The sequence below is a fragment of the Anopheles funestus genome, unplaced genomic scaffold (genome assembly GCF_943734845.2).
Source record: "Anopheles funestus unplaced genomic scaffold, idAnoFuneDA-416_04 scaffold_160_ctg1, whole genome shotgun sequence".
Classification (NCBI taxonomy): Eukaryota; Metazoa; Arthropoda; class Insecta; order Diptera; family Culicidae; genus Anopheles; species Anopheles funestus.
In genome coordinates this window covers 1-65,937 of record NW_026045263.1, presented here as the reverse complement: position 1 = coordinate 65,937, position 65,937 = coordinate 1, and the positions used below count along the sequence as shown (strand labels likewise).

Here is a 65,937-nt window from a genome sequence, read left to right as displayed (position 1 = left end):
TTTTTGGTCAAAGTTGGTAGAAAATGGTTGTAATTGGTCAAAGTTGGTAGAAAATGGTTGTAATTGGTCAAAGTTGGTAGAAAATGGTTGTAATTGGTTAAAGTTGGTGCTTTTGGTCAAAGTTGGTAGAAAATGGTTGTAATTGGTCAAAGTTGGTAGAAAATGGTTGTAATTGGCCAAAGTTGGTGCTTTTGGTCAAAGTTGGTAGAAAATGGTTGTAACTGGCCAAAGTAGGTAGAAAATGGTTGTAATTGGTTAAAGTTGGTGCTTTTGGTCAAAGTTGGTAGAAAATGGTTGTAATTGTTAAAAGTTGGTAGAAAATGGTTGTAATTGGCCAAAGTTGGTGTTTTTGTTCAAAGTTGGTAGAAAATGGTTTTAATTGGTCAAAGTTGGTGTTTTTGGTCAAAGTTGGTAGAAAATGCTTGTAATTGGCCAAAGTTGGTGTTTTTGGTCAAAGTTGGTAGAAAATGGTTGTAATTGGCCAAAGTTGGTGTTTTTGGTGAAAGTTGGTAGAAAATGGTTGTTATTGGTTAAAGTTGGTAGAAAATGGTTGTAATTGGCCAAAGTTGGTGTTTTTGGTCAAAGTTGGTAGAAAATGGTTGTAATTGGCCAAAGTTGGTAGAAAATGGTTGTAATTGATAAAAGTTGGTGTTTTTGGTGAAAGTTGGTAGAAAAAGGTTGTAATTGGTCAAAGTTGGTAAAAAATGGTTGTAATTGGTTAAAGTTGGTGCTTTTGGTCAAAGTTGGTAGAAAATGGTTGTAATTGGTCAAAGTTGGTAGAAAATGGTTGTAATTGGCCAAGGTTGGTGCTTTTGGTCAAAGTTGGTAGAAAATGGTTGTAATTGGCCAAAGTTGGTAGAAAATGGTTGTAATTGATTAAAGTTGGTGTTTTTGGTTAAAGTTGGTAGAAAATGGTTGTAATTGGCCAAAGTTTTTGTTTTTGGTCAAAGTTGGTAGAAAATGGTTGTAATTGGTTAAAGTTGGTAGAAAATGGTTGTAATTGGCCAAAGTTGGTGTTTTTGGTCAAATTTGGTAGAAAATGGTTGTAATTGGTTAAAGTTGGTAGAAAATGGTTGTAATTGGCCAAAGTTGGTGCTTTTGGTCAAAGTTGGTAGAAAATGGTAGTAATTGGTCAAAGTTGGTAGAAAATGGTTGTAATTGGCCAAAGTTGGTGCTTTTGGTCAAAGTTGGTAGAAAATGGTTGTAATTGGCCAAAGTTGGTAGAAAATGGTTGTAATTGATTAAAGTTGGTGTTAGAGCAAGACAAGTTGCGATACAAGTGTTATGCAACTTGTTGCATAATACTTGTGTCAACTAAGAACGTAAGCAAAATATCAAAATGTTAAGTGGGACAATTTGACAATTACACAATTACACAATTACACAGTTACACATTACAACAAGCGAAGAGAACACGTGAAAATAAAAAACTACAGTACGACGGCACAAAGGAAGCAGTATTTGCTGTTTTTTAGCAAATTAGAAATACCAGAAAATCCGAAGCAGTATCCTGCGTCAACATTTGGTCCTTCGAACCGGATTTCTGGACACACAAACTGCTTATTTGGGTGCATCGAGGTTTAACCTCAATCACGCGTGTCGTAAGTGAAGTGATTTTTTATCCTTCTAATACAGTCTGTATTGTAGAAAATCGTTACTATTCGCTGACGCATTGAAATGGCCACTGAAACCAAGAAGACCCAAGCGAAGATTGCGACTCTTCGTGCCCGTGCTCAGATGAGAGCCACAGAAGAATTCATGGTTGGTTTTACGGAAGTGAAAAGCAACCAAGTGGTAGAGAGGTTAGCAAATTTGGAGTCAATCTGGAAGGCGTTTGAAGTGGCCCAGTCCAAACTAGAGTCCCTTGAGGAAGATGAAGAGCAACTGGCTGATTTGTTCAACCAGCGCAATGAGTTCTACAATAAGTATTGCGAAGCCAAGGGATTCCTAACCTCAAATCGACCATGTGCTCTGCCTGCTCCGGATGAAGTAGAGCCGGGAAAGATTAAACATGTGGCAAACGTGCGACTGCCCAAGTTGGATTTACCAACATTCGATGGTAACACCACAGATTGGATCAGCTTCAAGGACCGATTTGTGTCAATGATTGACAAGGCTGAAGACATGCCTGATGTTGTGAAACTGCAGTACCTGCTATCAGTGCTGAAGGGTGAATTGCCGAAACGATTCCAGCATGTGCAGCTTACGGCAGATGGTTACAGCATCACGTGGAAGGCACTGCTAGATCGATATGACAACAAAAGGATCCTTAAGCGTGAATATTTCCGGGCGCTGTTTTCTATCCCACCGATGAAGAATGATACGATTGAAGAGCTTCGACGAGTGTCTGACGAATTTACTCGACTAACTCAAGGAATGAGTGCGTTAAGTGAGGCTTTAGTTCATTGGGATACACCGTTGTGCAATCTACTTTTTTATAAGTTAGATGGTAAAACCTTGTTGGCTTGGGAGGAGTATACCAGCAAGGACAAGGAAGACGTGTATATCAAGCTGCAAGAATATCTTCAAGGTCGATTGAGAATTCTTAGTGCTACAGCTCAAGCATCAACAGAAGCACAAAAACCAAGTTCGAGTAAACTAACCAGCACGAAACAGCAAAGAGGCATCGCATGTGTAAGCATGGCACCAACTCCCGTGATACGGTGTTATGCTTGTTCACAACCACACTATTTGCATCAGTGTGAATCGTTTAAGGGCATGCAAGTGGCACAACGAGAGGAAGTCATCACATCGAACAAGCTATGCCGGAACTGTTTCCGAATTGGACACATCGCCCAACGATGTATGTCGAAATTCAAATGCCACAAGTGTCATCAACGACATCACACATTGTTACATGTAGACACAGCGATGCAGAATCCAACATCAGACAACATTGTAGCCGCAACTACTGCCGCATCGGGAAAAACGACCGTTCTATTACAAACAGCATTAGTGCAGGTTGTGGATGACAATGGCAGATCGTTTGATGCAAGAGCGCTGTTAGACTCTGGATCGATGTCCAACTTTATCTCAACGGCTCTAGCAAATCGTCTAAGTAATCGCAAACGTCATGCTAGCGTATCTGTTAAATGAATTGGACAACGAGAAAACCACAAACATGAAGCGATGGATGTAGTCGTGTCGTCGAAGACTCAGAGGTTTAGCACAAAACTCAACTTCCTTGTCATAGATTCTCCAACAGCACAACTTCCAACAATTGAAGTAAACACCAAGGAATGGAGAATAGATGGACTATCTCTAGCCGATCCATTTTTCTACAAACCTGGTCAGATTGATCTAGTAATTGGCGGAGAAGCATTTTGGGCCATTCACACAAACGAGCGAATTAGTGTTGGATCGAACAAGCCTGTATTTGTCAACACTAAATTTGGATGGACAGTTGCTGGAACGACCACAGCTACAACTCAGAAATGTCACGTGTCAACAAACGCAGCAGTTAGTCAAGACTCGTTAGAAACAACCATCCGACGATTCTGGGAGTTAGATGTACTACCATCCTCATCATCAGTCGAGTTAGACGAAGAGACATGCGAGAAATTCTTCTCCGAAACGACTTCTCGCAAAAAGGAAGGTAAATTCGTAGTCAAGTTGCCGAAGGTGGATACATCGAGAGTAAGTTTAGGCGATTCAAAGTCTATAGCGGAGAAGAGATTTTTCAACACCGAACGAAGACTACAAAGAAACCCGAAAATGTACGAAGAATACCGAAAGTTCTTGAAAGAATACGAAGAGTTGGGACATATGGTCGTGCTACCAGAACCAGTGGATGATAGCATGCCCCATTGCTATCTACCGCATCATCCAGTTTAGAAGGAGTCAAGCACAACGACGAAAGTGAGGGTAGTATTTGACGCTTCGTGTAAAACTACATCTGGCTACTCCCTGAATGATGTACTCGAAGTCGGTCCAACACTTCAGCCTGATCTTTTTTCAGTGATCCTACATTTTTGAACGCATCGAGTGGCAATTAGCGCGGATATCGAAAAAATGTATCGCCAGGTCATGGTACATGTTGATGATCAACCGTTACAACGAATTGTATGGCGACCAACAGCTGCAGAAGAGTTAAGATGTTACCAGCTAAAAACCGTGACCTACGGAACAGCCTGTGCTCCACTTTTAGCAACCAGAGCATTAAGGCAGATCGCACTAAACGAAATGGCAACCAACCCGATCGAAGCAGAAGCCATAAAAAACGATTTTTATGTCGATGATTTTCTCTCTGGTGCTAATGATGAGGAGTCTGCTGTTACATTGCAGAAAAACGTGACTAGCTTATTGCGGCAGTACGGTTTTGTGATAAGAAAATGGTCTTCGAATTCGAAACGCGTACTGGATGACATTATCGAGAAGGATTTAGCCACGCCTCGCTGTCACTACCTGGGAACTTATGCCGCCATCACTACTTTGGGATTAGTTTGGTTTCCAGGAAGGGATCAGTTCAGTTACAATTTAAAGAACGTCGAATTGTCATCAACTATTACGAAGCGTACGTTGTTATCATCTGTTGCAAAAATATTTGATCCTTTGGGACTTGTAGGACCTGTCGTATGCATGGCGAAACTATTAATGCAAAGGGCTTGGACAACAATCGACTCGACAACGAACACCAAAACCAACGAAGCTCCAAAACGATTGGAAATCCTTCCAACGAACGATTCATCTGTTAGAAGATCTTAACATTCCACGATTCATTTTTGGCAACGAAATTTGGAGATGCTTCCGAACGTGCTTACGGTTCCTGTTGCTACATACGCGTCAGTTCGCAGTCAGGTTTCACTACTCGTCTACTAGCGGCAAAGTTCAAGTTAGCTCCGGTAAACTCTCATCATTCGATCGCTAAGTTAGAACTATGTGCTGCATTGTTGAGCGTTCAACTTTTAGCCAAGATTTCGACAGCACTTAGATTCAACCCCACCAACATTAAGTACTGGAGCGATTCAACCACAGTCCTGCATTGGTTAAACGCATCGCCGTGTAGATGGAAGACGTTCGTGGCAAATCGTACTACTCTAATCCTAGACGCCACGAACATAAAACAATGGAGACATGTAGCAGGAATCGATAATCCGGCAGATTATATTTCTCGAGGTGTAGAACCAAAGGATCTGCTCTATGCTGAAAGATGGTGGAATGGACCATCTTGGCTCTCGCTACCAGAAAATCAATGGCCAGAAAGTCATTTCGTCCCTTCAGAAGATGCTGAAAATTTGGAAGAGTGTCGTAACTCTGCCGTGTTGGCATTAGCAGCGGTTGCAAGCACCTTTTGCGATTAATTGTTTGCAAAATATTCATCATATACTAAACTACTTCGTGTCTTCGCATACTGTTGTCGACTGTTGGTGAAGTTCAGGACTAGGAAAACCATACCACGAAAGGTATACGTAGCCATTTTCATATGCTTTGCAACGCGTGCGGTACATATCGAAGTAGTATGCGACTTAACCACACAAGCATTTATCGCCGCGCTGCAACGTTTCATTTTACGTCGCGGAAAGGTTAAGGAGTTGAATTCTGATAATGGCACAACATTCAAAGGAGCAGCGAATCTTCTTCATCGGTTGTATCAAAAATTGAAAACTGATGCCAAATCACGCGAGCTACTGTTCGACTGGTGTGCTGTGAACGAGATAGTATGGAAGTTTATTCCGCCGCGTACCCCTCATTTTGGCGGATTGTGGGAAGCCGTGGTGAAATCAGCCAAGCAACATTTCATGAAGGAGCTAGGGTCGACCACAGTGATGTATGAAGATTTTCTAACGTTATGTGCGCGGGTTGAAATGCGCCTTAACTCGCGACCACTCACGCCCATTCCGAATTCGCCAGATGATCTCGACGGGTTAACACCTGGCCATTTCATCACGGGATCAAACTTCCAATTAGTTCCGGAAGTAGACGTCAAGGAGGTTCCAGACAATCGGTTAACTCACTGGGGGCGTACGCAAAAGCACATGCAAGCTATCTGGGCACGGTGGTACCCGGAATATCTCCATTAACTCCAAGCCAGGGCCACTAAGGCGTGCAAGCCACCGGTGCAAATCGAGATAGGACGCGTAGTAATTTTAAAAGAAGATCACCTCCCACCAGGCCAGTGGCCACTGGCCAAATTCGTTGCAGTGCACCCCGGTAAAGACAACATAGTGCGGGTGGTGTCATTAAAGACGGCACACGGAAAGATCATAACCCGCCCAGTTGTTAGAACAGCTCTGCTCCCGATGTTTGAGTAGAAAATATGATATTAAAATAACGAGGTTATTTCAAGGTGGCCGGGATGTTAGAGCAAGACAAGTTGCGATACAAGTGTTATGCACCTTGTTGCATAATACTTGTGTAACAGTAAAATTTATTTTAGCGCTAAATATCGTACACACGTCCTTCGCTTGCTATCGCTGTTTTACTAATACCTTTTCTCACCGCGCTACTTCGGCCCTATCGATCTTATCGTTTTATTTCGAAGCAGGGTTACTCCTGTGTGTTTCGAAATACTGATTACAATCGGACACCACATTTATATCGCTGTCCCTAGCGATCTCCTTGTCCATGTAGCCGTCATCGATCTCACCTGTTTCTAACATTGGGTGTTTTCCCCATCGCTTTATTCTGTCGACTGCGTATACCGTTCTTAGGGGTCGCTGGGTTCTTTGGGCTCCTGGTATGTCTTCGATTACGTATCGGTCATTTGGCAATTTTTCTACGATCCAATATGGTCCCTTATATTTCACCTCCAACTTCCTACTCTCTCCGGTTGCTAATAGGTCACGCTCTACTAATACCATGTCGCCCACTTCATAGGCCTGGGGTACCGTGCGTTTTTTATCGTAATACTTTTTTTGCCTTTGTTGTTCCCTTATCGTTTCCTCTGTGACTTTGCGCCTTATTTCGTCAACTCCTTGCGTCCTATTATCGTCCTCGTCGTGGAGTATTAATGCGATGATATTTTGGTGTACGTCCCTGGGGCAGTAAGCCATGACTAATTCACTTGGGTTTCGCTTCGTTGTGGCATTTTGTGTATTATTCAAAGCCCATTGTATTTGTGGTAACTTTTCATCCCATCTTCGGCTGTCTTCTTCTATAGAGCATCTCAGTGCTGTCAGTATAGTCCTATTGTATCGCTCTACCTGTCCGTTTGCTCGCGGTGTACCTACTGCTACTTTCACGTGTTGGCTTGCGTTTGCCACACAGTACTCCTCGAATATTTTTGATGTGAAAGCCGTACCCCTATCAGTGATTATTCTGCTTGGTGTTCCAAAAATTGCCGCTACTTCTTCCAAAAACCGCATTACTGGCCCTGTTTTTGTTGAACTCACTGCTTTCAGTATCGCAAACTTCGAGTACCCGCATATCATTACGAGTAAGTATTGGTTCCCCCTAGCTGATTTCACGAAAGGACCTAAATGGTCCATGTGTACTGTATGGAACGGTACTGGCTCCTTTGGTATTGGGTGCATATACCCTTCAGGTCGCCCTGTCTTCTTTTTATTATACGCACACTTCGGGCATGCTTCTATGTACCCCTGTACGTATTTTCGCATCTTCGGGAACCAGAACCTTTTTCTTAGCGTTTCTAGTACTCGATCTACTCCGAAATGACCCATTTCATCGTGGTATGCGCGTACTATCCTCCATCGTACTCTGACCGGTACTACCCATTTGGATTCCCCCTCTACCCTTCTCATAAGCCTCTGTTGTTCCAGCCTATAATTATCGTGGATTTGTTTTTCTGCATCGTTGGTGACTGGATTTTGTAATCTTTCCATGATGCTAGCTATCTTTTCATCCTGCCTCTGCATAGATGCTAGAAAATCCTCAGTATCTGCTTCTATCGCTAATATTTTTTCTGCCACTGTTGGCTCCGCTTTGGGTGATTCAACTGCACCGCGACTGAGGGCATCTACGTGCCCCATGCTCTTCCCTACTCTATGCGCAATGCGGAAGTTGTACTCTTGTAGTTTTAGGAACCATCTTGCAATCCTAGCGTTCATTTCGCGTTTGACGTATGTGTCCCTGACCGCGCTACAATCCGTTTTTACCACAAAGGGTCGTCCAAGCAGATACTGTCGAAATCTTTCTACACTGGCTACTACCGCTAAAACTTCTAAATCGAAACTGTGATAACTGCTTTCTAAGTCTGTAGTTTTTCGGCTAAAATAGCTAACCGGTTTCCATTGTCCCGCGTTCTCGATCATCAATATTCCTGCCAACCCTTCCTTGGAAGCATCCGTATGTAATTCTACATTTGCTTCCCGATCATATAACGTAAGTAAGGGTCTTTCTGTTAGTTTCTCTTTCAGGATTCGAAATGCCTGTTCCTCTTGTTTGCCCCATTTAAAATCCGTTTCGTTTCTAGTTAGCGCGTGTAACGGTCTTGCTATGATGCTGAATCTCTCTACAAATTTTCTAAAATATCCTGCTAGCCCGAGGAATCTTTGCACTTGTTTGCTATCATTGGGAGTGGGGAACTCTGTTATTGCTCTACATTTCTCCGTTCCGGGTTGGATACCGTTTTTTGAAAGTTCGACGCCCAGGCATTCTACATTCGTTTTCATGAATTGGCTTTTCTTCAGATTTATCGTAAACCCGTGTTTCCGTATTTCTGTTAGCAGTTTATCCAATAGCTCTAGCCCCTCATACACTGTACGAGCGCCAATGATAATATCATCTACATACGCTACTATTCTGTTTTGCCCTATCCCTTTCACCATTTTGTCGATCGCCCGCTGAAACACAGCTCCACTATTAACTAGCCCGAAAGGCATTCTTTTAAATTGGAAGTGACCATCAGGTGTCGAAAAAGCGGTTTTCTCCCTGCATGATTGTTCTACTGGTATTTGATAGTACCCTGAATACAGGTCTAACGTAATGAACACATTTGATCCAATGAGTGCATTGAGACATCTCTCCATTTCGGGTGGTGGGTAACGATCCTTGACGGTTCTCGCGTTTAGTTCTCTATAGTCAACGGCCATGCGCCACTTTCCATTTTTCTTTTGAACTAACACTATCGGACTATTGTAAGGAGAGATCGACGCTTCGATTATGTCGTTTTGTAGTAGTTCCGTAATTATTTCTTTGGCTACTGTTTCGCGTGCGTATGGCAATTTTCTCGGTTTAACGTAAACTGGACCATGTCCCGTAAGCTCTATCTTCATTTCTGTTCCATTTGCCGTTCCTAATTCTTTCATCTCTTTGCGAAACAATCTCTATATTCGTTGATTAACCTGACGATCTCTTGTTTCGTGTTCATATCCCCATCCATATCTATTTCGTCATCTACTATCGCAGCTTGATTTTTGGATTTGTTCTCCGCCTTTTGTTTCATTTCTTCCTTTTCCCTTTTTGTTGCCTCCTTGCTGAATGTTACTTGTCCATCCCGAAACGTGACAACTACTCCTGGTTGTACCATGACATCTCGTCCTACGATCATGTCTACTGGCTGTGCCTCGTCTGGTACCACCCATGGCTCTGCTTCCAATTCTACCTCATCCAACCGTAATTTCATTCCTAGTTTCGTTTTTACCGCGACCTTTGCTCCTCCGAATCCATACAAAACTCCTTTTACGCTTCGTGGTGTTCCGGTAAAGCCTGAAATTTTTTCACGGATGGTGGAAACTTTAGCCCCAGAGTCTATCAATGCCTTAACGGTTACTTTTCCTGCTCTTACCTCCTTTTGAACACTTTCTTCTTCTTCCTGCACCGTGTTCACGTGAAATCTTTGCCCTTGCTTTTGGATCACCGTGTTTCCTGCCCTGCGCATCTCGCCTCTCGGATTTCCTGAGCGTTGAGGGCAATCTGTAGATATGTGTCCTACATCATTGCAGGTGTAGCATCGTAATCTCTGCCTGGTACCACTACGATTATTTCCGTCTCCCTGCCTCGTTTCACTGCCCTGTATGCCTCTGATCTGGCCACAGTCTCGAGCAACGTGCTCAGACGACCCACACGCGAAGCACCGTTGTCTCCCCCCTGACTCTCTGTCCGCACGCGTGCCGCGAGCTTGCGCCGCTACTGCTTCAACGCCTTCCACCCAGGAGATCTCCTTCAGTAACTCGGTGATGGTCGTAACACGTCCCACCGTCACTCTTGCTCGGCGCCACATTTCGCTTAGCCCGTTCACAATATAGCACATGGTCGTTTCCTCGCTGAATCCGCCTTTACGTCCCATTGCTAACATGGCGTACGTATATTCGGTTGGCGTTTCTCCGGTACGCCATTTTCTCGACGCCATCCAGTTATGGTAGTACGCTTGGTTTCGTGACGCTGGGAATCCGGCCTCCAGCGCGATCTTGAAACCCTGCCATGTCTTGGTTTCACTTCGGACACCTTCCCACCACAATTTGGCGCATCCACCTAAGCTGAGCCGTGCGCAGTGCAGCTTCACCGCCTCTGACCAACCGTATACCTCGCCGGTCTCCTCGAAGTTCGTTAACCACATTACGGCGTCTGGACAGCTCGTGTCCTTGGGGTCAAACGGGGTTATGACCTCTCGTAGCTCCCTTACGTTCGGGATTCTCCCTATTAACGCGTCACTGGTCACCATCTTCACCTCGTGTTTTGCTTCGGTCACCACTTTCTCCTCCCGTTCACCACTCGTTAGCTTGGTTTGCAAGAGTTGTAGCTGAAGCTCTTCCACCATTTTCTTCAATGACGCCACTTCGTCGTTATCGTTTCTCTTCCGATCGGCTACAAACGCTGAGGTTGTAGCTGGTGCAAAATCTTCTCCTTCACTATCACTCATTGTACTCGTGATACACGCTAACACGCTTGTACACTAACGCACTTATCGCTTGCACTTTATTAGACTATCCTGTCTACAGCTTGTAACAGTAAAATTTATTTTAGCGCTAAATATCGTACACACGTCCTTCGCTTGCTATCGCTGTTTTACTAATACCTTTTCTCACCGCGCTACTTCGGCCCTATCGATCTTATCGTTTTACTTCGAAGCAGGGTTACTCCTGTGTGTTTCGAAATACTGATTACACTTGTGTCAACTAAGAACGTAAGCAAAATATCAAAATGTTAAGTGGGAAACATATATTTTTTGACAATTACACAATTACACAATTACACAGTTACACATTACAACAAGCCAAGAAAACACGTGAAAATAAAATCTACAGTACAACGGCACAAAGGAAGCAGTATTTGCTGTTTTTTAGCGAATTAGAAAAACCAGAAATCCGAAGCAGTATCCTGCGTCAACATGTATCTTGGCTAATGTATCTTGGCTAATGTGCCTTGGCTAATGTGTCTTGGATAATGTGTCTTGGCTAAGGTGTCTTGGCTAATGTGTCTTGGCTAATGTGTCTTGGCTAAGGTGTCTTGGCTAATGTGTCTTGGCTAATGTGTCTTGGCTAATGTGTCTTGGCTAATGTGTCTTGGCTAATGTGTCTTGACTAATGTGTCTCGGCTAATGTGTCTTGGCTAATGTGTCTTGGCTAATGTGTCTTGGCCAATGTAACTTGGCTAATGTGTCTTGACTTATGTATCTTGGCTAATGTGCCTTGGCTAAGGTGTCTTGGCTAATGTGTCTTGGCTAAAGTGTCTTGGCTAATGTGTCTTGGCTAAGGTGTCTTGGCTAAGGTGTCTTGGATAATGTGTCTCGGCTAATGTGTCTTGGCAAATGTGTCTTGGCTAATGTGTCTCGGCTAATGTGTCTTGGCTAATGTGTCTTGGCTTAGGTGTCTTGGCTAATGTGTCTTGGCTAAGGTTTCTTCGCTAAGGTGTCTTGGCTAAGGTGTCTTGGCTAAGGTGTCTTGGCTAATGTGTCTTGGCTAATATGTCTTGACTAATGTGTCTCGGCTAATGTGTCTTGGCTAATGTGTCTTGGCTAATGTGTCTTGGCTAATGTGTCTTGGCTAATGTGTCTTGACTTATGTATCTTTTTTTTTTTTTGAATGCATTTTTGTTTATTGAGACGTAAATTTACATAAATTGCCGCGGTAATACATAAAGTTTACGCAACGAAACATAAAACACGCAAGTACAATACGCAAATTTACAATAAACAAATATCTCCATTACCGGCAGCCTTCCCGGCGAAGGCGTAGCCACCGGCAGCATTCGCGTCCCTGCTACATTCCGTAAGGGCACGCGCCCCCCCTATCTTTTGTATTGACGTAACATTTTTACAAGTACACAATACAACATAAAACTTCTGTCATCTTACGATGCGGGCTTGCCCGCTTTCTGCTCTGGCGCCTAATTATACGAAAACATTTACACACACAAATGCAGGTTCTACTGCCACGCAGAGCGGAGACGGCTACGGTGAATGCCGGTCTTTCCCGGTCAATAGCCCCACTTTCCTCCTAAGCCGTCTATAACGGCTTTCACCTCTCCTAATCATCGATCAGCGCGTGGACGTATTCATGGTTGAGATGGCTGCCTCAACGTCGGCCGACATAAGTCCCCTGTTGCGGTCCGCCATCTCTTGCCGACGTTCCCGTTCGCGTACCCTCCTGCTTTCCTGTCGTTCGGCTAGCTCTTCCTCCGTCGGCGGTACTCGGCTCCTCCTCGTTCGGCCCGGACGCGGTGGCGACAGTGTACCGGGGCGTAGTCGGGCGCGGAACTCTTGTTGCCGAAGATTCCGCCTCTGCCGACGACGAAGCAGTTCTTCGGCCGATGGCGGGTCTCGTACGGGCCGATTGGGGGGATGGCTCTCCGGCTGCCTGCTAGCTGGACGATGTTGCCCTCCGTCCTCGTCGGCTGCTGGTACCACCTGCTGCTGTCGTTCTCGGCGTCTTCGTCGTTGGCCGGCGTTTCTGGCAGCATTGCGGGCCTGCCGCCGAATGCGTTCCGCCAGCTCATTGGCGGATATGATCTCGCCAGTGATTGCCGCGTTTTCGGCAACCTGCTGCTCCAGCCACCGTTGCTGCAGGAAGCTGCAGATCCGCTTTGCTGCCTTCGCCGTACTCTGCCAAGCCTCCGGGCTCGACAGCAGGACACGCTCCAGCTCCTCCGGGGTGATGACAACGCCTTCCGCGTTCGTCAGAAGCTGTGTGCGTACATCAGCGAACCTCGGGCAGTGGAACACCACGTGCTCTGCCGACTCCACGTTGTCGTCGGCGCAGAAGGGGCAGGTGGGGGCAGAGGTGAATCCCATAGCGTGCAAGTACTCCCGGAAAAAGCCATGTCCGGAGAGCACCTGGCTAAGGAAGAAATCCATCTCGCCATGTTTCCTACCTACCCAGCCGGCGATGTCCGGTAGCACGCGGTGAGCCCATCGTCTGAACCTGCTCGCCTCCGGATGAGCGGCATCCTGGTCCCACGATGTCTGCCACTGCGCGATGGTTGCCGATCGCTCCAACCTCTTGATGGCGTCCTTATCGATGAGGACGCCTCTCTGTAGCGCCTGCTGGTGTCTCTCGTACCTGTAGGTGTAGCGGAATCAGTCCCGCCAGCACCACCGCCGTGTCGTACGCCACAGTACGGAAGGTTCTGGCAACACCTTTCGCCAGAGGCCGCTGCAGCTGCTCCAGTTTCCTCCTACACCACTGGAGCCTGACCGCTTCCGCCCAGATGGGTGCCGCGTACTTCACCACCGAGTCCGCTACTGCTGCTAGCAGCCGACGTTTAGCCATCCTCGGTCCGGCGTGATTGTGCATCACTCTGGTGGCCAGCTTCACCACACGGAGTGCCTTGGCGGTGGCTTTCTCCACATGTGGCTTCCACGATAGGTGGTCGTCAAGCATGACCCCGAGGTAGCGTATCGCCGGCTTCGGGCGAACTTCCACACCGTCGATGAGTACGGGCACTTCCGGATGTCCCCGGCGCAGACTCGAGATGAGGACGATCTCGGTCTTCTCCGGGGCCAGCTGCAACCGATGTTGCTCCATCCAAGCGGCGATCACTGCTACGGCCTCCTCCGCTACACCTGCCGCCTCCTCCGGTGTACACCCCCGAGCGAGTACTGCTAGGTCATCGGCGAAGCCGATGACGGATGCACCTTCCGGCAGCTGCACTCGTAACACGCCGTCGTACAATATGTTCCACAAGGTGGGGCCCAGGATGGACCCCTGTGGAACTCCTGCCGTTACTCGACGTGTCACCGGACCGGAGCTGGTGTCGTACGTGAGCTCACGGTCCGAGAAGTACTCCTTCAGGATATTGCGCAGTCCTGAGGGAACTCCTTTATCCTGCAGCGCCTGTGCGATGTCCTGCCAGTTGGCGGAATTAAAAGCGTTGCGGACGTCCAGGGCGACAACGAGCAAGCAGCGCTTGTCTCGTCGGTTCGTCCGTTTAAAACTCATCGCCATTCTGGCGGCTTCCGTCACCAGCCCAACCGCCTGAAGTGTTGACCGACCACGTCGAAAGCCGAATTGGTGTTCCGAGAGCAGCGGCTCTGTCGGCATCTCGATATGGTCGTTCAGGCGGTTCAGCAATACTCGCTCGTACGCCTTCCCGGGTGTATCCAGCAGCATCACCGGCCTCACCGAAGACGGCTCGCCCGGTGGTTTTCCCGGTTTGGGGAGCAGCACCAGCTTCGCCTTCCTCCATTGCCGCGGGAAGCGGCCAGCATCCATCTGCCCCTGGATCAGCCGCACGAACGTCGCCGGATGCGTGCGGATGGCTGCCGAAAGGGCAGCGTTCGGCAACCCATCCAGGCCCGGCGCCTTCCGAGGATTCAGGCCAGCCGCGATGTCGAGCAGCTCCTGCTCCGTGACTGGCCTGATGTTGACGCCGTCCGGTTCGATGACAGGCCAGGTAGCAGGGGGGTGGTTCGGGAACAGCGCATCCACCGTACGCTGCAGGACGGCCGGGTCGCGTTCTTGTGCGACACGGCTTCCACCGAGCCGTCGCAGGAGCTCTCCCTGCCACCTACCCGTCTCGTCGTCCTCCAGATGTTCCAGGAACTCGTTGTACCGGTTCTGCTTGCTGGCTCGGATCTCCGCTTTCAGCAGCTGGCGGGCTTCCTGGTGTTGTGCGGACGCTGTTTGACGGCTCTCCGGATCGCTGATCGGCACCCTGCTGAGCTGATCCCAAGCCAGACGGCATTCCTCCCGCAGCCGGCCAATTTCCGTTGTCCACCAGTACGCCGGTTTACCAGTGTGGCCAACTGACGGGGAGACCTCCGCCATAATCTCGCTGCACGCCCGGCTCAGGACTCGGGTCAGGCCCTCAGGGTCCGTGGCCTCCTCCACAAAGTTGGCTGTCTGCAGCGCTATATCAAACAGCTCCCTGTTGAATTCTTTCGCCCGCCAGCGTCTGCCCGCTGCTCTCGCCGCTGGTGCTGCCTCCCTTCCCGGAGTTTGCCGGCTGTTGGTCGCCGGCCGTTCCCCCACCTCGAAGCGGATGTATCTGTGGTCACTGTACGAGTACAGTCCTGGCATCCTCCATTGCCTGTCGGGGTTCCCGACGAGGTCCTCTCTGCAGATGGTCGAGCTGGCGAAGGCGACATCGACGATGCTCGGGCGAGCGACGCCGTTCCCAACGAAGGTGGCTTCCCTCCCCAGGTTCAGGACGCTGAGCCCGAGCCCCTCCGTCAGCTGCAGTAATTCCTCGCCCTTGGTATTCGTCCTCGTGCTGCCCCAGGCGCCATTCCAAGCGTTAAAGTCACCAGCAAGCAACACTCGGGAATGTCCTGAGGCGAGTACCTCGATGCACTGCATCATCTCGATGAATTGAGGAACCCCGATGCTTGGCGACGCGTAGCAGGCTATGATGGTGACGCCCGCTACGTCTGCCGCCACGATGCCAGGAAAGCTCGTGCTCCGGATGCGCTGAACCGGGTGGGAGCAACTGCTCGCAACAATGGCCACCAGCCTGTCGCGGTCCACCACCCAGTTCGCGTTGTTGTCCGGTGCTGAATACAGCTCACAGATCACCATTACATCCACCTGCTCCGTCCGCATCGTATGGAGGGCCAGGTCCTGCGCGCTTCGGCTCCGGTTGGTGTTGATTTGCAGGACCTGTAGGTGGTGGTTCCCCCCTGGCATGCTTATCGGCGTGGGGGAACGTTAGCTCCTCTGCAGCCATGCGCTGCAATGCGGTGTGGCCCTCCACACCGAATGCAGCTTACCTCACTGCTGCAGGCGGCCGCTCGATGTCCAGTTACTCCGCAGCGGATGCAGCAGTTGCTGCGATCCAGCCCGGAGCATACAGCCGCCATGTGCCCCCTCTCCAAGCATCGGAAGCAGCGGAGCTTCGCCGCTTCCAACCTGGGGGCCTTCTCCAATTGGCAGGAGGAGTGATCGATAAGCAGATGGTTTTTGCTTAGGATCACCTCCGCCTCCACCCGCGGCAGACGCACTCGTGCTCTCTTTGTGGCATCCGCCCTCTCCCACATTTTGAGCGAGGCCACCGCCGGCTCTTTGGTGAGTGCCTCCCTCAATGCCTCCCTTATTGTATCTTCCTCGGTGAGGTTGTCAACATTCTTTAGCACTACCTCCGCCATCTCCGTCAGCACCTTCACGGTCCCCAGCTCACCCAGTGTGGCCTGGATGCGGCGGCACAACGCCGCGGAGTCCGCGTCCCGGGCCAGCTCCATCCGGAGATTGCCCTTCGGCGTCCGCTTCCCGATGCGGATGTATTGTTGGGCATCCTCTAAGGCCGGGCACGTCCGGATTGGCCGGTACATTTCCGCAAAGGGGACCCCCGGTGCCGGGACAACCAAGATGGCATCTGGTCGTCGGCGTGCGGATCTCTGGTTCGTCTGGACGGGGCGCTGAGTCGGCACCGGATGTTGCGGCCGCTGCCGCTGCTGCTGGGGTGCGGCTGAAGGCTGGGCCTTTGACCGCTGTCCCACCACCTGCCATCCGGAGACCATATCCCGGTATGATCGCTGCTGCTGCTGCCTAACCTCCAATGGAGGAAAGGCGTAATCCCGTTGCAGGGACTGGGATTTGTGCCGTTCCCCTTGTCCCTGTCCGTTCCTCGTCGTAATCTGCTCCTCCGCTATTTCACGCCGTAGGTGCTCCTGCAATTCCAGCAATCGCTGCTGGGCAGGACCCTGCGACTGACGCGCTAGGACTCTATCCCTTTGGGCCTTACGCCTCAGCGTCTTTTTGCTGGGGCCTGACTTGGTCGTGGCTTGGTTTCCCAAGCGCACTCCAGTCGCTGAATCCTCCAGCCTCACCACCGTGTTAATACCGGTCCGGTATAAGTTGAGCTCAGCCCGGAGCCTCGCGTTCTCCCTCTCGGTACGCTCTAACCGCCGGTTAAGCTCTTCAAGCTGCTCCACCAAACGCTCATACATGATCGCCTGTTCATGTGACGCGTTCACGAGCGGCCACGGGTTGGAACTGCCGGCTTCTGCCTCCGACGGCGATGCGGCTGGGGCCGGCATCTCCGGGGTGACCGTTCTCCTCGGTGACGGCGTAGGCGCTGTACGCTTACGCGCTGCCGTTTCCGGTTCTCCCGGAATCTCCTGAGACATCCTCGGGGCTGGCGTAGGAGCCCTTTCCGGCGTGCTCCTAACCGATGAGGACTTCGTCAAGTCCAGCAACGTCAGCACCACCCGCGGGGACATGTTCACCTTTGACATCTTCCCCTTTTTTTGGGTTCATGGATTCGGTGGCCTCCGCATCCAATGACCCAACACTATTTATCTCCGACATTACTGATTACGGGTTGCCCGGTTTGACGCCTTGTCCAGCGTTGAAATCGCCGGACCTAGACGCCTAGCCGGTGTGCAACCCGCCAACGCCCGACTTCACCGCTCTTTGTTCTTGTTGGCACACACACGCTCGGCACTCACTCCCACCTTGACCCGACAACGCTCGCGGCAACACGCAACACAACACCGGCTGCAATAGCCGCTACGCACTGTACACAGTTTACCGTACCACCACGTATGTCGGTTTTTTGTCTCTTATACCCGTATTTTCACTCCGATTTTCTTGTTCGATGTACCAATCGATGCGTTTTTTCACCCCGCGTCGATTGATGTGCTTTCCACTCCGGTAGCTGGAAAACTGTAGGAGTTATCGCCGGAAAAGTGATCCGCGAAAAACTCCTAGGTTTTTCCGGCTTCGCGGAAAATTTTCGCGGAAAATGTTTTAGGCCCGCGATTCCGCGTCGCACACCAAGAGCCAAAATCCTGGCCCCACGGATTTGGCCAGAATGTCCGTTTTTCTGTTTCTCACCGCACAACACTACGTACACAGAAACGCTCGGTGTAACAAAAAGTGCCTTCCAGGCAGCACTTTAGCCAAAGTGTTACACCGAATGTAACATCTGGTTTTGTTTTAACCGAATTCACACGCGGCGACAACGCCACATCGGGCATATGGACGGCAACACACGCGGCGACACCAGACACCAGCTGCGGAAGCCGCCACGCACCGTTTGAGATTTTGCCGCAAAACCACGTGTGTCGGTTTTATGTCTCTTCTTCGCGTGTTTTCCCACCGATTTTCACGCACGAGGTACCAATCGATGCGTATTCGCACCACGCGTCGATTGGTGATCTTTCCACTCCTGGCACCACGCGATCAGTAGGAAATTAGATTTCCTATTCCGCACACTTTCACACGCACTAGAGCTACCAAAAAACACGTCTGTTCGCCACGGTGGTTCGCTCAAGTCATTTGACTTATGTATCTTGGCTAATGTGCCTTGGCTAATGTGTCTTGGCTAATGTGTCTTGGCTAAGATGTCTTGGCTAAGGTGTCTTGGCTAAGGTGTCTCGGCTAAGGTGTCTTGGCTAATGTGTCTTGGCTAAAGTGTCTTGGCTAAGGTGTCTTGGCTAATGTGTCTTGGCTAATGTGTCTTGGCTAATGTGTCTCGGCTAATGTGTCTTGGCTAATGTGTCTTGGCTAATGTGTCTTGGCTAACGTGTTTTGGCTAATGTGTCTTGGCTAAGGTGTCTTGGCTAATGTGTCTTGGCTAATGTGTCTTGGCTAAGGTGTCTTGGCTAATGTGTCTTGGCTAAGGTGTCTTGGCTAATGCGTCTTGGCTAATGTGTCTTGGCTAATGTGTCTTGGCTAAGGTGTCTTGGCTAAGGTGTCTTGGCTATGGTGTCTTGGCAAATGTGTCTTGGCTAATGTGTCTTGGCTAAGATGTCTTGGCTAAGGTGTCTTGGCTAAGGTGTCTTGGCTAATGTGTCTTGGCTAATGTGTCTTGGCTAAGGTGTCTTGGCTAAGGTGTCTTGGTTAAAGTGTCTTGGCTAAGGTGTCTTGGCTAAGGTGTCTTGGCTAAGGTGTCTTAGCTGATGTGTCTTGGCTAAGGTGTCTTATCTAAGATGTCTTGGCTAATGTGTCTTGGCTAATGTGTCTTGGCTAAGATGTCTTGGCTAAGGTGTCTTGGCTAAGGTGTCTCGGCTAAGGTGTCTTGGCTAAGGTGTCTTGGCTAATGTGTCTTGGCTAAGATGTCTTGGCTAAGGTGTCTTGGCTAAGGTGTCTCGGCTAAGGTGTCTTGACTAATGTGTCTTGGCTAAGGTGTCTTGGCTAATGTGTCTTGGCTAATGTGTCTTGGCTAAGATGTCTTGGCTAAGGTGTCTTGGCTAAGGTGTCTTGGCTAAGGTGTCTTGGCTAATGTGTCTTGGCTAAGGTGTCTTGGCTAAGGTGTCTCGGCTAAGGTGTCTTGGCTAAGATGTCTTGGCTAAGGTGTCTTGGCTAAGGTGTCTCGGCTAAGGTGTCTTGGCTAAGGTGTCTTGGCAAATGTGTCTTGGCTAAGATGTCTTGGCTAAGGTGTCTTGGCTAAGGTGTCTCGGCTAAGGTGTCTTGGCTAAGGTGTCTTATCTAAGATGTCTTGGCTAAGGTGTCTTGGCTAAGGTGTCTTGGCTAATGTGTCTTGGCTAATGTGTCTTGGCTAAGGTGTCTTGGCTAAGGTGTCTTGGCTAAGGTTTCTTGGCTAATGTGTCTTGGCTAAGGTGTCTTGGCTAAGGTGTCTTGGCTAAGGTGTCTTGGCTAAGGTGTCTTGGCTAAGGTGTCTTGGCTAATATGTCTTGGCTAATGTGTCTTGGCTAAGGTGTCTTGGCTAAGGTGTCTTGGCTAAGGTGTCTTGGCTAATGTGTCTTGGCTAATGTGTCTTGGCTAAGATGTCTTGGCTAAGGTGTCTTGGCTAAGGTGTCTTGGCTAAGGTGTCTTGGCTAATGTGTCTTGGCTAAAGTGTCTCGGCTAAGATGTCTTGGCTAAGGTGTCTCGGCTAAGGTGTTTTGGCTAATGTGTCTTGGCTAAGGTGTCTTGGCTAATGTGTCTTGGCTAATGTGTCTTGGCTAAGATGTCTTGGCTAAGGTGTCTTGGCTAAGGTGTCTTGGCTAATGTGTCTTGGCTAATGTGTCTTGGCTAAGATGTCTTGGCTAAGGTGTCTTGGCTAAGGTGTGTCGGCTAAGGTGTCTTGGCTAATGTGTCTTGGCTAATGTGTCTCGGCTAAGGTGTCTTGGCTAAGGTTTCTTGGCTAAGGTTTCTTGGCTAATGTGTCTTGGCTAAGGTGTCTTGGCTAAGGTGTCTTGGCTAAAGTGTCTCGGCTAAGATGTCTTGGCTAAGGTGTCTCGGCTAAGGTGTTTTGGCTAATGTGTCTTGGCTAAGGTGTCTTGGCTAATGTGTCTTGGCTAATGTGTCTTGGCTAATGTGTCTTGGCTAAGATGTCTTGGCTAAGGTGTCTTGGCTAAGGTGTCTTGGCTAAGGTGTCTTGGCTAAGGTGTCTTGGCTAAGGTGTCTTGGCTAAGGTGTCTTGGCTAATATGTCTTGGCTAATGTGTCTTGGCTAAGGTGTCTTGGCTAAGGTGTCTTGGCTAATGTGTCTTGGCTAATGTGTCTTGGCTAAGGTGTCTTGGCTAAGGTGTCTTGGCTAAGGTGTCTCGGCTAAGGTGTCTTGGCTAAGGTGTCTTGGCAAATGTGTCTTGGCTAAGATGTCTTGGCTAAGGTGTCTTGGCTAAGGTGTCTCGGCTAAGGTGTCTTGGCTAAGGTGTCTTATCTAAGATGTCTTGGCTAAGGTGTCTTGGCTAAGGTGTCTTGGCTAATGTGTCTTGGCTAATGTGTCTTGGCTAAGGTGTCTTGGCTAAGGTGTCTTGGCTAAGGTTTCTTGGCTAATGTGTCTTGGCTAAGGTGTCTTGGCTAAGGTGTCTTGGCTAATGTGTCTTGGCTAATGTGTCTTGGCTAAGATGTCTTGGCTAAGGTGTCTTGGCTAAGGTGTCTTGGCTAATGTGTCTTGGCTAAGGTGTCTTGGCTAAGGTGTCTTGGCTAAGGTGTCTTGGCTAATGTGTCTTGGCTAAGGTGTCTTGGCTAAGGTGTCTTGGCTAATGTGTCTTGGCTAATGTGTCTTGGCTAAGATGTCTTGGCTAATGTGTCTTGGCTAAGATGTCTTGGCTAAGGTGTCTTGGCTAAGGTGTCTTGGCTAATGTGTCTTGGCTAATGTGTCTTGGCTAAGATGTCTTGGCTAAGGTGTCTTGGCTAAGGTGTCTCGGCTAAGGTGTCTCGGCTAAGGTGTCTTGGCTAATGTGTCTTGGCTAAGGTGTCTTGGCTAAGGTGTCTTGGCTAAGGTGTCTTGGCTAATGTGTCTTGGCTAAGGTGTCTTGGCTAATGTGTCTTGGCTAATGTGTCTTGGCTAAGGTGTCTTGGCTAATGTGTCTTGGCTAATGTGTCTTGGCTAAGATGTCTTGGCTAAGGTGTCTTGGCTAAGGTGTCTTGGCTAATGTGTCTTGGCTAAGGTGTCTCGGCTAAGATGTCTTGGCTAAGGTGTCTCGGCTAAGGTGTTTTGGCTAAGGTGTCTTGGCTAAGGTGTCTTGGTTAAAGTGTCTTGGCTAAGCTGTCTTGGCTAATGTGTCTTGGCTAATGTGTCTTGGCTAAGGTGTCTTGGCTAATGTGTCTTGGCTAAGGTGTCTTGGCTAATGTGTCTTGGCTAATGTGTCTTGGCTAAGATGTCTTGGCTAAGGTGTCTTGGCTAAGGTGTCTTGGCTAATGTGTCTTGGCTTATGTGTCTTGGCTAAGATGGCTTGGCTAAGGTGTCTTGGCTAAGGTGTTTCGGCTAAGGTGTCTTGGCTAATGTGTCTTGGCTAAGGTGTCTTAGCTAATGTGTCTTGGCTAATGTGTCTTGGCTAAGATGTCTTGGCTAAGGTGTCTTGGCTAAGGTGTCTTGGCTAATGTGTCTTGGCTAAGGTGTCTTGGCTAAGGTGTCTTGGCTAATGTGTGTTGGCTAATGTGTCTTGGCTAAGATGTCTTGGCTAAGGTGTCTTGGCTAAGGTGTCTCGGCTAAGGTGTCTTGGCTAAGGTGTCTTGGCTAAAGTGTCTTGGCTAATGTGTCTCGGCTTATGTGTCTTGGCTAAGGTGTCTCGGCTAATGTGTCTTGGCTAAGGTGTTGTGGCTAAGGTGTCTTGGTTAAAGTGTCTTGGCTAATGTGTATTGGCTAAGGTGTCTTGGCTAAGGTGTCTTGGCTAAGGTGTCTTGGCTAAGGTGTCTTGGTTAAAGTGTCTTGGCTAAGGTGTCTTGGCTAAGGTGTCTTGGCTAAGGTGTCTTGGCTAAGGTGTCTCGGCTAAGGTGTTTTGGCTAATGTGTCTTGGCTAAGGTGTCTTGGCTAATGTGTCTTGGCTAATGTGTCTTGGCTAAGGTGTCTTGGCTAAGGTGTCTTGGCTAAGGTGTCTTGGCTAATGTGTCTTGGCTAAGGTGTCTCGGCTAAGATGTCTTGGCTAAGGTGTCTCGGCTAAGGTGTTTTGGCTAATGTGTCTTGGCTAAGGTGTCTTGGCTAATGTGTCTTGGCTAATGTGTCTTGGCTAAGATGTCTTGGCTAAGGTGTCTTGGCTAAGGTGTCTTGGCTAATGTGTCTTGGCTAATGTGTCTTGGCTAAGATGTCTTGGCTAAGGTGTCTTGGCTAAGGTGTCTCGGCTAAGGTGTCTTGGCTAATGTGTCTTGGCTAAGGTGCCTTGGCTAATGTGTCTTGGCTAATGTGTCTTGGCTACGATGTCTTGGCTAAGGTGTCTTGGCTAAGGTGTCTTGGCTAATGTGTCTTGGCTAAGGTGTCTTGGCTAAGGTGTCTTGGCTAATGTGTCTTGGCTAATGTGTCTTGGCTAAGATGTCTTGGCTATGGTGTCTTGGCTAAGGTGTCTCGGCTAAGGTGTCTTGGCTAAGGTGTCTTGGCTAAAGTGTCTTGGCTAATGTGTCTCGGCTAATGTGTCTTGGCTAAGGTGTCTCGGCTAATGTGTCTTGGCTAAGGTGTCTTGGCTAAGGTGTCTTGTTTAAAGTGTCTTGGCTAAGCTGTCTTGGCTAAGGTGTCTTGGCTAAGGTGTCTTGGCTAAGGTGTCTTGGCTAATGAGTCTTGGCTAATGTGTCTTGGCTAAGATGTCTTGGCTAAGGTGTCTTGGCTAAGGTGTCTTGGCTAAGGTGTCTTGGCTAATGTATCTAGGCTAATGTGTCTTGGCTAATGTGTTGGCTAATGTGCTTGGCTAATGTGTCTTGGCTAATGTGTCTTGGCTAAGGTGTCTTGGCTAATGTGTCTCGGCTAATGTGTCTTGGCTAATGTGTCTTGGCTAATGTATCTAGGCTAATGTGTCTTGGCTAATGTGTCTTGGCTAATGTGCTCGGCTAATGTGTCTTGGCTAATGTGTCTTGGCTAAGGTGTCTTGGCTAAGGTGTCTTGGCTAAGGTGTCTTGGCTAATGTGTCTTGTCTAATGTGTCTTGGCTAATGTTTCTTGGCTAAGGTGTTTTGGTTAATGTGTCTTGGCTAAGGTGTCTTGGCTAATGTGTCTTGGCTAATGTGTCTTGGCTAATGTGTCTTGGCTAATGTGTCTTGGCTAATGTATCTTGGCTAATGTGTCTTGGCTAAGGTGTCTTGGCTAATGTGTCTTGGCTAAGGTGTCTTGGCTAAGGTGTCTTGGCTAATGTGTCTCGCCTAATGTGTCTTGGCTAATGTGTCTTGGCTAAGGTGTCTTAGCTAAGGTGTCTTGGCTAATGTGTCTTGGCTAAGGTGTCTTGGCTAATGTGTCTTGGCTAAGGTGTCTTGGCGAATGTGTCTTGGCTAAGGTGTCTTGTCTAATGTGTCTTGGCTAATGTGTCTTGGCTAAGGTGTCTCGCCTAATGTGTCTTGGCTAATGTGTCTCGCCTCATGTGTCTTGGCTAATGTGTCTCGGCTAGTGTGTCTTGGCTAAGGTGTCTTGGCTAAGGTGTCTTGGCTAATGTGTCTTGGCTAATGTGTCTTGGCTAATGTGTCTTGGCTAATGTGTCTTGGCTTAGGTGTCTTGGCTAATGTGTCTCGGCTAAAGTGTCTTGGCTAAGGTGTCTTGGCTAAGGTGTCTTGGCTAAGGTGTCTTGGCTAAGGTGTCTTGGCTAATGTGTCTCGGCTGAGGTGTCTTGGCTAAAGTGTCTTGGCTTATGTGTCTCGGCTAAGGTGTCTTGGCTAAGGTATCTTGGCTAAGGTGTCTTGGCTAAGGTGTCTTGGCTAAGGTGTCTTGGCTAAGGTGTCTTGGCTAAGGTGTCTTGGCTAATGTGTCTCGGCTAAGGTGTCTTGGCTAATGTGTCTCGGCTAATGTGTCTCGGCTAAGGTGTCTTGGCTAATGTGTCTTGGCTAAGGTGTCTTTGCTAATGTGTCTCGGCTAAAGTGTCTTGGCTAAGGTGTCTTGGCTAAGGTGTCTTGGCTAATGTGTCTTGGCTAAGGTGTCTTGGCTAATGTGTCTCGGCTAATGTGTCTCGGCTAAGGTGTCTTGGCTAATGTGTCTTGGCTAAGGTGTCTTGGCTAATGTGTCTCGGCTAAAGTGTCTTGGCTAAGGTGTCTTGGCTAAGGTGTCTTGGCTAATGTGTCTTGGCTAAGGTGTCTTGGCTAATATGTCTCGGCTGAGGTGTCTTGGCTAAAGTGTCTTGGCTTATGTGTCTCGGCTAAGGTGTCTTGGCTAAGGTGTCTTGGCTAAGGTGTCTTGGCTAAGGTGTCTTGGCTAAGGTGTCTTGGCTAAGGTGTCTTGGCTAAGGTGTCTTGGCTAAGGTGTCTTGGCTAATGTGTCTCGGCTAAGGTGTCTTGGCTAATGTGTCTTGGCTAAGGTGTCTTGGCTAATGTGTCTCGGCTAAAGTGTCTTGGCTAAGGTGTCTTGGCTAAGGTGTCTTGGCTAATGTGTCTTGGCTAAGGTGTCTTGGCTAATGTGTCTCGGCTAGTGTGTCTCGGCTAAGGTGTCTTGGCTAAGGTGTCTTGGCTAAGGTGTCTTGGCTAATGTGTCTCGGCTAAAGTATCTTGGCTAAGGTGTCTTGGCTAAGGTGTCTTGGCTAAGGTGTCTTGGCTAAGGTGTCTTGGCTAAGGTGTCTTGGCTAATGTGTCTCGGCTAATGTGTCTTGGCTAAGGTGTCTTGGCTAAGGTGTCTTGGCTAATGTGTCTCGGCTAATGTGTCTTGGCTAAGGTGTCTTGGCTAAGGTGTCTTGGCTAATGTGTCTTGGCTAAGGTGTCTTGGCTAATGTGTCTCGGCTAATGTGTCTTGGCAAAGGTGTCTTGGCTAATGTGTCTCGGCTAATGTGTCTTGGCTAAGGTGTCTTGGCTAAGGTGTCTTGGCTAATGTGTCTTGGCTAATGTGTCTCGGCTAAGGTGTCTTGGCTAATGTGTCTTGGCTAAGGTGTCTTGGCTAATGTGTCTCGGCTAAAGTGTCTTGGCTAAGGTGTCTTGGCTAAGGTGTCTTGGCTAATGTGTCTTGGCTAAGGTGTCTTGGCTAATGTGTCTCGGCTGAGGTGTCTTGGCTAAAGTGTCTTGGCTTATGTGTCTCGGCTAAGGTGTCTTGGCTAAGGTGTCTTGGCTAAGGTGTCTTGGCTAAGGTGTCTTGGCTAAGGTGTCTTGGCTAAGGTGTCTTGGCTAAGGTGTCTTGGCTAAGGTGTCTTGGCTAAGGTGTCTTGGCTAAGGTGTCTTGGCTAATGTGTCTCGGCTAAGGTGTCTTGGCTAATGTGTCTTGGCTAAGGTGTCTTGGCTAATGTGTCTCGGCTAAAGTGTCTTGGCTAAGGTGTCTTGGCTAAGGTGTCTTGGCTAAGGTGTCTTGGCTAAGGTGTCTTGGCTAATGTGTCTCGGCTAATGTGTCTCGGCTAAGGTGTCTTGGCTAATGTGTCTTGGCTAAGATGTCTTGGCTAATGTGTCTCGGCTAAAGTGTCTTGGCTAAGGTGTCTTGGCTAAGGTGTCTTGGCTAATGTGTCTTGGCTAATGTGTCTTGGCTAATGTGTCTTGGCTAAGGTGTCTTGGCTAAGGTGTCTTGGCTAATGTGTCTTGGCTAATGTGTCTTGGCTAATGTGTCTTGGCTAATGTGTCTTGGCTAAGGTGTCTTGGCTAAGGTGTCTTGGCTAAGGTGTCTTGGCTAATGTGTCTCGGCTTATGTGTCTCGGCTAATGTGTCTTGGCTAATGTGTCTTGGCTAATGTGTCTTGGCTAAGGTGTCTTGGCTAAGGTGTCTTGGCTAAGGTGTCTCGGCTAATGTGTTTTGGCTAAGGTGTCTTTGCTAAGGTGTCTTGGCTAATGTGTCTTGGCTAATGTGTCTTGGCTAAGGTGTCTTGGCTAAGGTGTCTTGGCTAATGTGTCTTGGCTAAGGTGTCTTGGCTAATGTGTCTCGGCTAAAGTGTCTTGGCTAAGGTGTCTTGGCTAAGGTGTCTTGGCTAAGGTGTCTTGGCTAAGGTGTCTTGGCTAAGGTGTCTTGGCTAATGTGTCTCGGCTAATGTGTCTTGGCTAAGGTGTCTTGGCTAAGGTGTCTTGGCTAATGTGTCTCGGCTAATGTGTCTTGGCTAAGGTGTCTTGGCTAAGGTGTCTTGGCTAATGTGTCTTGGCTAAGGTGTCTTGGCTAATGTGTCTCGGCTAATGTGTCTTGGCAAAGGTGTCTTGGCTAATGTGTCTCGGCTAATGTGTCTTGGCTAAGGTGTCTTGGCTAAGGTGTCTTGGCTAATGTGTCTTGGCTAATGTGTCTTGGCTAATGTGTCTTGGCTAATGTGTCTTGGCTTAGGTGTCTTGGCTAATGTGTCTCGGCTAAAGTGTCTTGGCTAAGGTGTCTTGGCTAAGGTGTCTTGGCTAAGGTGTCTTGGCCAAGGTGTCTTGGCTAATGTGTCTCGGCTGAGGTGTCTTGGCTAAAGTGTCTTGGCTTATGTGTCTCGGCTAAGGTGTCTTGGCTAAGGTGTCTTGGCTAAGGTGTCTTGGCTAAGGTGTCTTGGCTAAGGTGTCTTGGCTAAGGTGTCTTGGCTAAGGTGTCTTGGCTAATGTGTCTCGGCTAAGGTGTCTTGGCTAATGTGTCTCGGCTAATGTGTCTCGGCTAAGGTGTCTTGGCTAATGTGTCTTGGCTAAGGTGTCTTGGCTAATGTGTCTCGGCTAAAGTGTCTTGGCTAAGGTGTCTTGGCTAAAGTGTCTTGGCTAAGGTGTCTTGGCTAAGGTGTCTTGGCTAATGTGTCTTGGCTAATGTGTCTTGGCTAATGTGTCTTGGCTAATGTGTCTTGGCATAGGTGTCTTGGCTAATGTGTCTCGGCTCAAGTGTCTTGGCTAAGGTGTCTTGGCTAAGGTGTCTTGGCTAAGGTGTCTTGGCTAAGGTGTCTTGGCTAATGTGTCTCGGCTGAGGTGTCTTGGCTAAAGTGTCTTGGCTTATGTGTCTCGGCTAAGGTGTCTTGGCTAAGGTGTCTTGGCTAAGGTGTCTTGGCTAAGGTGTCTTGGCTAAGGTGTCTTGGCTAAGGTGTCTTGGCTAAGGTGTCTTGGCTAAGGTGTCTTGGCTAAGGTGTCTTGGCTAAGGTGTCTTGGCTAAGGTGTCTTGGCTAATGTGTCTCGGCTAAGGTGTCTTGGCTAATGTGTCTTGGCTAAGGTGTCTTGGCTAATGTGTCTCGGCTAAAGTGTCTTGGCTAAGGTGTCTTGGCTAAGGTGTCTTGGCTAATGTGTCTTGGCTAAGGTGTCTTGGCTAATGTGTCTCGGCTAATGTGTCTCGGCTAAGGTGTCTTGGCTAATGTGTCTTGGCTAAGGTGTCTTGGCTAATGTGTCTCGGCTAAAGTGTCTTGGCTAAGGTGTCTTGGCTAAGGTGTCTTGGCTAATGTGTCTTGGCTAAGGTGTCTTGGCTAATGTGTCTCGGCTAATGTGTCTTGGCAAAGGTGTCTTGGCTTTTGTGTCTCGGCTAATGTGTCTTGGCTAAGGTGTCTTGGCTAAGGTGTCTTGGCTAAGGTGTCTTGGCTAATGTGTCTTGGCTAATGTGTCTTGGCTAATGTGTCTTGGCTTAGGTGTCTTGGCTAATGTGTCTCGGCTAAAGTGTCTTGGCTAAGGTGTCTTGGCAAAGGTGTCTTGGCTAAGGTGTCTTGGCTAAGGTGTCTTGGCTAATGTGTCTCGGCTGAGGTGTCTTGGCTAAAGTGTCTTGGCTTATGTGTCTCGGCTAAGGTGTCTTGGCTAAGGTGTCTTGGCTAAGGTGTCTTGGCTAAGGTGTCTTGGCTAAGGTGTCTTGGCTAAGGTGTCTTGGCTAAGGTGTCTTGGCTAAGGTGTCTTGGCTAATGTGTCTCGGCTAAGGTGTCTTGGCTAATGTGTCTTGGCTACGGTGTCTTGGCGAAGGTGTCTTGGCTAAGGTGTCTTGGCTAAGGTGTCTTGGCTATGGTGTCTTGGCTAATGTGTCTCGGCTAAGGTGTCTTGGCTAATGTGTCTTGGCTAAGGTGTCTTGGCTAATGTGTCTTGGCTAAGGTGTCTTGGCTAATGTGTCTCGGCTAAAGTGTCTTGGCTAAGGTGTCTTGGCTAAGGTGTCTTGGCTAAGGTGTCTTGGCTAATGTGTCTTGGCTAATGTGTCTTGGCTAAGGTGTCTTGGCTAATGTGTCTATGCTAAAGTGTCTTGGCTAAGGTGTCTTGGCTAAGATGTCTTGGCTAAGGTGTCTTGGCTAAGGTGTCTTGGCTAATGTGTCTCGGCTAAAGTGTCTTGGCTAAAGTGTCTTGGCTTATGTGTCTCGGCTAAGGTGTCTTGGCTATGGTGTCTTGGCTAAGGTGTCTTGGCTAAGGTGTCTTGGCTAATGTGTCTCGGCTAATGTGTCTTGGCTAATGTGTCTTCGCTAAGGTGTCTCGGCTAATGTGTCTTGGCTAAGGTGTCTTGGCTAATGTGTCTTGGTTAATGTGTCTTGGCTAAGGTGTCTTGGCTAAGGTGTCTTGGCTAATGTGTCTTGGCTAATGTGTCTTGGCTAAGGTGTCTTGGCTAAGGTGTCTTGGCTAATGTGTCTTGGCTAAAGTGTCTTGGCTTAGGTGTCTTGGCTAATGTGTCTCGGCTAAGGTGTCTTGGCTAAGGTGTCTTGGCTAATGTGTCTTGGCTAAGGTGTTTAGGCTAATGTGTCTTGGCTAATGTGTCTTGGCTAAGGTGTCTTGGCTAATGTGTCTTGGCTAAGGTGTCTTGGCTAAAGTGTCTTGGCTAAGGTGTCTTGGCTAAGGTGTCTTGGCTAAGGTGTCTTGGCTAAGGTGTCTTGGCTAATGTGTCTCGGCTTAGGTGTCTTGGCTAATGTGTCTTGGCTAAAGTGTCTTGGCTAAGGTGTCTTGGCTAAGGTGTCTTGGCTAGGGTGTCTTGGCTAATGTGTCTTGGCTAAGGTGTCTTGGCTAATGTGTCTCGGCTAAAGTGTCTTGGCTAAGGTGTCTTGGCTAAGGTGTCTTGGCTAAGGTGTCTTGGCTAAGGTGTCTTGGCTAAGGTGTCTTGGCTAAGGTGTCTTGGCTAATGTGTCTCGGCTAAAGTGTCTTGGCTAATGTGTCTTGGCTAAGGTGTCTTGGCTAATGTGTCTCGGCTAAGGTGTCTTGGCTAAGGTGTCTTGGCTAAGGTGTCTTGGCTAAGGTGTCTTGGCTAATGTGTCTTGGCTAAGGTGTCTTGGCTAATGTGTCTATGCTAAAGTGTCTTGGCTAAGGTGTCTTGGCTAAGGTGTCTTGGCTAAGGTGTCTTGGCTAATGTGTCTTGGCTAATGTGTCTTGGCTAAGGTGTCTTGGCTAATGTGTCTATGCTAAAGTGTCTTGGCTAAGGTGTCTTGGCTAAGGTGTCTTGGCTAAGGTGTCTTGGCTAATGTGTCTCGGCTAAAGTGTCTTGGCTAAAGTGTCTTGGCTTATGTGTCTCGGCTAAGGTGTCTTGGCTATGGTGTCTTGGCTAAGGTGTCTTGGCTAAGGTGTCTTGGCTAATGTGTCTCGGCTAATGTGTCTTGGCTAATGTGTCTTCGCTAAGGTGTCTCGGCTAATGTGTCTTGGCTAAGGTGTCTTGGCTAATGTGTCTTGGTTAATGTGTCTTGGCTAAGGTGTCTTGGCTAAGGTGTCTTGGCTAAGGTGTCTTGGCTAATGTGTCTTGGCTAAGGTGTCTTGGCTAATGTGTCTTGGCTAATGTGTCTTGGCTAAGGTGTCTTGGCTAAGGTGTCTTGGCTAAGGTGTCTTGGCTAATGTGTCTCGGCTTATGTGTCTCGGCTAATGTGTCTTGGCTAAAGTGTCTATGCTAAAGTGTCTTGGCTAAGGTGTCTTGGCTAAGGTGTCTTGGCTAAGGTGTCTTGGCTAAGGTGTCTTGGCTAAGGTGTCTTGGCTAAGGTGTCTTGGCTAATGTGTCTTGGCTAAGGTGTCTTGGCTAATGTGTCTATGCTAAAGTGTCTTGGCTAAGGTGTCTTGGCTAAGGTGTCTTGGCTAAGGTGTCTTGGCTAATGTGTCTTGGCTAATGTGTCTTGGCTAATGTGTCTTGGCTAAGGTGTCTTGGCTAAGGTGTCTTGGCTAATGTGTGTTGGCTAAGGTGTCTTGGCTAATGTGTCTATGCTAAAGTGTCTGGGCTAAGGTGTCTTGGCTAAGGTGTCTTGGCTAAGGTGTCTTGGCTAAGGTGTCTTGGCTAATGTGTCTCGGCTAAAGTGTCTTGGCTAAAGTGTCTTGGCTTATGTGTCTCGGCTAAGGTGTCTTGGCTAAGGTGTCTTGGCTAAGGTGTCTTGGCTAAGGTGTCTTGGCTAATGTGTCTCGGCTAATGTGTCTTGGCTAATGTGTCTCGGCTAATGTGTCTTGGCTACGGTGTCTTGGCTAAGGTGTCTTGGCTAAGTTGTCTTGGCTAAGGTGTCTTGGCTAAGGTGTCTTGGCTAAGGTGTCTTGGCTAATGTGTCTTGGCTAAGGTGTCTTGGCTAATGTGTCTATGCTAAAGTGTCTTGGCTAAGGTGTCTTGGCTAAGGTGTCTTGGCTAAGGTGTCTTGGCTAAGGTGTCTTGGCTAATGTGTCTCGGCTGAGGTGTCTTGGCTAAAGTGTCTTGGCTTATGTGTCTCGGCTAAGGTGTCTTGGCTAAGGTGTCTTGGCTAAGGTGTCTTGGCTAAGGTGTCTTGGCTAAGGTGTCTTGGCTAAGGTGTCTTGGCTAAGGTGTCTTGGCTAAGGTGTCTTGGCTAAGGTGTCTTGGCTAAGGTGTCTTGGCTAAGGTGTCTTGGCTAATGTGTCTCGGCTAAGGTGTCTTGGCTAATGTGTCTTGGCTAAGGTGTCTTGGCTAATGTGTCTCGGCTAAAGTGTCTTGGCTAAGGTGTCTTGGCTAAGGTGTCTTGGCTAATGTGTCTTGGCTAAGGTGTCTTGGCTAATGTGTCTCGGCTAATGTGTCTCGGCTAAGGTGTCTTGGCTAATGTGTCTTGGCTAAGGTGTCTTGGCTAATGTGTCTCGGCTAAAGTGTCTTGGCTAAGGTGTCTTGGCTAAGGTGTCTTGGCTAATGTGTCTTGGCTAAGGTGTCTTGGCTAATGTGTCTCGGCTAATGTGTCTTGGCAAAGGTGTCTTGGCTTTTGTGTCTCGGCTAATGTGTCTTGGCTAAGGTGTCTTGGCTAAGGTGTCTTGGCTAAGGTGTCTTGGCTAATGTGTCTTGGCTAATGTGTCTTGGCTAATGTGTCTTGGCTTAGGTGTCTTGGCTAATGTGTCTCGGCTAAAGTGTCTTGGCTAAGGTGTCTTGGCAAAGGTGTCTTGGCTAAGGTGTCTTGGCTAAGGTGTCTTGGCTAATGTGTCTCGGCTGAGGTGTCTTGGCTAAAGTGTCTTGGCTTATGTGTCTCGGCTAAGGTGTCTTGGCTAAGGTGTCTTGGCTAAGGTGTCTTGGCTAAGGTGTCTTGGCTAAGGTGTCTTGGCTAAGGTGTCTTGGCTAAGGTGTCTTGGCTAAGGTGTCTTGGCTAATGTGTCTCGGCTAAGGTGTCTTGGCTAATGTGTCTTGGCTACGGTGTCTTGGCGAAGGTGTCTTGGCTAAGGTGTCTTGGCTAAGGTGTCTTGGCTATGGTGTCTTGGCTAATGTGTCTCGGCTAAGGTGTCTTGGCTAATGTGTCTTGGCTAAGGTGTCTTGGCTAATGTGTCTTGGCTAAGGTGTCTTGGCTAATGTGTCTCGGCTAAAGTGTCTTGGCTAAGGTGTCTTGGCTAAGGTGTCTTGGCTAAGGTGTCTTGGCTAATGTGTCTTGGCTAATGTGTCTTGGCTAAGGTGTCTTGGCTAATGTGTCTATGCTAAAGTGTCTTGGCTAAGGTGTCTTGGCTAAGATGTCTTGGCTAAGGTGTCTTGGCTAAGGTGTCTTGGCTAATGTGTCTCGGCTAAAGTGTCTTGGCTAAAGTGTCTTGGCTTATGTGTCTCGGCTAAGGTGTCTTGGCTATGGTGTCTTGGCTAAGGTGTCTTGGCTAAGGTGTCTTGGCTAATGTGTCTCGGCTAATGTGTCTTGGCTAATGTGTCTTCGCTAAGGTGTCTCGGCTAATGTGTCTTGGCTAAGGTGTCTTGGCTAATGTGTCTTGGTTAATGTGTCTTGGCTAAGGTGTCTTGGCTAAGGTGTCTTGGCTAATGTGTCTTGGCTAATGTGTCTTGGCTAAGGTGTCTTGGCTAAGGTGTCTTGGCTAATGTGTCTTGGCTAAAGTGTCTTGGCTTAGGTGTCTTGGCTAATGTGTCTCGGCTAAGGTGTCTTGGCTAAGGTGTCTTGGCTAATGTGTCTTGGCTAAGGTGTTTAGGCTAATGTGTCTTGGCTAATGTGTCTTGGCTAAGGTGTCTTGGCTAATGTGTCTTGGCTAAGGTGTCTTGGCTAAAGTGTCTTGGCTAAGGTGTCTTGGCTAAGGTGTCTTGGCTAAGGTGTCTTGGCTAAGGTGTCTTGGCTAATGTGTCTCGGCTTAGGTGTCTTGGCTAATGTGTCTTGGCTAAAGTGTCTTGGCTAAGGTGTCTTGGCTAAGGTGTCTTGGCTAGGGTGTCTTGGCTAATGTGTCTTGGCTAAGGTGTCTTGGCTAATGTGTCTCGGCTAAAGTGTCTTGGCTAAGGTGTCTTGGCTAAGGTGTCTTGGCTAAGGTGTCTTGGCTAAGGTGTCTTGGCTAAGGTGTCTTGGCTAAGGTGTCTTGGCTAATGTGTCTCGGCTAAGGTGTCTTGGCTAATGTGTCTTGGCTAAGGTGTCTTGGCTAATGTGTCTCGGCTAAGGTGTCTTGGCTAAGGTGTCTTGGCTAAGGTGTCTTGGCTAAGGTGTCTTGGCTAATGTGTCTTGGCTAAGGTGTCTTGGCTAATGTGTCTATGCTAAAGTGTCTTGGCTAAGGTGTCTTGGCTAAGGTGTCTTGGCTAAGGTGTCTTGGCTAATGTGTCTTGGCTAATGTGTCTTGGCTAAGGTGTCTTGGCTAATGTGTCTATGCTAAAGTGTCTTGGCTAAGGTGTCTTGGCTAAGGTGTCTTGGCTAAGGTGTCTTGGCTAATGTGTCTCGGCTAAAGTGTCTTGGCTAAAGTGTCTTGGCTTATGTGTCTCGGCTAAGGTGTCTTGGCTATGGTGTCTTGGCTAAGGTGTCTTGGCTAAGGTGTCTTGGCTAATGTGTCTCGGCTAATGTGTCTTGGCTAATGTGTCTTCGCTAAGGTGTCTCGGCTAATGTGTCTTGGCTAAGGTGTCTTGGCTAATGTGTCTTGGTTAATGTGTCTTGGCTAAGGTGTCTTGGCTAAGGTGTCTTGGCTAAGGTGTCTTGGCTAATGTGTCTTGGCTAAGGTGTCTTGGCTAATGTGTCTTGGCTAATGTGTCTTGGCTAAGGTGTCTTGGCTAAGGTGTCTTGGCTAAGGTGTCTTGGCTAATGTGTCTCGGCTTATGTGTCTCGGCTAATGTGTCTTGGCTAAAGTGTCTATGCTAAAGTGTCTTGGCTAAGGTGTCTTGGCTAAGGTGTCTTGGCTAAGGTGTCTTGGCTAAGGTGTCTTGGCTAAGGTGTCTTGGCTAAGGTGTCTTGGCTAATGTGTCTTGGCTAAGGTGTCTTGGCTAATGTGTCTATGCTAAAGTGTCTTGGCTAAGGTGTCTTGGCTAAGGTGTCTTGGCTAAGGTGTCTTGGCTAAGGTGTCTTGGCTAAGGTGTCTTGGCTAATGTGTGTTGGCTAAGGTGTCTTGGCTAATGTGTCTATGCTAAAGTGTCTGGGCTAAGGTGTCTTGGCTAAGGTGTCTTGGCTAAGGTGTCTTGGCTAAGGTGTCTTGGCTAATGTGTCTCGGCTAAAGTGTCTTGGCTAAAGTGTCTTGGCTTATGTGTCTCGGCTAAGGTGTCTTGGCTAAGGTGTCTTGGCTAAGGTGTCTTGGCTAAGGTGTCTTGGCTAATGTGTCTCGGCTAATGTGTCTTGGCTAATGTGTCTCGGCTAATGTGTCTTGGCTACGGTGTCTTGGCTAAGGTGTCTTGGCTAAGTTGTCTTGGCTAAGGTGTCTTGGCTAAGGTGTCTTGGCTAAGGTGTCTTGGCTAATGTGTCTTGGCTAAGGTGTCTTGGCTAATGTGTCTATGCTAAAGTGTCTTGGCTAAGGTGTCTTGGCTAAGGTGTCTTGGCTAAGGTGTCTTGGCTAAGGTGTCTTGGCTAATGTGTCTTGGCTGAGATGTCTTGGCTAAAGTGTCTCGGCTTATGTGTCTCGGCTAAGGTGTCTTGGCTAATGTGTCTTGGCTAAGGTGTCTTGGCTAATGTGTCTTGGCTAAGGTGTCTTGGCTAAGGTGTCTTGGCTAAGGTGTCTTGGCTAAGGTGTCTTGGCTAAGGTGTCTTGGCTAATGTGTCTCGGCTAAGGTGTCTTGGCTAAGGTGTCTTGGCTAAGGTGTCTTGGCTAAGGTGTCTTGGCTAAGGTGTCTTGGCTAAGGTGTCTTGGCTAAGGTGTCTTGACAAATGTGTCTCGGCTGAGGTGTCTTGGCTAAAGTGTCTTGGCTTATGTGTCTCGGCTAAGGTGTCTTGGCTAATGTGTCTTGGCTAAGGTGTCTTGGCTAAGGTGTCTTGGCTAAGGTGTCTTGGCTAAGGTGTCTTGGCTAAGGTGTCTTGGCTAAGGTGTCTTGGCTAATGTGTCTCGGCTAAGGTGTCTTGGCTAAGGTGTCTTGGCTAAGGTGTCTTGGCTAAGGTGTCTTGGCTAAGGTGTCTTGGCAAATGTGTCTCGGCTGAGGTGTCTTGGCTAAAGTGTCTTGGCTTATGTGTCTCGGCTAAGGTGTCTTGGCTAATGTGTCTTGGCTAAGGTGTCTTGGCTAAGGTGTCTTGGCTAAGGTGTCTTGGCTAAGGTGTCTTGGCTAAGGTGTCTTGGCTAAGGTGTCTTGGCTAAGGTGTCTTGGCTAATGTGTCTCGGCTAAGGTGTCTTGGCTAAGGTGTCTTGGCTAATGCGTCTCGGCTAAGGTGTCTTGGCTAAGGTGTCTTGGCTAAGGTGTCTTGGCTAAGGTGTCTTGGCTAAGGTGTCTTGGCTAAGGTGTCTTGGCTAATGTGTCTCGGCTAAGGTGTCTTGGCTAATGTGTCTTGGCTAAGGTGTCTTGGCTAAGGTGTCTTGGCTAAGGTGTCTTGGCTAAGGTGTCTTGGCTAAGGTGTCTTGGCTAATGTGTCTCGGCTAAAGTGTCTTGGCTTAAGTGTCTTGGCTAATGTGTCTTGGCTAAGGTGTCTTGGCTAAGGTGTCTCGGCTAAGGTGTCTTGGCTAAGGTGTCTTGGCTAAGGTGTCTTGGCTAATGTGTCTCGGCTAAGGTGTCTTGGCTAAGGTGTCTTGGCTAAGGTGTCTTGGCTAAAGTGTCTTGGCTAATGCGTCTCGGCTAAGGTGTCTTGGCTAAGGTGTCTTGGCTAAGGTGTCTTGGCTAAGGTGTCTTGGCTAAGGTGTCTTGGCTAAGGTGTCTTGGCTAAAGTGTCTTGGCTAATGTGTCTTGGCTAAGGTGTCTTGGCTAATGTGTCTATGCTAAAGTGTCTTGGCTAAGGTGTCTTGGCTAAGGTGTCTTGGCTAAGGTGTCTTGGCTAAGGTGTCTTGGCTAATGTGTCTCGGCTAAAGTGTCTTGGCTTAAGTGTCTTGGCTAATGTGTCTTGGCTAAGGTGTCTTGGCTAAGGTGTCTCGGCTAAGGTGTCTTGGCTAAGGTGTCTTGGCTAAGGTGTCTTGGCTAATGTGTCTCGGCTAAGGTGTCTTGGCTAAGGTGTCTTGGCTAAGGTGTCTTGGCTAAAGTGTCTTGGCTAATGTGTCTTGGCTAAGGTGTCTTGGCTAATGTGTCTATGCTAAGGTGTCTTGGCTAAGGTGTCTTGGCTAAGGTGTCTTGGCTAAGGTGTCTTGGCTATGGTGTCTTGGCTAATGTGTCTCGGCTAAGGTGTCTTGGCTAAGGTGTCTTGGCTAATGCGTCTCGGCTAAGGTGTCTTGGCTAAGGTGTCTTGGCTAAGGTGTCTTGGCTAAGGTGTCTTGGCTAAGGTGTCTTGGCTAAGGTGTCTTGGCTAATGTGTCTCGGCTAAGGTGTCTTGGCTAATGTGTCTTGGCTAAGGTGTCTTGGCTAAGGTGTCTTGGCTAAGGTGTCTTGGCTAATGTGTCTCGGCTAAGGTGTCTTGGCTAATGTGTCTTGGCTAAGGTGTCTTGGCTAATGTGTCTCGGCTAAGGTGTCTTGGCTAAGGTGTCTTGGCTAAGGTGTCTTGGCTAATGTGTCTCGGCTAAGGTGTCTTGGCTAAGGTGTCTATGCTAAAGTGTCTTGGCTAAGGTGTCTTGGCTAAGGTGTCTTGGCTAAGGTGTCTCGGCTAAGGTGTCTTGGCTAATGTGTCTCGGCTAAAGTGTCTTGGCTAAAGTGTTTTGGCTTATGTGTCTCGGCTAAGGTGTCTTGGCTAAGGTGTCTTGGCAAATGTGTCTCGGCTGAGGTGTCTTGGCTAAAGTGTCTTGGCAAATGTGTCTCGGCTGAGGTGTCTTGGCTAAAGTGTCTTGGCTTATGTGTCTCGGCTAAGGTGTCTTGGCTAATGTGTCTTGGCTAAGGTGTCTTGGCTAAGGTGTCTTGGCTAAGGTGTCTTGGCAAATGTGTCTCGGCTGAGGTGTGTTGGCTGAAGTGTCTTGGCTTATGTGTCTCGGCTAAGGTGTCTTGGCTAAGGTGTCTTGGCTAAGGTGTCTTGGCTAAGGTGTCTTGGCTAAGGTGTCTTGGCTAATGTGTCTCGGCTAAGGTGTCTTGGCTAATGTGTCTTGGCTAAGGTGTCTTGGCTAAGGTGTCTCGGCTAAGGTGTCTTGGCTAAGGTGTCTTGGCTAAGGTGTCTTTGCTAAGGTGTCTTGGCTAATGTGTCTTGGCTAAGGTGTCTTGGCTAATGTGTCTATGCTAAAGTGTCTTGGCTAAGGTGTCTTGGCTAAGGTGTCTTGGCTAAGGTGTCTTGGCTAAGGTGTCTTGGCTAATGTGTCTTGGCTAAAGTGTCTTGGCTTATGTGTCTCGGCTAAAGTGTCTTGGCTTATGTGTCTCGGCTAAGGTATCTTGGCTAATGTGTCTTGGCTAAGGTGTCTTGGCTAAGGTGTCTTGGCTAAGGTGTCTTATCTAAAGGTGTCTTGGCTAATGTGTCTTGGCTAAGGTGTCTTGGCTAAGGTGTCTTGGCTAATGTGTCTTGGCTAAAGTGTCTTGGCTTATGTGTCTCGGCTAAGGTGTCTTGGCTAATGTGTCTTGGCTAAGGTGTCTTGGCTAAGGTGTCTTGGCTAAGGTGTCTTGGCTAAGGTGTCTTGGCTAATGTGTCTTGGCTAAGGTGTCTTGGCTAAGGTGTCTTGGCTAAGGTGTCTTGGCTAAGGTGTCTTGGCTAAGGTGTCTTGGCTAAGGTGTCTTGGCTAAGGTGTCTCGGCTAAGGTGTCTTGGCTTAGGTGTCTTGGCTAATGTGTCTTGGCTAAGGTGTCTTGGCTAATGTGTCTTGGCTAAGGTGTCTTGGCTTAGGTGTCTTGGCTAATGTGTCTTGGCTAAGGTGTCTTGGCTAATGTGTCTTGGCTAAGGTGTCTTGGCTAAGGTGTCTTGGCTAAGGTGTCTTGGCTAAGGTGTCTTGGCTAATGTGTCTCGGCTAAAGTGTCTTGGCTAAAGTGTCTTGGCTTATGTGTCTCGGCTAATGTGTCTATGCTAAAGTGTCTTGGCTAAGGTGTCTTGGCTAAGGTGTCTTGGCTAAGGTGTCTTGGCTAAGGTGTCTTGGCTAATGTGTCTTGGCTAAAGTGTCTTGGCTTATGTGTCTCGGCTAAAGTGTCTTGGCTTATGTGTCTCGGCTAAGGTGTCTTGGCTAATGTGTCTTGGCTAAGGTGTCTTGGCTAAGGTGTCTTGGCTAAGGTGTCTTGGCTAAGGTGTCTTGGCTAATGTGTCTTGGCTAAGGTGTCTTGGCTAATGTGTCTATGCTAAAGTGTCTTGGCTAAGGTGTCTTGGCTAAGGTGTCTTGGCTAAGGTGTCTTGGCTAAGGTGTCTTGGCTAATGTGTCTCGGCTAAAGTGTCTTGGCTAAAGTGTCTTGGCTTATGTGTCTCGGCTAAGGTGTCTTGGCTAAGGTGTCTTGGCTAAGGTGTCTTGGCTAAGGTGTCTTGGCTAAGGTGTCTTGGCTAAGGTGTCTTGGCTAAGGTGTCTTGGCTAATGTGTCTTGGCTAAAGTGTCTTGGCTTATGTGTCTCGGCTAAGGTGTCTTGGCTAAGGTGTCTTGGCTAAGGTGTCTTGGCTAATGTGTCTTGGCTAAAGTGTCTTGGCTTATGTGTCTCGGCTAAGGTATCTTGGCTAATGTGTCTTGGCTAAGGTGTCTTGGCTAAGGTGTCTTGGCTAAGGTGTCTTGGCTAATGTGTCTTGGCTAATGTGTCTTGGCTAAGGTGTCTTGGCTAAGGTGTCTTGGCTAAGGTGTCTTGGCTAAGGTGTCTTGGCTAAGGTGTCTTGGCTAAGGTGTCTTGGCTAATGTGTCTTGGCTAAGGTGTCTTGGCTAAGGTGTCTTGGCTAAGGTGTCTTGGCTAAGGTGTCTTGGCTAATGTGTCTCGGCTAATGTGTCTTGGCTAATGTGTCTCGGCTAATGTGTCTTGGCTACGGTGTCTTGGCTAAGGTGTCTTGGCTAAGGTGTCTTGGCTAAGGTGTCTTGGCTAATGTGTCTTGGCTAAGGTGTCTTGGCTAAGGTGTCTTGGCTAATGTGTCTATGCTAAAGTGTCTTGGCTTATGTGTCTCGGCTAAGGTGTCTTGGCTAATGTGTCTTGGCTGAGGTGTGTTGGCTAAGGTGTCTTGGCTAAGGTGTCTTGGCTAAGGTGTCTTGGCTAATGTGTCTTGGCTAAGGTGTCTTGGCTAAGGTGTCTTGGCTAAGGTGTCTTGGCTAAGGTGTCTTGGCTAATGTGTCTTGGCTAAGGTGTCTTGGCTAATGTGTCTATGCTAAAGTGTCTTGGCTAAGGTGTCTTGGCTAAGGTGTCTTGGCTAAGGTGTCTTGGCTAATGTGTCTCGGCTAATGTGTCTTGGCTAATGTGTCTCGGCTAATGTGTCTTGGCTACGGTTTCTTGGCTAAGGTGTCTTGGCTAAGGTGTCTTGACTAAGGTGTCTTGGCTAAGGTGTCTTGGCTAAGGTGTCTTGGCTAAGGTGTCTTGGCTAAGGTGTCTTGGCTAAGGTGTCTTGGCTAATGTGTCTTGGCTAAGGTGTCTTGGCTAAGGTGTCTTGGCTAAGGTGTCTTGGCTAATGTGTCTTGGCTAAGGTGTCTTGGCTAATGTGTCTATGCTAAAGTGTCTTGGCTAAGGTGTCTTGGCTAAGGTGTCTTGGCTAAGGTGTCTTGGCTAAGGTGTCTTGGCTAAGGTGTCTTGGCTAATGTGTCTCGGCTAATGTGTCTTGGCTAATGTGTCTCGGCTAATGTGTCTTGGCTACGGTGTCTTGGCTAAGGTGTCTTGGCTAAGGTGTCTTGGCTAAGGTGTCTTGGCTAAGGTGTCTTGGCTAAGGTGTCTTGGCTAAGGTGTCTTGGCTAAGGTGTCTTGGCTAATGTGTCTTGGCTAAGGTGTCTTGGCTAAGGTGTCTTGGCTAAGGTGTCTTGGCTAATGTGTCTTGGCTAAGGTGTCTTGGCTAATGTGTCTTGGCTAAGGTGTCTTGGCTAAAGTGTCTTGGCTTATGTGTCTCGGCTAATGTGTCTATGCTAAAGTGTCTTGGCTAAGGTGTCTTGGCTAAGGTGTCTTGGCTAAGGTGTCTTGGCTAATGTGTCTTGGCTAAAGTGTCTTGGCTTATGTGTCTCGGCTAAGGTGTCTTGGCTAAGGTGTCTTGGCTAAGGTGTCTTGGCTAAAGTGTCTTGGCTTATGTGTCTCGGCTAAGGTGTCTTGGCTAATGTGTCTTGGCTAAGGTGTCTTGGCTAAGGTGTCTTGGCTAAGGTGTCTTGGCTAATGTGTCTTGGCTAAGGTGTCTTGGCTAATGTGTCTATGCTAAAGTGTCTTGGCTAAGGTGTCTTGGCTAAGGTGTCTTGGCTAAGGTGTCTTGGCTAAGGTGTCTTGGCTAATGTGTCTCGGCTAAAGTGTCTTGGCTAAAGTGTTTTGGCTTATGTGTCTCGGCTAATGTGTCTATGCTAAAGTGTCTTGGCTAAGGTGTCTTGGCTAATGTGTCTTGGCTAAGGTGTCTTGGCTAAGGTGTCTTGGCTAAGGTGTCTTGGCAAATGTGTCTCGGCTGAGGTGTCTTGGCTAAAGTGTCTTGGCTAATGTGTCTTGGCTAATGTGTCTTGGCTAATGTGTCTTGGCTAAGGTGTCTTGGCTAAGGTGTCTTGGCTAAGGTGTCTTGGCTAAGGTGTCTTGGCTAAGGTGTCTTGGCTAAAGTGTCTTGGCTTATGTGTCTCGGCTAAGGTGTCTTGGCTAATGTGTCTTGGCTAAGGTGTCTTGGCTAAGGTGTCTTGGCTAAGGTGTCTTGGCTAAGGTGTCTTGGCTAAGGTGTCTTGGCTAAGGTGTCTTGGCTAAGGTGTCTTGGCTAATGTGTCTTGGCTAAGGTGTCTTGGCTAATGTGTCTCGGCTAAGGTGTCTTGGCTAAGGTGTCTTGGCTAATGTGTCTTGGTTAAAGTGTCTTGGCTAATGTGTCTCGGCTAAGGTGTCTTGGCTAAGGTGTCTTGGCTAATGTGTCTTGGCTAAAGTGTCTTGGCTAAGGTGTCTTGGCTAATGTGTCTCGGCTAAAGTGTCTTGGCTAAGGTGTCTTGGGTAAGGTGTCTTGGCTAAGGTGTCTTGGCTAAGGTGTCTTGGCTAATGTGTCTCGGCTAAGGTGTCTTGGCTAAAGTGTCTTGGCTAATGTGTCTCGGCTAAGGTGTCTTGGCTAATGTGTCTTGGCTAAGGTGTCTTGGCTAAGGTGTCTTGGCTAAGGTGTCTTGGCTAAGGTGTCTTGGCTAAGGTGTCTTGGCTAATGTGTCTTGGCTAAGGTGTCTTGGCTAATGTGTCTCGGCTAAGGTGTCTTGGCTAAGGTGTCTCGGCTAAGGTGTCTCGGCTTAGGTGTCTTGGCTAATGTGTCTTGGCTAAGGTGTCTTGGCTAATGTGTCTTGGCTAAGGTGTCTTGGCTAAGGTGTCTTGGCTAATGTGTCTTGGCTAAGGTGTCTTGGCTAAGGTGTCTTGGCTAAGGTGTCTTGGCTAAGGTGTCTTGGCTAAGGTGTCTTGGCTAAGGTGTCTTGGCTAAGGTGTCTTGGCTAAGGTGTCTTGGCTAATGTGTCTCGGCTAAGGTGTCTTGGCTAAAGTGTCTTGGCTTATGTGTCTTGGCTAAGGTGTCTTGGCTAATGTGTCTTGGCTAAGGTGTCTTGGCTAAGGTGTCTTGGCTAAGGTGTCTTGGCAAATGTGTCTTGGCTAATGTGTCTCGGCTGAGGTGTCTTGGCTAATGTGTCTTGGCTAAGGTGTCTTGGCTAAGGTGTCTTGGCTAAGGTGTCTTGGCTAATGTGTCTCGGCTAAGGTGCCTTGGCTAATGTGTCTTGGCTAAGGTGTCTTGGCTAATGTGTCTCGGCTAAGATGCTTGGCTAAGGTGTCTTGGCTAAGGTGTCTTGGCTAAGGTGTCTTGGCTTATGTGTCTTGGCTAAGGTGTCTTGGCTAAGGTGTCTTGGCTAAGGTGTCTTGGCTAAGGTGTCTTGGCTAAGGTGTCTTGGCTAATGTGTCTCGGCTAAAGTGTCTTGGCTAAAGTGTCTTGGCTTATGTGTCTCGGCTAATGTGTCTATGCTAAAGTGTCTTGGCTAAGGTGTCTTGGCTAAGGTGTCTTGGCTAAGGTGTCTTGGCTAAGGTGTCTTGGCTAATGTGTCTTGGCTAAAGTGTCTTGGCTTATGTGTCTCGGCTAAAGTGTCTTGGCTTATGTGTCTCGGCTAAGGTGTCTTGGCTAATGTGTCTTGGCTAAGGTGTCTTGGCTAAGGTGTCTTGGCTAAGGTGTCTTGGCTAAGGTGTCTTGGCTAATGTGTCTTGGCTAAGGTGTCTTGGCTAATGTGTCTATGCTAAAGTGTCTTGGCTAAGGTGTCTTGGCTAAGGTGTCTTGGCTAAGGTGTCTTGGCTAAGGTGTCTTGGCTAATGTGTCTCGGCTAAAGTGTCTTGGCTAAAGTGTCTTGGCTTATGTGTCTCGGCAAATGTGTCTATGCTAAAGTGTCTTGGCTAAGGTGTCTTGGCTAATGTGTCTTGGCTAAGGTGTCTTGGCTAAGGTGTCTTGGCAAATGTGTCTCGGCTGAGGTGTCTTGGCTAAAGTGTTTTGGCTTATGTGTGTCGGCTAAGGTGTCTTGGCTAATGTGTCTTGGCTAAGGTGTCTTGGCTAAGGTGTCTTGGCTAAGGTGTCTTGGCTAAGGTGTCTTGGCTAAGGTGTCTTGGCTAAGGTGTCTTGGCTAAGGTGTCTTGGCTAATGTGTCTCGGCTAAGGTGTCTTGGCTAATGTGTCTTGGCTAAGGTGTCTTGGCTAAGGTGTCTTGGCTAAGGTGTCTTGGCTAATGTGTCTCGGCTAAGGTGTCTTGGCTAATGTGTCTTGGCTAAGGTGTCTTGGCTAATGTGTCTCGGCTAAGATGATTGGCTAAGGTGTCTTGGCTAAGGTGTCTTGGCTAAGGTGTCTTGGCTTATGTGTCTTGGCTAAGGTGTCTTGGCTAAGGTGTCTTGGCTAAGGTGTCTTGGCTAAGGTGTCTTGGCTAAGGTGTCTTGGCTAAGGTGTCTTGGCTAATGTGTCTTGGCTAAGGTGTCTTGGCTAATGTGTCTATGCTAAAGTGTCTTGGCTAAGGTGTCTTGGCTAAGGTGTCTTGGCTAAGGTGTCTTGGCTAAGGTGTCTTGGCTAAGGTGTCTTGGCTAATGTGTCTCGGCTAAAGTGTCTTGGCTAAAGTGTCTTGGCTTATGTGTCTCGGCTAAGGTGTCTTGGCTAAGGTGTCTTGGCTAAGGTGTCTTGGCTAAGGTGTCTTGGCTAAGGTGTCTTGGCTAAGGTGTCTCGGCTAATGTGTCTTGGCTAATGTGTCTCGGCTAATGTGTCTTGGCTACGGTGTCTTGGCTAAGGTGTCTTGGCTAAGGTGTCTTGGCTAAGGTGTCTTTGCTAAGGTGTCTTGGCTAAGGTGTCTTGGCTAATGTGTCTTGGCTAAGGTGTCTTGGCTAATGTGTCTATGCTAAAGTGTCTTGGCTAAGGTGTCTTGGCTAATGTGTCTTGGCTAAGGTGTCTTGGCTAAGGTGTCTTGGCAAATGTGTCTCGGCCGAGGTGTCTTGGCTAAAGTGTCTTGGCTTATGTGTCTTGGCTAAGGTGTCTTGGCTAAGGTGTCTTGGCTAAGGTGTCTTGGCTAATGTGTCTTGGCTAAGGTGTCTTGGCTAATGTGTCTCGGCTAAGGTGTCTTGGCTAAGGTGTCTTGGCTAATGTGTCTCGGCTAAGGTGTCTTGCTAAGGTGTCTTGGCTAATGTGTCTTGGCTAAAGTGTCTTGGCTAATGTGTCTCGGCTAAGGTGTCTTGGCTAAGGTGTCTTGGCTAATGTGTCTTGGCTAAAGTATCTTGGCTAAGGTGTCTTGGCTAATGTGTCTCGGCTAAAGTGTCTTGGCTAAGGTGTCTTGGCTAAGGTGTCTTGGCTAAGGTGTCTTGGCTAAGGTGTCTTGGCTAATGTGTCTCGGCTAAGGTGTCTTGGCTAAAGTGTCTTGGCTAATGTGTCTCGGCTAAGGTGTCTTGGCTAATGTGTCTTGGCTAAGGTGTCTTGGCTAAGGTGTCTTGGCTAAGGTGTCTTGGCTAAGGTGTCTTGGCTAAGGTGTCTTGGCTAAGGTGTCTTGGCTAAGGTGTCTTGGCTAATGTGTCTTGGCTAAGGTGTCTTGGCTAATGTGTCTTGGCTTATGTGTCTTGGCTTATGTGTCTTGGCTTATGTGTCTTGGCTAAGGTGTCTTGGCTTAGGTGTCTTGGCTAATGTGTCTTGGCTAAGGTGTCTTGGCTAAGGTGTCTTGGCTAAGGTGTCTTGGCTAATGTGTCTCGGCTAAGGTGTCTTGGCTAAGGTGTCTCGGCTAAGGTGTCTTGGCTAAAGTGTCTTGGCTAATGTGTCTTGGCTAAGGTGTCTTGGCTAATGTGTCTTGGCTAAGGTGTCTTGGCTAATGTGTCTTGGCTAATGTGTCTTGGCTAAGGTGTCTTGGCTAAGGTGTCTTGGCTAAGGTGTCTTGGCTAAGGTGTCTTGGCTAAGGTGTCTTGGCTAAGGTGTCTTGGCTAAGGTGTCTTGGTTAAGGTGTCTTGGCTAATGTGTCTCGGCTAAGGTGTCTTGGCTAAAGTGTCTTGGCTTATGTGTCTCGGCTAAGGTGTCTTGGCTAATGTGTCTTGGCTAAGGTGTCTTGGCTAAGGTGTCTTGGCTAAGGTGTCTTGGCTAAGGTGTCTTGGCTAAGGTGTCTTGGCTAAGGTGTCTTGGCTAAGGTGTCTTGGTTAAGGTGTCTTGGCTAATGTGTCTCGGCTAAGGTGTCTTGGCTAAAGTGTCTTGGCTTATGTGTCTCGGCTAAGGTGTCTTGGCTAATGTGTCTTGGCTAAGGTGTCTTGGCTAAGGTGTCTTGGCTAATGTGTCTTGGCTAATGTGTCTTGGCTAATGTGTCTTGGCTAAGGTGTCTTGGCTAAGGTGTCTTGGCTAATGTGTCTTGGCTAAGGTGTCTTGGCTAAGGTGTCTTGGCTAAGGTGTCTTGGCTAAGGTGTCTTGGCTAATGTGTCTTGGCTAATGTGTCTTGGCTAAGGTGTCTTGGCTAAGGTGTCTTGGCTAAGATGTCTTGGCTAATGTGTCTTGGCTAAGGTGTCTTGGCTAATGTGTCTCGGCTAAGGTGTCTTGGCTAAGGTGTCTCGGCTAATGTGTCTCGGCTAAAGTGTCTTGGCTAATGTGTCTTGGCTAAGGTGTCTTGGCTAAGGTGTCTTGGCTTAGGTGTCTCGGCTAATGTGTCTCGGCTAAAGTGTCTTGGCTAATGTGTCTTGGCTAAGGTGTCTTGGCTAAGGTGTCTTGGCTTAGGTGTCTTGGCTTAGGTGTCTTGGCTAATGTGTCTTGGCTAAGGTGTCTTGGCTAATGTGTCTTGGCTAAGGTGTCTTGGCTAATGTGTCTCGGCTAAGGTGTCTTGGCTAAGGTGTCTCGGCTAATGTGTCTCGGCTAAAGTGTCTTGGCTAAGGTGTCTTGGCTAATGTGTCGCGGCTAATGTGTCTCGGCTAAGGTGTCTTGGCTAATGTGTCTTGGCTAAGGTGTCTTGGCTAAGGTGTCTTGGCTAAGGTGTCTTGGCTAAGGTGTCTTGGCTAAGGTGTCTTGGCTAAGGTGTCTTGGCTAAGGTGTCTTGGCTAAGGTGTCTTGGCTAATGTGTCTCGGCTAATGTGTCTTGGCTAATGTGTCTCGGCTAATGTGTCTTGGCTAATGTGTCTCGGCTAATGTGTCTTGGCTAATGTGTCTTGGCTAAGGTGTCTTGGCTAAGGTGTCTTGGCTAAGGTGTCTTGGCTAAGGTGTCTTGGCTAAGGTGTCTTGGCTAAGGTGTCTTGGCTAAGGTGTCTTGGCTAAGGTGTCTTGGCTAATGTGTCTCGGCTAAGGTGTCTTGGCTAATGTGTCGCGGCTAATGTGTCTTGGCTAATGTGTCTCGGCTAATGTGTCTTGGCTACGGTGTCTTGGCTAAGGTGTCTTGGCTAAGGTGTCTTGGCTAAGGTGTCTTTGCTAAGGTGTCTTGGCTAAGGTGTCTTGGCTAAGGTGTCTTGGCTAAGGTGTCTTGGCTAAGGTGTCTTGGCTAATGTGTCTTGGCTAAGGTGTCTTGGCTAATGTGTCTCGGCTAAGGTGTCTTGCTAAGGTGTCTTGGCTAATGTGTCTTGGCTAAAGTGTCTTGGCTAATGTGTCTCGGCTAAGGTGTCTTGGCTAAGGTGTCTTGGCTAATGTGTCTTGGCTAAAGTGTCTTGGCTAAGGTGTCTTGGCTAATGTGTCTCGGCTAAGGTGTCTTGGCTAATGTGTCTCGGCTAATGTGTCTTGGCTAATGTGTCTCGGCTAATGTGTCTTGGCTACGGTGTCTTGGCTAAGGTGTCTTGGCTAAGGTGTCTTGGCTAAGGTGTCTTTGCTAAGGTGTCTTGGCTAAGGTGTCTTGGCTAATGTGTCTTGGCTAAGGTGTCTTGGCTAATGTGTCTATGCTAAAGTGTCTTGGCTAAGGTGTCTTGGCTAATGTGTCTTGGCTAAGGTGTCTTGGCTAATGTGTCTTGGCTAATGTGTCTTGGCTAAGGTGTCTTGGCTAAGGTGTCTTGGCTAAGGTGTCTTGGCTAAGGTGTCTTGGCTAAGGTGTCTTGGCTAAGGTGTCTTGGCTAAGGTGTCTTGGCTAAGGTGTCTTGGCTAAAGTGTCTCGGCTAAGGTGTCTTGGCTAAAGTGTCTTGGCTAATGTGTCTTGGCTAAGGTGTCTTGGCTAATGTGTCTTGGCTAAGGTGTCTTGGCTAATGTGTCTTGGCTAATGTGTCTTGGCTAAGGTGTCTTGGCTAAGGTGTCTTGGCTAAGGTGTCTTGGCTAAGGTGTCTTGGCTAAGGTGTCTTGGCTAAGGTGTCTTGGCTAAGGTGTCTTGGCTAAGGTGTCTTGGCTAATGTGTCTCGGCTAAGGTGTCTTGGCTAAAGTGTCTTGGCTTATGTGTCTCGGCTAAGGTGTCTTGGCTAATGTGTCTTGGCTAAGGTGTCTTGGCTAAGGTGTCTTGGCTAAGGTGTCTTGGCTAATGTGTCTCGGCTAAGGTGTCTTGGCTAATGTGTCGCGGCTAATGTGTCTCGGCTAAGGTGTCTTGGCTAATGTGTCTTGGCTAAGGTGTCTTGGCTAAGGTGTCTTGGCTAAGGTGTCTTGGCTAAGGTGTCTTGGCTAAGGTGTCTTGGCTAATGTGTCTTGGCTAAGGTGTCTTGGCTAATGTGTCTTGGCTAATGTGTCTCGGCTAATGTGTCTCGGCTAAAGTGTCTTGGCTAAGGTGTCTTGGCTAATGTGTCTTGGCTAAGGTGTCTTGGCTAATGTGTCTCGGCTAAGGTGTCTTGGCTAAGGTGTCTCGGCTAATGTGTCTCGGCTAAAGTGTCTTGGCTAATGTGTCTTGGCTAAGGTGTCTTGGCTAAGGTGTCTTGGCTTAGGTGTCTCGGCTAATGTGTCTCGGCTAAAGTGTCTTGGCTAATGTGTCTTGGCTAAGGTGTCTTGGCTAAGGTGTCTTTTCTTAGGTGTCTTGGCTAATGTGTCTTGGCTAAGGTGTCTTGGTTAATGTGTCTTGGCTAAGGTGTCTTGGCTAATGTGTCTCGGCTAAGGTGTCTTGGCTAAGGTGTCTCGGCTAATGTGTCTCGGCTAAAGTGTCTTGGCTAAGGTGTCTTGGCTAATGTGTCTCGGCTAAGGTGTCTTGGCTAAGGTGTCTCGGCTAAGGTGTCTTGGCTAAGGTGTCTTGGCTAAGGTGTCTTGGCTAAGGTGTCTTGGCTAATGTGTCTTGGCTAAGGTGTCTTGGCTAATGTGTCTCGGCTAAGGTGTCTTGGCTAAGGTGTCTCGGCTAATGTGTCTCGGCTAAAGTGTCTTGCCTAAGGTGTCTTGGCTAATGTGTCTCGGCTAAGGTGTCTTGGCTAAGGTGTCTCGGCTTATGTGTCTCGGCTAAAGTGTCTTGGCTAAGGTGTCTTGGCTAAGGTGTCTTGGCTAAGGTGTCTTGGCTTAGGTGTCTTGGCTAATGTGTCTTGGCTAATGTGTCTCGGCTAATGTGTCTTGGCTAAGGTGTCTTGGCTAAGGTGTCTTGGCTAAGGTGTCTTGGCTAAGGTGTCTTGGCTAAGGTGTCTTGGCTAAGGTGTCTTGGCTAATGTGTCTTGGCTAAGGTGTCTTGGCTAATGTGTCTCGGCTAATGTGTCTTGGCTAAAGTGTCTTGGCTAAGGTGTCTTGGCTATTGTGTCTTGGCTAAGGTGTCTTGGCTAAGGTGTCTTGGCTAAGGTGTCTCGGCTAAGGTGTCTTGGCTAAGGTGTCTTGCTAAGGTGTCTTGGCTTAGGTGTCTTGGCTAATGTGTCTTGGCTAATGTGTCTTGGCTAAAGTGTCTTGGCTAAGGTGTCTCGGCTAAGGTGTCTTGGCTAAGGTGTCTTGGCTAAGGTGTCTTGGCTTAGGTGTCTTGGCTAATGTGTCTTGGCTAATGTGTCTCGGCTAAAGTGTCTTGGCTAAGGTGTCTTGGCTAAGGTGTCTTGGCTAAGGTGTCTTGGCTAAGGTGTCTTGGCTAAGGTGTCTTGGCTAATGTGTCTTGGCTAAGGTGTCTTGGCTAATGTGTCTCGGCTAATGTGTCTTGGCTTAAGTGTCTTGGCTAAGGTGTCTTGGCTATTGTGTCTTGGCTAAGGTGTCTTGGCTAAGGTGTCTTGGCTAAGGTGTTTTGGCTAAGGTGTCTTGGCTTAGGTGTCTTGGCTAATGTGTCTTGGCTAATGTGTCTCGGCTAAAGTGTCTTGGCTAAGGTGTCTTGGCTAAAGTGTCTTGGCTAAGGTGTCTTGGCTAAGGTGTCTTGGCTAAGGTGTCTCGGCTAATGTGTCTTGGCTAATGTGTCTTGGCTAAAGTGTCTTGGCTAAGGTGTCTTGGCTAAGGTGTCTTGGCTAATGTGTCTTGGCTAATGTGTCTTGGCTAATGTGTCTTGGCTAATGTGTCTCGGCTAATGTGTCTTGGCTAAGGTGTCTTGGCTAAGGTGTCTTGGCTAAGGTGTCTTGGCTAATGTGTCTTGGCTAAGGTGTCTTGGCTTATGTGTCTCGGCTAATGTGTCTTGGCTAAAGTGTCTTGGCTAAGGTGTCTTGGCTATTGTGTCTTGGCTAAGGTGTCTTGGCTAAGGTGTCTTGGCTAAGGTGTCTCGGCTAAGGTGTCTTGGCTAAGGTGTCTCGGCTAAGGTGTCTTGGCTAAGGTGTCTTGGCTATTGTGTCTTGGCTAAGGTGTCTTGGCTAAGGTGTCTTGGCTAAGGTGTCTTGGCTAAGGTGTCTCGGCTAATGTGTCTTGGCTAATGTGTCTTGGCTAAGGTGTCTTGGCTAAGGTGTCTTGGCTAATGTGTCTTGGCTAAAGCATCTTGGCTAAGGTGTCTTGGCTAATGTGTCTTGGCTAAGGTGTCTTGGCTAATGTGTCTTGGCTAAGGTGTCTTCGCTAAGGTGTCTTGGCTAATGTGTCTTGGCTAAGGTGTCTTGGCTAATGTGTCTTGGCTAATGTGTCTTGGCTAAGGTGTCTTGGCTAATGTGTTTTGGCTAAGGTGTCTTGGCTAATGTGTCTTGGCTAAGGTGTCTTGGCTAAGATGTCTTGGCTAAGGTGTCTTGGCTAATGTGTCTTGGCTAATGTGTCTTGGCTAAGGTGTCTTGGCTAAGGTGTCTTGGCTAAGGTGTCTTGGCTAATGTGTCTCGGCTAAGGTGTCTTATCTAAAGTGTCTTGGCTAAGGTGTCTTGGCTAATGTGTCTCGGCTAAGGTGTCTTGGCTAATGTGTCTTGGCTAAGGTGTCTTGGCTAAGGTGTCTTGGCTAAGGTGTCTTGGCTAATGTGTCTTGGCTAAGGTGTCTTGGCTAAGGTGTCTCGGCTAAGGTGTCTTGGCTAATGTGTCTTGGCTAATGTGTCTTGGCTAAGGTGTCTTGGCTAAGGTGTCTCGGCTAAGGTGTCTTGGCTAAGGTGTCTTGGCTAATGTGTCTTGGCTAAGGTGTCTTGGCTAAGGTGTCTTGGCTAAGGTGTCTTGGCTAATGTGTTTCGGCTAAGGTGTCTTGGCTACTGTGTCTTGGCTAAGGTGTCTTGGCTAATGTGTCTCGGCTAAGGTGTCTTGGCTAAGGTGTCTTGGCTAAGGTGTCTTGGCTAATGTGTCTCGGCTAAGGTGTCTTGGCTAATGTGTCTTGGCTAAGGTGTCTTGGCTAAGGTGTCTTGGCTAAGGTGTCTTGGCTAAGGTGTCTTGGCTAAGGTGTCTTGGCTAAGGTGTCTTGGCTAATGTGTCTTGGCTAAGGTGTCTTGGCTAAGGTGTCTCGGCTAAGGTGTCTTGGCTAAGGTGTCTTGGCTAATGTGTCTTGGCTAAGGTGTCTTGGCTAAGGTGTATTGGCTAAGGTGTCTTGGCTAATGTGTCTCGGCTAAGGTGTCTTGGCTAATGTGTCTTGGCTAAGGTGTCTTGGCTAAGGTGTCTTGGCTAAGGTGTCTTGGCAAAGGTGTCTTGGCTAAGGTGTCTTGGCTAAGGTTTCTTGGCTAAGGTGTCTTGGCTAAGGTGTCTTGGCTAAGGTGTCTTGGCTAATGTGTCTCGGCTTAGGTGTCTTGGCTAAGGTGTCTTGGCTAAGGTGTCTTGGCTAAGGTGTCTTGGCTAAGGTGTCTTGGCTAATGTGTCTCGGCTAAATTGTCTTGGCTTATGTGTCTTGGCTAATGTGTCTTGGCTAATGTGTCTTGGCTAATGTGTCTTGGCTAATGTGTCTTGGCTAATGTGTCTTGGCTAATGTGTCTTGGCTAATGTGTCTTGGCTAATGTGTCTTGGCTAATGTGTCTTGGCTAAGGTGTCTTGGCTAATGTGTCTCGGCGAATGTGTCTTGGCTAAGGTGTCTTGGCTAAGGTGTCTTGGCTAAGGTGTCTTGGCTAATGTGTCTTGGCTAATGTGTCTTGGCTAAGGTGTCTTGGCTAAGGTGTCTTGGCTAAGGTGTCTTGGCTAAGGTGTCTTGGCTAAGGTGTCTTGGCTAAGGTGTCTTGGCTAAGGTGTCTTGGCTAATGTGTCTCGGCTAAGGTGTCTTGGCTAAGGTGTCTTGGCTAAGGTGTCTTGGCTAAGGTGTCTTGGCTTATGTGTCTCGGCTAATGTGTCTTGGCTAATGTGTCTTGGCTAAGGTGTCTTGGCTAAGGTGTCTTGTTTAATGTGTCTTGGCTAAGGTGTCTTGGCTAATGTGTCTTGGCTAATGTGTCTTGGCTAATGTGTCTTGGCTTATGTGTCTTGGCTAATGTGTCTTGGCTAATGTGTCTTGGCTAATGTGTCTTGGCTAAGGTGTCTTGGCTAATGTGTCTTGGCTAATGTATCTTGGCTAATGTGTCTTGGCTAATGTGTCTTGGCTAATGTGTCTTGGCTAATGTGTCTTGGCTAATGTGTCTTGGCTAATGTGTCTTGGCTAATGTGTCTTGGCTAATGTGTCTTGGCTAATGTGTCTTAGCTAATGTGTCTTGGCTAAGTTGTCTTGGCTAATGTGTCTAGGCTAAGGTGTCTTGGCTAATGTGTCTCGGCGAATGTGTCTTGGCTAATGTGTCTTGGCTAATGTGTCTCGGCTAATGTGTCTTGGCTAAGGTGTCTTGGCTAAGGTGTCTTGGCTAATGTGTCTTGGCTAATGTGTCTCGGCTAAGGTGTCTTGGCTAATGTGTCTTGGCTAATGTGTCTTGGCTAATGTGTCATGGCTGATGTGTCTTGGCTAATGTGTGTTGGCTAATGTGTCTCGGCTAATGTGTCTTGGCTAAGGTGTCTTGGCTAAGGTGTCTTGGCTAATGTGTCTTGGCTAATGTGTCTTGGCTAATGTGTCTTGGCTAATGTGTCTCGGCTAATGTGTCTTGGCTAAGGTGTCTTGGCTAATGTGTCTTGGCTAAGGTGTCTTGGCTAATGTGTCTTGGCTAATGTGTCTCGGCGAATGTGTCTTGGCTAATGTGTCTTGGCTAATGTGTCTCGGCGAATGTGTCTTGGCTAAGGTGTCTTGGCTAATGTGTCTTGGCTAATGTGTCTTGGCGTATGTGTCTCGGCTAGTGTGTCTTGGCTAATGTGTCTCGGCTAAGGTGTCTTGGCTAAGGTGTCTTGGCTAATGTGTCTTGGCTAATGTGTCTTAGCTAATGTGTCTTGGCTAAGGTGTCTTGGCTAATGTGTCTTGGCTAATGTGTCTTGGCTAATGTGTCTTGGCTTATGTGTCTTGGCTAATGTGTCTTGGCTAGTGTGTCTTGGCTAATGTGTCTTGGCTAATGTGTCTTGGCTAAGGTGTCTTGGCTAATGTGTCTTGGCTAAGTTGTCTTGGCTAATGTGTCTTGGCTAATGTGTCTTGGCTAATGTGTCTTGGCTAATGTGTCTTGGCTAAGGTGTCTTGGCTAAGGTGTCTTGGCTAATGTGTCTTGGTTAATGTGTCTTTGCTAAGGTGTCTTGGCTAATGTGTCTTGGCTAATGTGTCTTGGCTAATGTGTCTTGGCTAATGTGTCTTGGCTAGTGTGTCTTGGCTAATGTGTCTTGGCTAATGTGTCTTGGCTAATGTGTCTTGGCTAAGGTGTCTTGGCTAATGTGTCTTGGCTAATGTCTCTTGGCTAATGTGTCTTGGCTAATGTGTTTTGGCTAATGTGTCTTGGCTAATGTGTCTTGGCTAATGTGTCTTGGCTAATGTGTCTTGGCTAATGTGTCTTGGCTAATGTGTCTTGGCTAATGTGTCTTGGCTAAGTTGTCTTGGCTCATGTGTCTTGGCTAAGGTGTCTCGGCTAATGTGTCTTGGCTAAGGTGTCTTGGCTAATGTGTCTTGGCTAAGTTGTCTTGGCTAATGTGTCTTGGCTAATGTGTCTTGGCTAATGTGTCTTGGCTAATGTGTCTTGGCTAAGGTGTCTTGGCTAAGGTGTCTTGGCTACGGTGTCTTGGCTAATGTGTCTTGGCTAATGTGTCTCGGCTAAGTTGTCTTGGCTAAGGTGTCTTGGCTAATGTGTCTTGGCTAATGTGTCTTGGCTAATGTGTCTTGGCTAATGTGTCTTGGCTAATGTGTCTTGGCTAATGTGTCTTGGCTAATGTGTCTTGGCTAAGTTGTCTTGGCTCATGTGTCTTGGCTAAGGTGTCTTGGCTAATGTGTCTCGGCGAATGTGTCTTGGCTAATGCGTCTTGGCTAATGTGTCTCGGCTAATGTGTGTTGGCTAATGTGTCTCGGCTAAGGTGTCTTGGCTAATGTGTCTTGGCTAATGTGTCTTGGCTAAGGTGTCTTGGCTACGGTGTCTTGGCTAATGTGTCTTGGCTAATGTGTCTCGGCTAAGTTGTCTTGGCTAAGGTGTCTTGGCTAATGTGTCTTGGCTAATGTGTCTTGGCTAAGGTGTCTTGGCTAAGGTGTCTTGGCTAATGTGTCTTGGCTAATGTGTCTTTTCTAAGGTGTCTTGGCTAAGGTGTCTTGGCTAATGTGTCTTGGCTAATGTGTCTTGGCTAATGTGTCTTGGCTAAGGTGTCTTGGCTAAGGTGTCTTGGCTAATGTGTCTTGGCTAATGTGTCTTGGCTAAGGTGTCTTGGCTAAGGTGTCTTGGCTAAGGTGTCTTGGCTAATGTGTCTTGGCTAATGTGTCTTGGCTAATGTGTCTTGGCTAAGGTGTCTTGGCTAATGTGTCTTGGCTAAGGTGTCTTGGCTAAGGTGTCTTGGCTAAGGTGTCTTGGCTAATGTGTCTTGGCTAATGCGTCTTGGCTAATGTGTCTTGGCTAATGTGTCTTGGCTAAGGTGTCTTGGCTAATGTGTCTTGGCTAATGTGTCTTGGCTAATGTGTCTTGGCTAAGGTGTCTTGCCTTTTGTGTCTTGGCTAAGGTGTCTTGGCTAATGTGTCTAAGCTAAGGTGTCTTGGCTAAGGTGTCTTGGCTAAGGTGTCTTGGCTAATGTGTCTCGGCTAATGTGTCTCGGCTAATGTGTCTTGGCTAATGTGTCTTGGCTAATGTGTCTCGGCTAATGTGTCTTGGCTTATGTGTCTTGGCTAATGTGTCTTGGCTAATGTGTCTTGGCTAATGTGTCTTGGCTAATGTGTCTTGGCTAATGTGTCTTGGCTAATGTGTCTTGGCTAATGTGTCTTAGCTAATGTGTCTTGGCTTAGTTGTCTTGGCTAATGTGTCTTGGCTAAGGTGTCTTGGCTAATGTGTCTCGGCGAATGTTTCTTGGCTAATGTGTCTCGGCTAAGGTGTCTTGGCTAATGTGTCTTGGCTAAGGTGTCTTGGCTAAGGTGTCTTGGCTAAGGTGTCTTGGCTAAGGTGTCTTGGCTAAGGTGTCTTGGCTAATGTGTCTTGGCTAATGTGTCTTGGCTAAGGTGTCTTGCCTAATGTGTCTTGGCTAAGGTGTCTTGGCTAAGGTGTCTTGGCTAATGTGTCTTGGCTAATGTGTCTTGGCTAATGTGTCTTGGCTAAGGTGTCTTGGCTAAGGTGTCTTGGCTAATGTGTCTTGGCTAATGTGTCTCGGCTAAGGTGTCTTGGCTAATGTGTCTTGGCTAATGTGTCTTGGCTAATGTGTCTAGGCTAGTGTGTCTTGGCTAATGTGTCTTGGCTAATGTGTCTTGGCTAAGGTGTGTTGGCAAATGCGTCTTGGCTAATGTGTCTTGGCTAATGTGTCTTGGCTAATGTGTCTTGGCTAATGTGTCTTGGCTAATGTGTCTTGGCTAAGGTATATTGGCGTATGTGTCTTGGCTAATGTGTCTTGGCTAATGTGTCTCGGCGAATGTGTCTTGGCTAATGTGTCTTGGCTAATGTGTCTCGGCGAATGTGTCTTGGCTAAGGTGTCTTGGCTAATGTGTCTTGGCTAATGTGTCTTGGCTAATGTGTCTTGGCTAGTGTGTCTTGGCTAATGTGTCTCGGCTAATGTGTCTTGGCTAAGGTGTCTTGGCTAATGTGTCTTGGCTAATGTGTCCTAGCTTAAGTGTCTTGGCTAAGGTGTCTTGGCTAATGTGTCTTGGCTAAAGTGTCTTGGCTAATGTGTCTTGGCTAATGTGTCTTGGCTAAGGTGTCTTGGCTAGTGTGTCTTGGCTAATGTGTCTTGGCTAATGTGTCTTGGCTAAGGTGTCTTGGCTAATGTGTCTTGGCTAAGTTGTCTTGGCTAATGTGTCTTGGCTAATGTGGCTTGGCTAATGTGTCTCGGCTAATGTGTCTTGGCTAAGGTGTCTTGGCTAAGGTGTCTTGGCTAATGTGTCTTGGCTAATGTGTCTTGGCTAAGGTGTCTTGGCTAAAGTGTATTGGCTAATGTGTCTTGGCTAATGTGTCTTGGCTAATGTGTCTTGGCTAGTGTGTCTTGGCTAATGTGTCTTGGCTAATGTGTCTTGGCTAAGGTGTCTTGGCTAATGTGTCTTGGCTAATGTGTCTTGGCTAATGTGTCTTGGCTAATGTCTCTTGGCTAATGTGTCATGGCTAATGTGTTTTGGCTAATGCGTCTTGGCTAATGTGTCTTGGCTAATGTGTCTTGGCTAATGTGTCTTGGCTAATGTGTCTTGGCTAATGTGTCTTGGCTAATGTGTCTTGGCTAAGTTGTCTTGGCTAATGTGTCTTGGCTAAGGTGTCTTAGCTAATGTGTCTCGGCGAATGTGTCTTGGCTAATGTGTCTTGGCTAATGTGTCTCGGCTAATGTGTTTTGGCTAATGTGTCTTGGCTAATGTGTCTTGGCTAATGTGTCTTGGCTAATGTGTCTTGGCTAATGTGTCTTGGCTAATGTGTCTTGGCTAATGTGTCTTGGCTAAGTTGTCTTGGCTCATGTGTCTTGGCTAAGGTGTCTTGGCTAATGTGTCTCGGCGAATGTGTCTTGGCTAATGCGTCTTGGCTAATGTGTCTCGGCTAATGTGTGTTGGCTAATGTGTCTCGGCTAAGGTGTCTTGGCTAATGTGTCTTGGCTAATGTGTCTTGGCTAAGGTGTCTTGGCTACGGTGTCTTGGCTAATGTGTCTTGGCTAATGTGTCTCGGCTAAGTTGTCTTGGCTAAGGTGTCTTGGCTAATGTGTCTTGGCTAATGTGTCTTGGCTAAGGTGTCTTGGCTAATGTGTCTTGGCTAATGTGTCTTGGCTAATGTGTCTTGGCTAATGTGTCTTGGCTAATGTGTCTTGGCTAATGTGTCTTGGCTAAGGTATATTGGCGTAAGTGTCTTGGCTAATGTGTCTTGGCTAATGTGTCTCGGCGAATGTGTCTTGGCTAATGTGTCTTGGCTAATGTGTCTCGGCTAATGTGTCTTGGCTAAGGTGTCTTGGCTAATGTGTCTTGGCTAAGGTGTCTTGGCTAAGGTGTCTTGGCTAATGTGTCTCGGCTAATGTGTCTTGGCTAAGGTGTCTTGGCTAATGTGTCTTGGCTAATGTGTCTTGGCTAATGTGTCTTAGCTAATGTGTCTTGGCTAATGTGTCTTGGCTAATGTGTCTTGGCTAGTGTGTCTTGGCTAATGTGTCTTGGCTAATGTGTCTTGGCTAAGGTGTCTTGGCTAATGTGTCTTGGCTAATGTGTCTTGGCTAATGTGTCTTGGCTAATGTGTCTTGGCTAATGTGTCTTGGCTAATGTGTCTTGGCTAAGGTATATTGGCGTAAATGTCTTGGCTAATGTGTCTTGGCTAATGTGTCTCGGCGAATGTGTCTTGGCTAATGTGTCTTGGCTAATGTGTCTCGGCTAATGTGTCTTGGCTAAGGTGTCTTGGCTAATGTGTCTTGGCTAAGGTGTCTTGGCTAATGTGTCTTGGCTAATGTGTCTTAGCTAGTGTGTCTTGGCTAATGTGTCTTGGCTAATGTGTCTTGGCTAATGTGTCTTGGCTTATGTGTCTTGGCTAATGTGTCTTGGCTAATGTGTTTTGGCTAGTGTGTTTTGGCTAATGTGTCTTGGCTAATGTGTCTTGGCTAAGGTGTCTTGGCTAATGTGTCTTGGCTAAGTTGTCTTGGCTAATGTGTCTTGGCTAATGTGTCTTGGCTAATGTGTCTCGGCTAATGTGTCTTGGCTAAGGTGTCTTGGCTAAGGTGTCTTGGCTAATGTGTCTTGGCTAATGTGTCTTGGCTAATGTGTCTTGGCTAATGTGTCTTTTCTAAGGTGTCTTGGCTAATGTGTCTTGGCTTAAGTGTCTTGGCTAAGGTGTCTTGGCTAATGTGTCTTGGCTAATGTGTCTTGGCTAAGGTGTCTTGGCTAATGTGTCTTGGCTAATGTGTCTTGGCTAATGTGTCTTGGCTAAGGTGTCTTGGCTAATGTGTCTTGGCTAATGTGTCTTGGCTAAGGTGTCTTGGCTAAGGTGTCTTGGCTAAGGTGTCTTGGCTAAGGTGTCTTGGCTAATGTGTCTTGGCTAAGGTGTCTTGGCTAAGGTGTCTTGGCTAATGTGTCTTGGCTAAGGTGTTTTGGCTAATAAATCTTGGCTAATGTGTCTCGGCTAATGTGTCTTGGCTAAGGTGTCTTGGCTAAGGTGTCTTGGCTAAGGTGTCTTGGCTAAGGTGTCTCGGCTAATGTGTCTTGACTAATGTGTCTTGGCTAATGTGTCTTGGCTAAGGTGTCTTGGCTAATATGTCTCGGCTAAGGTGTCTTGGCTAATGTGTCTTGGCTAATGTGTCTTGGCTAAGGTGTCTTGGCTAAGGTGTCTTGGCTAAGGTGTCTTGGCTAAGGTGTCTTGGCTTATGTGTCTTGGCTAATGTGTCTTGGCTAATGTGTCTTGGCTAATGTGTCTTGGCTAATATGTCTTGGCTAATGTGTCTTGGCTAAGGTGTCTTGGCTAATGTGTCTTGGCTAATGTGTCTTGGCTAATGTGTCTTGGCTAAGGTGTCTTGGCTAAGGTGTCTTGGCTAATGTGTCTTGGCTAAAGTGTCTTAACTAATGTGTCTTGGCTTATGTGTCTTGGCTAATGTGTCTTGGCTAATGTGTCTTGGCTAATGTGTCTTGGCTAATGTGTCTTGGCTAATGTGTCTTGGCTAATATGTCTTGGCTAATGTGTCTTGGCTAATGTGTCTTGGCTAAGGTGTCTTGGCTAATGTGTCTTGGCTAAGGTGTCTTGGCTAATGTGTCTTGGCTAAGGTGTCTTGGCTAATGTGTCTTGGCTAATGTGTCTTGGCTAATGTGTCTTGGCTAAGGTGTCTTGGCTAAGGTGTCTTGGCTAAGGTGTCTTGGCTAATGTGTCTTGGCTAATGTGTCTTGGCTAATGTGTCTTGGCTAAGGTGTCTTGGCTAATGTGTCTTGGCTAAAGTGTCTTGGCTTATGTGTCTTGGCTAATGTGTCTTGGCTAATGTGTCTTGGCTAATGTGTCTTGGCTAATATGTCTTGGCTAATGTGTCTTGGCTAAGGTGTCTTGGCTAATGTGTCTTGGCTAAGGTGTCTTGGCTAATGTGTCTTGGCTTATGTGTCTTGGCTAATGTGTCTTGGCTAATGTGTCTTGGCTAATGTGTCTTGGCTAATATGTCTTTGCTAATGTGTCTTGGCTAAGGTGTCTTGGCTAATGTGTCTTGGCTAAGGTGTCTTGGCTAATGTGTCTTGGCAAAGGTGTCTTGGCTAAGGTGTCTTGGCTAATGTGCCTTGGCTAATGTGTCTTGGCTAATGTGTCTTGGCTAATGTGTCTTGGCTAAGGTGTCTTGGCTAATGTGTCTTGGCTAATGTGTCTTGGCTAATGTGTCTCGGCTAAAGTGTCTTGGCTAAGGTGTCTCGGCTAAGGTGTCTCGGCTAATGTGTCTTGGCTAAGGTGTTTTGGCTAAGGTGTCTTGGCTAATGTGTCTTGGCTAAGGTGTCTTGGCTAATGTGTCTTGGCTAATGTGTCTTGGCTAATGTGTCTTGGCTAAGGTGTCTTGGCTAATGTGTCTTGGCTAAGGTGTCTTGGCTAAGGTGTCTTGGCTAAGGTGTCTTGGCTAATGTGTCTCGGCTAAGGTGTCTCGGCTAAAGTGTCTTGGCTAATGTGTCTCGGCTAAGGTGTCTTGGCTAATGTGTCTTGGCTAAGGTGTCTTGGCTAAGGTGTCTTGGCTAAGGTGTCTTGGCTAAGGTGTCTTGGCTAATGTGTCTTGGCTAAGGTGTCTTGGCTAATGTGTCTTGGCAAAGGTGTCTTGGCTAAGGTGTCTTGGCTAATGTGTCTTGGCTAAGGTGTTTTGGCTAAGGTGTCTTGGCTAATGTGTCTTGGCTAAGGTGTCTTGGCTAATGTGTCTTGGCTAATGTGTCTTGGCTAAGGTGTCTTGGCAAAGGTGTCTTGGCTAAGGTGTCTTGGCTAATGTGTCTTGGCTAATGTGTCTTGGCTAATGTGTCTTGGCTAAGGTGTCTTGGCTAATGTGTCTTGGCTAATGTGTCTTGGCTAATGTGTCTTGGCTAAGGTGTCTTGGCTAAGGTGTCTTGGCTAATGTGTCTTGGCTAAGGTGTTTTGGCTAAGGTGTCTTGGCTAATGTGTCTTGGCTAAGGTGTCTTGGCTAATGTGTCTTGGCTAATGTGTCTTGGCTAATGTGTCTTGGCTAAGGTGTCTTGGCTAATGTGTCTTGGCTTATGTGTCTTGGCTAAGGTGTCTCGGCTAAAGTGTCTTGGCTAATGTGTCTCGGCTAAGGTGTCTTGGCTAATGTGTCTTGGCTAAGGTGTCTTGGCTAAGGTGTCTTGGCTAAGGTGTCTTGGCTAATGTGTCTTGGCTAAGGTGTCTTGGCTAAGGTGTCTTGGCTAATGTGTCTTGGCTAATGTGTCTTGGCTAATGTGTCTTGGCTAATGTGTCTTGGCTAAGGTGTCTTGGCTAATGTGTCTTGGCTAAGGTGTCTCGGCTAAAGTGTCTTGGCTAATGTGTCTCGGCTAAGGTGTCTTGGCTAATGTGTCTTGGCTAAGGTGTCTTGGCTAAGGTGTCTTGGCTAAGGTGTCTTGGCTAATGTGTCTTGGCTAAGGTGTCTTGGCTAATGTGTCTTGGCTAATGTGTCTTGGCTAATGTGTCTTGGCTAATGTGTCTTGGCTAAGGTGTCTTGGCTAAGGTGTCTTGGCTAATGTGTCTTGGCTAAGGTGTTTTGGCTAAGGTGTCTTGGCTAATGTGTCTTGGCTAAGGTGTCTTGGCTAATGTGTCTTGGCTAATGTGTCTTGGCTAATGTGTCTTGGCTAAGGTGTCTTGGCTAATGTGTCTTGGCTTATGTGTCTTGGCTAAGGTGTCTCGGCTAAAGTGTCTTGGCTAATGTGTCTCGGCTAAGGTGTCTTGGCTAATGTGTCTTGGCTAAGGTGTCTTGGCTAATGTGTCTTGGCTAAGGTGTCTTGGCTAAGGTGTCTTGGCTAAGGTGTCTTGGCTAATGTGTCTTGGCTAAGGTGTCTTGGCTAATGTGTCTTGGCTAATGTGTCTTGGCTAAGGTGTCTTGGCTAATGTGTCTTGGCTAAGGTGTCTTGGCTAAGGTGTCTTGGCTAAGGTGTCTTGGCTAATGTGTCTCGGCTAAGGTGTCTCGGCTAAAGTGTCTTGGCTTATGTGTCTCGGCTAAGGTGTCTTGGCTAATGTGTCTTGGCTAAGGTGTCTTGGCTAAGGTGTCTTGGCTAAGGTGTCTTGGCTAAGGTGTCTTGGCTAATGTGTCTTGGCTAAGGTGTCTTGGCTAATGTGTCTTGGCTTATGTGTCTTGGCTAAGGTGTCTCGGCTAAAGTGTCTTGGCTAATGTGTCTCGGCTAAGGTGTCTTGGCTAATGTGTCTTGGCTAAGGTGTCTTGGCTAAGGTGTCTTGGCTAAGGTGTCTTGGCTAATGTGTCTTGGCTAAGGTGTCTTGGCTAAGGTGTCTTGGCTAATGTGTCTTGGCTAATGTGTCTTGGCTAATGTGTCTTGGCTAATGTGTCTTGGCTAAGGTGTCTTGGCTAATGTGTCTTGGCTAATGTGTCTTGGCTAATGTGTCTTGGCTAATGTGTCTTGGCTAAGGTGTCTTGGCTAAGGTGTCTTGGCTAATGTGTCTTGGCTAAGGTGTTTTGGCTAAGGTGTCTTGGCTAATGTGTCTTGGCTAAGGTGTCTTGGCTAATGTGTCTTGGCTAATGTGTCTTGGCTAATGTGTCTTGGCTAATGTGTCTTGGCTAAGGTGTCTTGGCTAAGGTGTCTTGGCTAAGGTGTCTTGGCTAATGTGTCTCGGCTAAGGTGTCTCGGCTAAAGTGTCTTGGCTAATGTGTCTCGGCTAAGGTGTCTTGGCTAATGTGTCTTGGCTAAGGTGTCTTGGCTAAGGTGTCTTGGCTAAGGTGTCTTGGCTAAGGTGTCTTGGCTAAGGTGTCTTGGCTAATGTGTCTTGGCTAAGGTGTCTTGGCTAATGTGTCTTGGCAAAGGTGTCTTGGCTAAGGTGTCTTGGCTAATGTGTCTTGGCTAAGGTGTTTTGGCTAAGGTGTCTTGGCTAATTTGTCTTGGCTAAGGTGTTTTGGCTAATGTGTCTTGGCTAAGGTGTCTTGGCTAAGGTGTCTTGGCTAATGTGTCTTGGCTAATGTGTCTTGGCTAATGTGTCTTGGCTAATGTGTCTTGGCTAAGGTGTCTTGGCTAATGTGTCTTGGCTAATGTGTCTTGGCTAATGTGTCTTGGCTAATGTGTCTTGGCTACGGTGTCTTGGCTAAGGTGTCTTGGCTAATGTGTCTTGGCTAAGGTGTTTTGGCTAAGGTGTCTTGGCTAATGTGTCTTGGCTAAGGTGTCTTGGCTAATGTGTCTTGGCTAATGTGTCTTGGCTAATGTGTCTTGGCTAAGGTGTCTTGGCTAATGTGTCTTGGCTAAGGTGTCTTGACTAATGTGTCTTGGCTAAGGTGTCTTGGCTAATGTGTCTCGGCTAAGGTGTCTCGGCTAAAGTGTCTTGGCTAATGTGTCTCGGCTAAGGTGTCTTGGCTAATGTGTCTTGGCTAAGGTGTCTTGGCTAAGGTGTCTTGGCTAAGGTGTCTTGGCTAAGGTGTCTTGGCTAATGTGTCTTGGCTAAGGTGTCTTGGCTAATGTGTCTTGGCTTATGTGTCTTGGCTAAGGTGTCTTGGCTTATGTGTCTTGGCTAATGTGTCTTGGCTAAGGTGTCTTGGCTAATGTGTCTTGGCTAATGTGTCTTGGCTAATGTGTCTTGGCTAAGGTGTCTTGGCTAATGTGTCTTGGCTAATGTGTCTTGGCTAAGGTGTCTTGGCTAATGTGTCTTGGCTAATGTGTCTCGGCTAATGTGTCTCGGCTAAGGTGTCTTGGCTAAGGTGTCTTGGCTAATGTGTCTTGGCTAATGTGTCTTGGCTAATGTGTCTTGGCTAAGGTGTTTTGGCTAAGGTGTCTTGGCTAATGTGTCTTGGCTAAGGTGTCTTGGCTTATGTGTCTTGGCTAATGTGTCTTGGCTAATGTGTCTTGGCTAAGGTGTCTTGGCTAAGGTGTCTTGGCTAATGTGTCTTGGCTAATGTGTCTTGGCTAATGTGTCTCGGCTAAAGTGTCTTGGCTAAGGTGTCTCGGCTAATGTGTCTTGGCTAAGGTGTTTTGGCTAAGGTGTCTTGGCTAATGTGTCTTGGCTAAGGTGTCTTGGCTAAGGTGTCTTGGCTAATGTGTCTTGGCTAATGTGTCTTGGCTAAGGTGTCTTGGCTAATGTGTCTTGGCTAAGGTGTCTTGGCTAAGGTGTCTTGGCTAAGGTGTCTTGGCTAATGTGTCTTGGCTAATGTGTCTTGGCTAAGGTGTCTTGGCTAATGTGTCTTGGCTAAGGTGTCTTGGCTAATGTGTCTCGGCTAAGGTGTCTCGGCTAAAGTGTCTTGGCTAATGTGTCTCGGCTAAGGTGTCTTGGCTAATGTGTCTTGGCTAAGGTGTCTTGGCTAAGGTGTCTTGGCTAAGGTGTCTTGGCTAAGGTGTCTTGGCTAATGTGTCTTGGCTAAGGTGTCTTGGCAAAGGTGTCTTGGCTAAGGTGTCTTGGCTAATGTGTCTTGGCTAAGGTGTTTTGGCTAAGGTGTCTTGGCTAATGTGTCTTGGCTAAGGTGTCTTGGCTAATGTGTCTTGGCTAATGTGTCTTGGCTAATGTGTCTTGGCTAAGGTGTCTTGGCTAAGGTGTCTTGGCTAATGTGTCTTGGCTAATGTGTCTTGGCTAATGTGTCTTGGCTAATGTGTCTTGGCTAAGGTGTCTTGGCTAATGTGTCTTGGCTAATGTGTCTTGGCTAATGTGTCTTGGCTAATGTGTCTTGGCTAAGGTGTCTTGGCTAAGGTGTCTTGGCTTATGTGTCTTGGCTATTGTGTCTTGGCTAAGGTGTCTTGGCTAAGGTGTCTTGGCTAATGTGTCTTGGCTAATGTGTCTTGGCTAATGTGTCTTGGCTAAGGTGTCTTGGCTAATGTGTCTTGGCTAAGGTGTCTTGGCTAAGGTGTCTTGGCTAAGGTGTCTTGGCTAATGTGTCTCGGCTAAGGTGTCTCGGCTAAAGTGTCTTGGCTAATGTGTCTCGGCTAAGGTGTCTTGGCTAATGTGTCTTGGCTAAGGTGTCTTGGCTAAGGTGTCTTGGCTAAGGTGTCTTGGCTAAGGTGTCTTGGCTAATGTGTCTTGGCTAAGGTGTCTTGGCTAATGTGTCTTGGCTTATATGTCTTGGCTAAGGTGTCTTGGCTTATGTGTCTTGGCTAATGTGTCTTGGCTAAGGTGTCTTGGCTAATGTGTCTTGGCTAATGTGTCTTGGCTAAGGTGTCTTGGCTAATGTGTCTTTGCTAATGTGTCTTGGCTAAGGTGTCTTGGCTAATGTGTCTTGGCTAATGTGTCTCGGCTAATGTGTCTCGGCTAAGGTGTCTTGGCTAAGGTGTCTTGGCTAATGTGTCTTGGCTAATGTGTCTTGGCTAATGTGTCTTGGCTAATGTGTCTTGGCTAATGTGTCTTGGCTAAGGTGTCTTGGCTAATGTGTCTCGGCTAAGGTGTCTTGGCTAAGGTGTCTTGGCTAATGTGTCTTGGCTAAGGTGTCTTGGCTAATGTGTCTTGGCTTATGTGTCTTGGCTAAGGTGTCTTGGCTAATGTGTCTTGGCTAATGTGTCTTGGCTAATGTGTCTTGGCTAATGTGTCTTGGCTAAGGTGTCTTGGCTAATGTGTCTTGGCTAATGTGTCTTGGCTAATGTGTCTTGGCTAAGGTGTCTTGGCTAATGTGTCTTGGCTTATGTGTCTTGGCTAAGGTGTCTTGGCTAAGGTGTCTTGGCTAATGTGTCTTGGCTAAGGTGTCTTGGCTAATGTGTCTTGGCTAATGTGTCTCGGCTAATGTGTCTCGGCTAAGGTGTCTTGGCTAAGGTGTCTTGGCTAATGTGTCTTGGCTAATGTGTCTTGGCTAATGTGTCTTGGCTAAGGTGTCTTGGCTAATGTGTCTTGGCTAAAGTGTCTTGGCTAATGTGTCTTGGCTTATGTGTCTTGGCTAATGTGTCTCGGCTAATGTGTCTTGGCTAATGTGTCTTGGCTAATATGTCTTGGCTAATGTGTCTTGGCTAAGGTGTCTTGGCTAATGTGTCTTGGCTAATGTGTCTTGGCTAATGTGTCTTGGCTAAGGTGTCTTGGCTAATGTGTCTTGGCTAATGTGTCTTGGCTAATGTGTCTTGGCTAAGGTGTCTTGGCTAATGTGTCTTGGCTAATGTGTCTTGGCTAAGGTGTTTTGGCTAAGGTGTCTTGGCTAATGTGTCTTGGCTAAGGTGTCTTGGCTAATGTGTCTTGGCTAATGTGTCTTGGCTAATGTGTCTTGGCTAAGGTGTCTTGGCTAATGTGTCTTGGCTAATGTGTCTTGGCTAAGGTGTCTTGGCTAAGGTGTCTTGGCTAAGGTGTCTTGGCTAATGTGTCTTGGCTAAGGTGTCTTGGCTAAGGTGTCTTGGCTAATGTGTCTTGGCTAAGGTGTTTTGGTTAATAAATCTTGGCTAATGTGTCTCGGCTAATGTGTCTTGGCTAAGGTGTCTTGGCTAAGGTGTCTTGGCTAAGGTTTCTTGGCTAAGGTGTCTCGGCTAATGTGTCTTGGCTAATGTGTCTTGGCTAATGTGTCTTGGCTAAGGTGTCTTGGCTAATATGTCTCGGCTAAGGTGTCTTGGCTAATGTGTCTTGGCTAATGTGTCTTGGCTAAGGTGTCTTGGCTAAGGTGTCTTGGCTAAGGTGTCTTGGCTAAGGTGTCTTGGCTTATGTGTCTTGGCTAATGTGTCTTGGCTAATGTGTCTTGGCTAATGTGTCTTGGCTAATATGTCTTGGCTCATGTGTCTTGGCTAAGGTGTCTTGGCTAATGTGTCTTGGCTAATGTGTTTTGGCTAAGGTGTCTTGGCTAAGGTGTCTTGGCTAAGGTGTCTTGGCTAATGTGTCTTGGCTAATGTGTCTTAACTAATGTGTCTTGGCTTATGTGTCTTGGCTAATGTGTCTTGGCTAATGTGTCTTGGCTAATGTGTCTTGGCTAATGTGTCTTGGCTAATGTGTCTTGGCTAATATGTCTTGGCTAATGTGTCTTGGCTAAGGTGTCTTGGCTAATGTGTCTTGGCTAAGGTGTCTTGGCTAATGTGTCTTGGCTAATGTGTCTTGGCTAAGGTGTTTTGGCTAAGGTGTCTTGGCTAATGTGTCTTGGCTAAGGTGTCTTGGCTAATGTGTCTTGGCTAATGTGTCTTGGCTAATGTGTCTTGGCTAATGTGTCTTGGCTAAGGTGTCTTGGCTAATGTGTCTTGGCTAAGGTGTCTTGGCTAATGTGTCTTGGCTAAGGTGTCTTGGCTAATGTGTCTTGGCTAATGTGTCTTGGCTAAGGTGTCTTGGCTAAGGTGTCTTGGCTAAGGTGTCTTGGCTAATGTGTCTTGGCTAATGTGTCTTGGCTAATGTGTCTTGGCTAAGGTGTCTTGGCTAATGTGTCTTGGCTAATGTGTCTTGGCTAATGTGTCTTGGCTAATGTGTCTTGGCTAAGGTGTCTTGGCTAAGGTGTCTTGGCTAATGTGTCTTGGCTAAGGTGTCTTGGCTAATGTGTCTTGGCTAATGTGTCTTGGCTAATATGTCTTGGCTAATGTGTCTTGGCTAAGGTGTCTTGGCTAATGTGTCTTGGCTAATGTGTCTTGGCTAAGGTGTTTTGGCTAAGGTGTCTTGGCTAATGTGTCTTGGCTAAGGTGTCT

General features: G+C 47.7%; 1 protein-coding gene and 2 long non-coding RNA genes across 3 annotated transcripts; 2 read left to right on the top strand and 1 right to left on the bottom strand.

The window, feature by feature from the left end:
- Window positions 1–6: 6 nt before the first annotated feature.
- Window positions 7–1,235, top strand: LOC125774289 (uncharacterized). The gene is made up of 3 exons (XR_007420755.1): window positions 7–204; window positions 235–614; window positions 803–1,235. It is a non-coding gene; the product is annotated as an uncharacterized LOC125774289 (long non-coding RNA).
- A 14,729-nt stretch (window positions 1,236–15,964) lies between these two features.
- On the bottom strand, window positions 15,965–18,545 carry LOC125774288 (uncharacterized). The gene is made up of 2 exons (XM_049444557.1): window positions 18,376–18,545; window positions 15,965–17,931 (listed from the first exon to the last, which is right to left on the bottom strand). Exon 2 carries the CDS (start codon window positions 17,507–17,509, stop codon window positions 15,965–15,967), a length of 1,545 nt encoding a protein of 514 aa, XP_049300514.1. The 5' UTR covers window positions 17,510–17,931; window positions 18,376–18,545.
- Window positions 18,546–28,824: 10,279 nt separating this feature from the next.
- On the top strand, window positions 28,825–65,879 carry LOC125774290 (uncharacterized). The gene is made up of 9 exons (XR_007420756.1): window positions 28,825–29,689; window positions 32,840–33,035; window positions 44,976–45,143; window positions 49,384–51,427; window positions 51,638–51,791; window positions 57,406–57,993; window positions 61,606–62,011; window positions 63,636–63,831; window positions 63,902–65,879. It is a non-coding gene; the product is annotated as an uncharacterized LOC125774290 (long non-coding RNA).
- Window positions 65,880–65,937: the final 58 nt, after the last annotated feature.

Excerpts from the sequence above, each read along its gene's own strand:
- LOC125774288 (XM_049444557.1), bottom strand. The coding sequence starts at position 17,509 with ATGTCAAAGGTGAACATGTCCCCGCGGGTGGTGCTGACGTTGCTGGAC.